Genomic DNA, 72,089 nt, shown 5'->3' with positions numbered 1-72,089 from the left:
TTACTTTTTATTATTTTTTTTTTTAAGAAAACAAACTATAATATAATTGAGAGGCTGGGAACGGAAGCTAGAACGGATGTGTGGAATGTGGGTATGACAACTCAGTGTGTGAGAGCGCTACCGTTGAGCTACCGTTGTTTTAAGTTCCTTGAACGATCCAAGCATTCCGTTACTGATGATATGGGTTAAGATTCCATTACCGTTCATTCTGATCGAGAGGGGAACGGCTAACATTTTGAACATGCAGCCCAAACTCAACCGTCCCCACCGACCCTACTGTTCAAAGCAGTTCCGTTAACGATCATTTACGTTCCATTGCGGTTCCCTCCCGATCCCTCCCGTGCCCGCACCGTTCCTTGGTCGGTACAGGAACGGGACCTACAACGGTTGTTTGGAATGGGGGTATTAACTAGAGTGTTGTAAAACCTTTGTCGACAGACCTCAGCGTTAGCAATTTCTCCAAAGATGCCCCCCAGTTCGTTGCCAGCAGCCTGCCGTTTTTGTCTGTCGTCTGCCACTTTCGTGAGTGCCTCTGCCCATGTATCAATGCGCACGCGCAGAGCCTCGCGTTTTGATTGGTCGTCAGCTTGTAGAGTGACGTCAATGAGCTGCTTCAACACTTCCGCCACTTCCTGTCGACACGCACGCTTGGCTGCTGTTGCCTGACAGAAAAGTAATTGTATTTAACAGATTTATTGAAACAAGTAAAGTTCGCATCGATGTTTTAATTTATCATCGACTTTTGACCGACTTCTGAACGATGTTTGTCTGCATTCACATAATTTATGTAACTCCTATATACACTTGTTTTATTACACCATTGGGCGTTTACGTTTGTGGTCGTTTTCTTCTCCCACTTTAATATTGTTCAACTCTATCTCGTGTTCGGAGGGATGTGAGTCGTTATACTAATCGCTGAAAGGTCGCCATCAATTGAATAAATACAATGATATGTCATTGGCTTTTTTTGCGTCGGGGAAAGGACTGAGGTGTAGCGGAAAGGAGCCAAAAGGAAGAACGCGCACGCACTTAGTCTACAGCCGCTTCTCTCGGTCTGTCTGTCTGTCTGTCTGTCTGTCTGTCTGTCTGTCCGTCGGTCTGTCTGTCTGTGTGTCTGTCTCTCTGTCTGTCTGTCTTTCAGTCTGTTTTTCTCTCTGTCGTCTTTTTCTCTGTCTCTCCCTTTCTCAGTCTTACAGTGTTCCTGTTTGCCTGTCTGTCTGTCTGTCTGTCTGTCTGTCTCTCTTTATGTCTTAGTTTAGCAGGGACAGATTGTAAGACTGGGCGTCAGCCTAAAATCTCCATCCTTGAGTAATAAAGTTCGTTCGTTCGTTCGTTCTCTCTCTCTTTCTCTCTCTCTCGAAATGTCTTGTTCGATTTTTATTTTGTTGAACATTGTGTACTAGTGTTAACGGATGTGTAGCTGATCTTAGCAACTTATTTCTCAAAATGAAAGGTTGAACTAATTCAATGTAATTTTGTAATTTTTGAGTTCTGCTTATATAATTCCTAAATTGCACATTGTGTTGCAATCCATACCATGTAGTTCTGTATCTTGTATGATTGAATTTTTATGTTTTATGTCCGTCTGTCTTTATGTGTTGTATAAAGGACAGGTTGGAGGAATAGGCTTTGCCTAAAACCTTTATCCTTTTGTAATCAAGTTCTGAGTCTGAGTCTGAGTCTCCCTCTCTCTTTCACTCTCTCTCTCTCTCTCTCTCTCTCTCTCTCTCTCTCTCTCTCTCTCTCTCTCTCTCTCTCTCTCTCTCTCTCTCTCTCTTTCTTCCTCTCTCTCTCTGTTTCTCTTCCTCTCTCTCTCTCTCTTCCTCTCTCTCTGTCTCTGTCTCTCTCTCTCTAGCTCTCTCTCTCTCTCTCTCTATCTATCTCTCTTGTTCCCCCTCTATCTCACACACAGACACACAGACACACACACAGAGACACACACACACACACACACACACGCACACACACACACACACAAACACACATAAACACACACACACACACACACACACACACACACACACACACACACACCCATACACACTCACTCTCTCTGTCTCTGTCTCTGTGTCTCTTTTGTCTCTCTCTCTCTCTCTCTCTCTCTCTCTCTCTCTCTCTCTCTCTCTCTCTCTCTCTCCCTATCTCTCTTCCATCCCCCCCCCCCCCCCCCGCCTTGTCTCCGCCCTACACACCTTGACATCTGCATGACCACGTGAACACATACCTGCAACACACCAAACAACACACCATACAACACACCATACAACATAACACACAACATACCTGCAACGTTGTCAAGGACTCTACCGGACCAGCCGCATCCCTCTTTGATGCATGGGGGTAAAAACGGTGGCCACCGTCCGGCCCCCTCTCTCCCCCTCTCTCCCTCCCCCCGCTGTCCAAATCCTCCGTCAGCTGGTACAGTGTGTGCACAAGACGACGCGTCTCCTCACCATCCTGGGCAGACAAACACTCTTGGAAAATGACTGACTATTAGGGTTTAACGTCCTCTTAGACCAACTGGTCTATATTGGGACAGGTATTGGTAATACGCTGAAGATATGGTGTGATACTTTGATTCGAACAAGCCCGCTGTGGCTATCTTCTTCGACACACCAGCATTGGGTTTGTCTCGTCAAAGAAGCGAAATACGATCATGATAATCAGAGACGAGAGATGATGCATGCGTGACGGTGTCTTCGTGTTTTCCAAGCCCTGAGACTTTCGCTGTGAACGTGGGATCTTTTTCGTGCGCATGTGTGCACACGGGGGTGTTCGAACTCCGAAGAGAGTCTGCACAAAGTTGACTCCGAGAAATAAATCTCTCGCCGAACGTGGGGATCAAACCCACGCTGATTGCGACCAACTGGCTACAAAGCCAGCGCGCTACCGACTGAGCTACATCCCCGCCCCAATTGGAAAATATGTTGGTTTAAAGAACCATACGGCCTAAGAAAGAACTCGCTTGAAGCGATATGAATTAATGCAATATTCCATGTTTCGCGCTTTGTTGCTGATGTTGTTGTTGTAGTACTAGTTTTGTTTTCGTTATTCTTATTATTGTTACTTTGATTGGTTTGAATTATGAATCTACAATATAGTCCGCCAATTTATTATTTTGTCCCTAAGAGCAAATTCATAAGTTTTTCTTGTTGTGCTCTTTTATTAAACAAAAATACATTCCATGGCTTTGTAATCTTGTATCGAAATAAAATACCATTTAAACCATGCGAGATTAATTAACACATTTAGTCAATCTGTCGGCCTGAAACTAAAACATCAACACTGAAAACCTGTCATCCCTAAGACTACACATAGTAAGGCTTGACTAGCCAATACTCGAACACCGAGACGGATTGCGCTCGTCTCGGCGAAGCGCGCAAACGTAGTACCCTATTTGCATTCACTGATTTTCTTTAATTCTGGGCACATGTTCTAAATTAACATGGTATCTATATACTTTAGGGTTCAGAAGAAAATGAAACATCCATTGAACTCACTTTAATCTGTTATTGAAAATTCAATTTGACAAATTTAACGCGAAAACCTATACATCATCTTTCAGACATCCTAGCTGAAATGCAGTCCCATCGTCAGTGCTGATTCAAAGATTGCATCGCCAAAATGTCAATTACTTTGGTTGCAAAAAAGAGGTCGTGACAGTGTCGCCTCAACGTTCACTTAAAGCCGGATATGACGTCATCAAAAAACATTCGTTGAATAATCGAAAACTACTAATATCACTTCAGATATGTTTTAATGAATCGCTCTACATATACACACAGACACAGACACAGACAAATTTAGACACACTGTGACACGCACACACACACACACACACACACTCACACACTCGTGCTCTCAGTCTCTCTCTCTCTCTCTCTCTCTCTCTCTCTCTCTCTCTCTCTCTCTCTCTCTCTCTCAATCTCACACTCTCTCTCCCCCACCCCTCTCTCTCTCTCAGTCTCTCAGTCTATCTCTCTCTCTCACACTCTCTCTCTCTATCTCTCTCACTATGACTCTCTCTCTCTCTCTCTCTCTCTCTCTCTCTCTCTCAATCTCACACTCTCTCTCCCCCACCCCTCTCTCTCTCTCTCAGTCTCTCAGTCAGTCTCTCTCTATCTCACACTCTCTCTCTCTATCTCTCTCACTATGACTCTCTCTCTCTCTCTCTCTCTCTCTCTCTATATATATATATATATATATGTGTGTGTGTGTGTGTGTGTGTGTGTGTGTGTGTGTGTGTGCATGTGTGTGTGCATGTGTGTGTGCATGTGTGTGTGTGTGCATGTGTGTGTGTGTGTGTGTGTGTGTGTGTGTGTGAGTTTATGTGTGCATGTGTGTGTGTATGTGTGGGTGTGGATGTGTGTGTGTGTGTATGTGCGCAGTCTTTGCTTTCGTTTACAATTATTCTCTGTATATGTTCCAAGGACAGGTTGGAAGATTAGGCTAAGCCTAAAACCTTTATCCTTATGTAATAAAGTTCTGAGTTCTGAGTTCTGAGTTCTCTCTCTCTCTCTCTCTCTCTCTCTCTCTCTCTCTCTCTCTCTCTCTCTCTCTCTCTCTCTCTCTCTCTACTAAAACCAACCTGCTGTGTAAGGGACAGTTTGATGTCCACGTCATCCATACGTCGCTGTGTGTACACCGACATGACGACGAACGCACCCACGTGGGCACACACCAGACCCAGAAGCACACGGGAGATAACCGCTGAGCTGTCGCGACCCCTCTCCTTTCTGCTGCCATTGCTTGTCTCCCTTCCTCGATCTCGCGGTGTGGTGCTCTCCGTCTCGGTCGGAATAGATTTTGCGTTGGTGGTTGGTTGCATCTGTGATTAAAAACGAAAAACGATTTTTTTTTCTTTTTGAGCGCTGAATTGTTTGGGTCAAAAGTGGTTCGTATGGGTATTTTTCAGGCAAAAAATGTGTGTGTGAGTGTGTGTGTTTTTGTTTCTTTTTTTAAACTTCTTAATAATTATGTGACAGAAAAACTTCAGCGCTTACATTTCATGTGGGTAGCGCAACTCTTGTGGCTGCAAGATTTTGCACCAAGAGAAAGCGACCCTATTTCCCAGCAATGGGATAATAAAACATAGGACCAAAAGGGAACACATCCTGCTTAGGATGTTATATCCTTCCTCTTACACACATACCAACATGCATCAGTCTGACAATAATCTGTGAAGAATAGTCATTAGTTTTGTTGCTGATTTATTTCATCCCCCCCAACAATAGGAATCAGCCCGGCTGCTTGCAAACAACAGGATATCCGTAGTGCGTGTACAATTCTCTGCATATCTGAGGATCTCATGGGTTCAGGAGACGAGAAATAATAACAACAAACAAACGAACAATCGTCCTGTTCAGCGGAAACTCTAACTAAGTCGACGTTATTTATCTTATGCATTCATTACTTTCTTTCTGGGTTTATTTTAATGCGCGCAAGTACCCCCCCCCCCCCCACACACACACACACCATACACATCATGCACGCACTGACGCCAGCACGCACGCACGCACACACACACACACACACACACACACACACACCAAAGCATGTGTTTAACAGTACCCAGTATCAATAATTTGTTTTTTATCAATAATTTGTGGACCTCCTAGTATTCAAAGGAAGTTTGGTCTGACAGTGATAAGGAATAGAGGCGTCTTTACAACAACCAAGAAACTAAGTCCATCTCACGATGAACACGAGCCGAAATCATATGCACTCGACTTATGAAATAGAAAGAAATCAAATACGACGAAGAGAAGAAAAAGTTTGAAAGTACCATTGAACTTCCATGTCGGCGTGTGGCTGAGCTTAAAATAGGAATGTTGTTGCAATCTGTTAGGCACTTTCCCCTTTTGACAGGTAGTTTTTGCATGTACAGCAAAACACGGCCTTTTTTACAAATCCTACAGACTGTCGGAAACTTCGCATGCTCTCTTGTAAACGCCATGTCAGTGAAACATTGATTCTGAAACAAAAATCTATGGCATGAATGACAATGGAAAGACGGTCTCTCTCTGATTCCAAGTTCATAATGACAATTATGAAGTGCTGAATTTAGAAAATCTGTAGATGAAGTAAAATCATTTGAATGTTGGGTTGTTGAAACTTCATAACAAACAGCCACCTCGTCTATATCATTATCTGAAAGAATGCAAACTTCCTTTGAAACACCAACATTTGTATGGAAAACTTCTGTTTCTGTCATCTTTGATTTCATTTGACAACTTGGACTGATGGCATCTTCCAGAGATATATCCATTACTTTCAACTTGCGCCTCTTTGTATTCCTGTAAGCCTGCCACTTATTTGTGAAAAGAAACGTTTGATACTTTTACCAAACAGTTAGTATAATGCACGATTTACCTGTATTCGTCTTTAAATTCTGCAAGACTGAACACTGGGCGAAAAGTGGCGTTTTGTATCTTACAAAACTACTCAAAATCCCAACAAAACTTCAAGTTTCAATGGGTTTATCACATTTTGGTGTTCACGACAACGCCAGATTTTGATTGGATTTTGTTGAAGTTATCGCTGCGAAATTGCCTGGAATTTCAGCGCGTTTTGCGACGGTCAAAACATCATGTTAAACCATGTTACAGCATGTCTGTAACATGCAAAAATGTCAAGTTTTGATGGCATTAAAGCTTTGGTTTAACGCCAAGTAACATCATGTTATCGTAGACTTAACTTGCAAAACTGCTTGTTTTGGTGGTGTTACAGCTTGCTTGTAATGTGATTAACATCATGTTATTGCTGGTTTAACATGCAAAACCCCATGTTATGTTGGTGTTAAAGATTGCTCAAATGCCTATTAACTCCATGTTATGTTGGTGTTAAAGCTTGCTCAAATGCCTATTAACACCATGTTAGTTGGTGTTAGGCTTGATTATTAATGTAAAAAAACACCATGTTATGACGTTCACATAATTGTTTTCACCTGGATGGAATTTTGTGGAAAAGAAAGCATGTTGTTTGGGAATTGTGTGCGGGTTTCATGCTTGGATATTGCACTTTGCTGACTTGTCACAGGTCAATTGACATTTAACAATATTAGTTTTCAAATGCATCATCCTTCACACATTATGTAAACATCTTTAACATTAACACTTTGGTTGTAAAATTATTGCACTTTATTCAAACAGGACAAAAACAAAAATGCTGATTCACAATGTACAATAGCAAAGGACTATTTTGAGTGGAGACAGTGTTCATCCACACTATAATTGGATAAGCTAAAATAAATTATTCAAATCGGTGAAGGCCACATGAAATGAAAACACACCATCAGTAAATTACTTCCCTTGTGATTAAGAGCGTCATGCCCATAAAAGCCATATAAGTTTTAGCCCATGTGAGTGTGTGTTGGGAGGGGGGGGGGGGGGGCAGATGCCCTGTGAAAACATTGGCCATAGATATATATGTGAATTACTTCCCTTGGGTATGAACATTTATGAATGATTAAATGGGTGAAAGAAGGCCATACAAAATAACAAGAAGAGCAAACGCTCGATCGAGTCACTTTCGCAGTTCTGAATATTATATGAGGCATCAGATGGACAGGAAGAAATTGCTATTCACAACACAATGAGTCACGTTCACATAAAATTTGAGCCCGGTCACTTTTATAGTTTCCGAGAAAAGCCCAACGTTAAGTTGTGTGTTGCCGAACAGAAAAGGCTAGTTATCTCCCTTGTTTTTCTGATAACGTTCGTAAAAGGCTACAGATGTAAATACTTTGATGTAAAGAATAATCCTACAAAGTTTCAATCACATCCGATGAACTTTGTCAAAGATATAAAATGTCTAATTTTTCCTTTGACGCTGACCTGTGACCTTGAAAAAGGTCAAAGGTCAACGAAACCATCGTTAAAGTGTAGAGGTCATTGGAGGTCACGACTAAACAAAATATGAGCCCGATCGCTTTGATAGTTTCCGAGAAAAGTCCAACGTTAAGGTGGTGTCTACGGACGGCCGGCCGGCCGGCCGGACAGACTAACACTGACCGATTACATAGAGTCACTTTTTCTCAAGTGACTCAAAAATCAGTAAATAACTAAATCACTTCCCTTGTGAGTAAGAACAGTCACACCAATGTTCCAACTTTTTGCTAAAAATTCGCCCACAATGTGACCTTCAAAGTTGAAAAGGGGTAACTGAACTTCATGTTTGGATGTCATGGAGTCCAACATGTCAGTAAATTTTGAAAGCCCTAGATTCATAAACATCTGAAAACTGCTCAACGTCTTTGCATCACGGCACATTAATAAAAGTAAGAGTTAGTAAGACTGGCCTAACTGCTATGGTGAGGCAGTAATCACTCGTTGATGAATTCTTTTCTTTCTTTATTTGTTGTTTAACGTCGTTTTCAACCATTCAAGGTTATATCGCGACGGGAAAAGGGGGAGATGGGATAGGGGAAAGGGGGAAGATGGGATAGTGCCACTTGTCAATTGTTTCTTGTTCACAAAAGCACTAATCAAAAAACTGCTCCAGGGGCATGCAACGTAGTACAATATATGACCTTACTGGGAGAATGCAAGTTTCCAGTACAAAGGACTTAACATTTCTTACATACTGCTTGACTAAAATCTTTACAAACATTGACTATATTCTATACAAGAAACACTGCTTAATATGTAGGTAAATGCACAACAGGTTGTGAACAGAAAATCCAAAAACGTAAGGTCTTAAAAGCGGGGAAGTTTGAAAAGGGGGGGAGGGGGGGGACCTAAAATGTGGCGATCATAACAACCGGCATGGGTGGCCGAGTGGTAACGCACTTGCGCTCGGAATCGAGAGGTTGCGTGTTCGACCCTGGGTCAGGCCGCTATTTTCTCCCCCCTTTCCTAACCTAGGTGGTGGGTTCAAGTGCTAGTCTTTCGGATGAGACGAAAAACTGAGGTCCCTTCGTGTACACTACATTGGGGGTGCACGTTAAAGATCCCACGATTGACAAAACGGTCTTTCCTGGCAAAATTGTAATCTTTCTTTATTTGGTGTTTAACGTCGTTTTCAACCACGAAGGTTATATCGCGACGGGCAAAATTGTATAGGCATAGCTAAAAATGTCCACCAAATACCCGTGTGACTTGGAATAATAGGCCGTGAAAAGTAGGATATGCGCCGAAATAGCTGCGATCTGCTGGCCGATGTGAATGCGTGATGTATTGTGTAAAAAAATTCCATCTCACACGACATAAATAAATCCCTGCGCCTTGAATATGTGCGCGATATAAATTGCATTAAAAAAAATCAAAACAAAATCCCTGCGCTTAGAACTGTACCCACGGAATACGCGTGATATAACTATAAGCCTCATATTGATTGATTGATTGATAATTTATCTAACAAAGTTCATTCTGAAATCTTCTTCAGCGTTTGATTATGGAGAGACTAAATCCTCAGTTCAGATGTGGTCTTAACTCCTTGTCTCCCAGGTACGGATATATCCGTACCCACTCATATGGCTCTATCTGACCAGGTATGGATATATATCCGTACACACAGTCACTATGTACATTGCATCTGTTCTCATTCGGCACATATCCGCATCCTGCTTAGACGGTTAGCTTCAGTCGCTTCCTGTAACGTTGATCTAACGCCAGCATTCTAGCCTGTTGATACACAGTTTCTACAATTCAGAGTGACCTGCTGCAGCACAGCTGGTCTCGGCTTAAAAAATCTTGGTCAACATAGATGGGGTACAAAGTGTTATAAAATAAAGCGTCCTTCCAAAGTCGATGACAGGTCCCCAGAGTATTCACAAAATTATATGGTACTGGAAGCCTTGCATGGCGACGAAAAAGATGTCCACGCCTACATGAAGAAGTATCCTTCACGGCTTCAGCGGAAACAGTCGGCTGGGGATGAGGACTAATGGTGAACCTATGTAAAAAATATAGACAAGAACAAAAATATGTCAATGGGAAAACAAAGAAAGAAGTAGAGAAGGACCTCCCCACCTTAACACAGTGAAAATGAAAAACACATGTGAATGTACTTATGTTTTAAACCCCCCCCCCCTCCAATTAAGACCAATTATCCAAGATATTTTTCAGTCCTCAAAGGAGAATTTCACTGTTCTCACGGAACCCTCAAGAAAACTGAGCTGTGCTAATATATTATATAACTGCAAACATCCCTCAAATTCAATATTGCAAGCCACTATACATTCCTCATATTAAAGGCACATTCCTTCATGCTCACGTGTGAAAACTAACATAAGTTCGTGTATCTATTTATAATAATAATAATAATAATAATAATAACGGGCATTTATAAAGCGCCTTATCAGAAGTTCAAAGCGCGTGACAACAATACATGTATAAAAAAATTCATACAATCACTGTCAGATTCAAACAACACATCATGCACATCTCACATCCCCAGACTCTATGCTAAGGCCAACAAAACAAAATAGTCTGTTTACGGTATCCCAACCGACCCCACCTGTATCTGTTCCTTGCTGTTCTCCAAGAGACACCATGGTGCAGCAAGCTGAAGGGTGTCCTGTCGTATTTCCTCGGAAGTTGTAGTAGGCAACCAGGTTAGGAGCAGGAGGTGGGGGACGACTGACCTGCAGCAGAATTCAAATCAATTAGTCAAGTCACTATGACATATCTTTATTGTTATCGCCACACCAACCCTAATTTTTTCCTTCCATACTGTACAGGGTCCCCACTGGTTTTTAGAAACAAAATTCCATGACTTTTCCATGACTTTCCATGAGCCTCAATAACATTTTCCATGACTAGATCCACAGGTCGCCATTTCCGAACACGCAAACTTTTTACGTCTTGTCACTGCCAGTTTTGACACTGGCTTGCTTTGCACTGAATTTGAGTCAGTTTCTACGCAGTGTCTCTTCGACAAGCAAGTCAAGCATTTGCTACGCAGTCAGATTATCGGTAATGTTTGCTGGTCCTGTCATTTCACTAAACTGGACCAGCCACTGTTTGTATCCATCTGCACTTTCGTAAATTCCGTTTCGTAACCGTCACTGTGACTTGACGAACTGTCATTTTTTTCACCGCGATACACAGTTCATTGCGAAGATCTTCCTCGGTAATCCGTTCCAATTCTGCATACTTTTTGTTGTCAAGAAACAACTCGAAAGAAAGTTTCAAACTCATCATCCTCCATCTTGCTTGTCGAAGCGCTAAAGTACTTTATCGATGCAAAAACAAAAAACTTTGACGAAACCGACTCAAATGCAGCGCAGACGACACGACGAGATAACGGAAGGAAGTGAGCCTCGCTTTGGCTCAAGTGCCGTTAAAAATACCGTTATTCTCGTATGCAAATACGAACGAGAAGTTGGTCATACGAACAAGCCTTGTGCTGGAGACGCAAATCGCAGGGGGGGGGGGGGGGGGGGGGGGGGTGGAATGGCTGGGCAACGAAAATCGCCGCTGGCGTGCTAAAGGTTAATTTTTCTTTCTTTCTTATTTTTTTTAAATTCCATGACTTTCCATGACTTGAATTGAAATTCCATGACTTTCCAGGCCTGGAAAATTAAAAATCAAATTCCATGACTTTCCAGGTTTTCCATGACCTGTACGAACCCTGCTGTATTTGTTATCCTGAGAGAGAAAAATCCATGTTGCAGACTCAACTGGAAAAATTCCCTTCTCCATCATCTAGTGGACAGAGCTCACATGATTTCAAACAAATCTTTTTTTAAAGTCACATACTTTGTGCGACAGTGTTAGTTTACTGCAACTGTAATTTATAAATAGCAAATTAATAAATATCACTTATCACTATCAGATAATCAGCTAAATGCCTGGCAGATGACCCTCATTCAAAGTGAGTCGTGGCTAAACCATGAAACTAGAAAAACAGGTTATACAGTGGAACACCCCTTTTAAGACCTCCAATAATCTGAGAAAATTCAGTCTTAAAAAGGAGGGAGTCTTAAAAGGGGGGTAATTTTACAGAGGTTATGAACAGAAAGTCTGAGAAAACAAGGTCTTTAAAAGGAGGGAGTCTTAAATTGGGGGGTCTTAACAGGGGGGTTCCACTGTACCACAATATAAATCTCACACTGACAGCGGACAAAAACTGAGAAAACACCCAGTATACATCGGTACTCACAAAAGAGTTACAAGTAGCATCTCCAGGAGCCGAAATCCCAAGCCCTTGATATCTGCACTTTTAGCATCTTGTACCTGGAATAGTATGAAGATAACATGTCATTGTCACTGTCAGTAAATCACTATATCAAAATTATCAATATCATATGATTACTTACTAAAATAACTTTATGAAGTGATCTAGCACTGTCAATGGCAATAGTATCATGACAGTTTGACAGTGAGATTACGATTAATCATCCTCATTTACAAATAACATAGATCAGTTCTAATGTAGTACCTGTTTGTAGTGAACTCACCAGCAGGAGTATTGAATGTATTAATTGCGCATTACTGAATCCATGCACCCACATGATACATGTAGTCTCTTACTAATTTGCAAAACCATAATGACTTCAAACCTCTGATGAATTACATAACTCATTTATGAAGAGTAGTTAATACTAATAGTTGTAGTACAAACCCAAGTTTGTGTGCGTGTTTGTATGTGTGGGTGGGGGTGTCGAGGGGGGTGGGTGGGACGGTTACCGACGGTTCACCCACAAAAATGTACACTTACTAAGTAACACTTAAAGTAACTATTTTCAAAGCTTCTTGCTTACCTTGGAATAGTGTCAAGCAGCTTATGTTGTGTCTAGATCAGCCATCAGATCTTCACACTCAGCGGGGTCAGCCTGCACATGCTGCAAACTGGACATGCCTGCAATTCTTGAGTAACCAATCTGTTGTTGCGGAGACAACGGAACCATGCTCAAGTCAGGTCCAACTGAAATAAAAGCATATTGTTAGCTGATAAATGATTTGGTCAAGCAAAACCATGCGGTATTTTTTTAATAAAATATTTAAATTTAGGCAAGCGATTCACAGAGCGCAGCGCGGCAATTCACAGAGCGCGGCACGTTGTGCAGCGCAGCGATTCCCAGAGCGCGGCTATTGCTCTCACCAGCGCAGATTGTTGATGCGCTTTATTTTTGTACATGTATGCATGATTATCAGCAACATTTTACACTCTTTCTTTGGACATGCAAAAGCAACTTCAGGGCTGCAAGACTACAAAATTGCACTTTATGCAGACTGAATATATATATACGCGTTCAAATCAACTGGAAAAAAAACCCACGCTGAAAAAATGATCTGCGCATGCGCGAATTCCAAAATGGCTGCTGAAGTGTTAACTGGTGTGACACCGATTAACAGTTCCGCGGCACTGTACTCGGATAATTGTTTAAAAACGTCATCCCAGTTTAAAAACTCAGCTCCTTTCCATATATAGTAGAAGCCATTGCAATGACATGTAGTGATATGAGTATTAGTATGACTGCCAAGTATTCAAGGCCGGTGTCACAAACTGAAAACTCTGCCTGAACAATCCTTCTCATTGCGGTCAATGCGCATGCGCTAACATGGGGAGATTAATCAGGTCGTGAACAACCTAACCCTTAGCCTTACCCTAACCCATGGTTCGATCGGTCAAAGGGTCGCATTTTTGTAAGTCCAAGATTGGCGCATGCGCATTGACCGCAATGAGAAGGATTGTTCAGCAGAGGTAGGCACGTTTTTACATCGACGCGGCGATATACTGGTGAATTCAGTTGAAAGAGTGAGAGAGAGAGAATGGCTCAGCTCTGTTTTTCGTTTTATTGACAGTTTTATTTCTCAAATAGATCAGATAGATGTAGCTGTTGTAAACTTTGCGATTGTGAAGGAAATGTATCGGCAGAATACATCGCGCGTCGTGAATCGCAGCGTTCCTCGTAGCGCAGCGCGTTGTAAATCGCAACGCTGCACAAAGCGACGCGCGCTGTGAATCCACTTCGTTAAATTTATGTATACCTCGCTGATGCAAAAATAATGTACTTATTAACTATTAGCATTTAGCTGGTCATTCAAACCATAGCTTGTTTAAAGCTAGTAGTAGCAGTAGTATTTAGTACTAGTAGTAATGATTTAGTAAAATACTACTATAGTAGAACTCGAACTCCTATTTTGCTAGTAAATTACTAATTAGTGCACACAAGAACAACCATGGCAGTTGGCAATGGCACTGGCAGAATACGATCAAATATCATTATTAGTCTCACCATGGGTTGACGTCCCATCAAAATGAATCACTGAATGAATTAGGGACTGAATCAAACTTCAGAGACATCATTACAATTTTTCACAAAGACTGATTTTCAGCAAACAGCCATGTTTACCTGTACAAATGTATAGTGCTATCACTATGACTATGAGTATGACAGTGTGGTAACTGGTAAGCTTAGTATTTGGTTCGAGCACAGGCGAAAGGTATCGTCCACTGGACCACCAGACTACTTTCATACTCATAGAAAGTTGTGGTCCAGTGAAGGATACCTTCCGCCTGTGGTTCGAGACAGAGACAAAGTTGAAACTTAATTCGAGAAGCCAAACGGCTGACGAATACTTACGTATTTTGAGCAAAACCCACACACGTCGACCACAAGTTGATGTCTGCTGGAGTACGTAGTCATAAAAACGTCCATAAAGCTTGGTTTTGAAACGTTTCTTAGCACGAGTTAGATTTATCCGCCATGTTTGATAACATTTTACTGCACATGGCGCATGCGCGGTCTGCGCGACTTTACCAAACTATCGCCGGCACAGGCCACTGGCACTGATCTAAAAAGAGAGACTGACAAGTACAGGCACCTTATGGTGACTGATAACCCGACAGGCACAACCATGCTGTCGTTGTACGTTGTTGTGTTTTGTAGTTGTTATATTTAGTCAAGTTTTGACTAAATATTTTAACATCGAGGGGGAATCGAAACGAGGGTCGTGGTGTATGTGCGTGTGTGCGTGTGTGTGTCTCTGTGTGTGTGTAGAGCGATTCAGACTAAACTACTGGACCGATCTTTATGAAATTTGACATGAGAGTTCCTGGGTATGAAATCCCCGAACGTTTTTTTCATTTTTTTGATAAATGTCTTTGATGACGTCATATCCGGCTTTTCGTGAAAGTTGAGGCGGCACTGTCACGCCCTCATTTTTCAACCAAATTGGTTCAAATTTTGGTCAAGTAATCTTCGACGAAGCCCGGACTTCGGTAATGCATTTCAGCTTGGTGGCTTAAAAATTAATTAATGACTTTGGTCATTAAAAATCTGAAAATTGTAAAAAAAAAATAAAAATTTATAAAACGATCCAAATTTACGTTTATCTTATTCTCCATCATTTGCTGATTCCAAAAACATATAAATATGTTATATTCGGATTAAAAACAAGCTCTGAAAATTAAATATATAAAAATTATTATCAAAATTAAATTGTCCAAATCAATTTAAAAACACTTTCATCTTATTCCTTGTCGGTTCCTGATTCCAAAAACATATAGATATGATATGTTTGGATTAAAAACACGCTCAGAAAGTTAAAACAAAGAGAGGTACAGAAAATTAAGCGTGCTATCCTTCTTAGCGCAACGAATACCCCGCTCTTCTTGTCAATTTCACTGCCTTTGCCATGAGCGGTGGACTGACGATGCTACGAGTATACGGTCTTGCTGAAAAATGGCATTGCGTTCAGTTTCATTCTGTGAGTTCGACAGCTACTTGACTAAATATTGTATTTTCGCCTTACGCGACTTGTTTCAAGTTCAGATGATGAGGCCGTGTGCCAAAAGCAACTAATTAAAAGTGTGTGTGTGTGTGTGTAAAGCCGAGCGGTGGTAGCTTCACGTAGCTCCTAATATGGACCGGCTCCTAATATGGACCACCTCCTGTACCCTGAAAAACTAACGGCGCTTGAGCGCTCAAAAAAGTTTTGTTCGCTGTATTGCAGAAACACAAATCTCAAAACCGTTAGGCTTTTTCTCTTTTTTTCACTCAGTTTGGCAGCGTTCACTCTAAACGGCTTTGCCGCCGAAAACGGACTCGTTTCTGTCCACAGCCAAAGCTTTTGTCACACAAAAATTGCTATATATGACAGCTAAGACCGCATTTGTTACATTTTAGCAGGGTTGACCCCGAGTTTTTACCGTGCAAACAAAAAATATTAGCAAGATCTCAAAGTATGTGCGAGTCCCCTAATATGGACCACCTTCAACAAATCGAGAAAAAAAAGCTAAAAGCTATTTTCAATAATTCATTAAGAAGCTTGCTGGAAATAACCTATAACTAGTCCTCGAGATTTAAAAAAAAAAAAGTCTTCTTTTCGTGGAAGTTGATAATTTCACTTATTTTCACTCTGTTTTTGATAAGCTTCTTTAGTTTCCTGGTGTGCTTCAAATAATGCTCTCATCAACCCGAAACAGATCAATCTAAAGCATATTTGAATTAGACTGACTTGTACACTAAGTTGTATCATGTTATTTTGAAGTATAGGGGGCTTTTTACAGTGATTTGTGAAGGCCGCTTCACTGATCCATATTAGGCGCCCAGGCTCCTATTATGGACCATTTGTGATTTTGTCTGTATTTAATTTTTGTGGAATGTTTATCAAAGCTATTTCACTCTAATTAGGCCTAACGGTTAACCTAAGAGAAAAGGACTACCAAACACAAAATAAAACTTCTTCGCAAGAAAACAAGCAAGTTATCAGCATGAAACAACAAGTCGCGTAAGGCGAAAATACAATATTTAGTCAAGTAGCTGTCGAACTCACAGAATGAAACTGAACGCAACGCAACGCAGCAAGCCCGAAAACTCGTAGCATCGTCACTCCACTGCCCGTGGCAAAGGCAGTGCACGTGGAATTGACAAGAAGAGCGGGGTATTCGTTGCGCTAAGAAGGATAGCACGCTTTTCTGTACCTCTCTTTGTTTTAACTTTCTGAGCGTGTTTTTAATCCAAACATATCATATCTATATGTTTTTTGAATCAGGAACCGACAAGGAATAAGATGAAAGTGTTTTTAAATTGATTTGGACAATTTAATTTTGAAAATAATTTTTATATATTTAATTTTCAGAGCTTGTTTTTAATCCGAATATAACATATTTATATGTTTTTGGAATCAGAAAATGATGGAGAATAAGATAAACGTAAATTTGGATCGTTTTATAAATTTTTATTTTTTTTTACAATTTTCCGATTTTTAATGACCAAAGTCATTAATTAATTTTTAAGCCACCAAGCTGAAATGCAATACCGAACCCCGGGCTTTGTCGAAGATTACTTGACCAAAATTTCAACCAATTTGGTTGAAAAATGAGGGCGTGACAGTGCCGCCTCAACTTTCACGAAAAGCCGGATATGACGTCATCAAAGACATTTATCAAAAAAAGGAAAAAAACGTTCGGGGATTTCATACCCAGGAACTCTCATGTCAAATTTCATAAAGATCGGTCCAGTAGTTTAGTCTGAATCGCTCTACACACACACACACACACACACACGCACGCACACACACACGCACGCGCGCACGCACATACACCACGACCCTCGTTTCGATTCCCCCTCGATGTTAAAATATTTAGTCAAAACTTGACTAAATATAAAAAGTGGTCCATATTAGGAGCCCTTCCTAACTGTCTGTGTCTGCGTCGAAGATGTTACCGTGAATGTGTTTTTAAAAGACATTTGACAGGACGGCATTCAAACCACACGCACCAGACACGAACCGACGAACAAAATACTTCTGACAACAAAATGTAAAATCAATTAACAAGAGTGTAGTAAGATTCCAAATTGTATTCAGACCAAAACAACAATCATAAAAATATACATGGGTTCTTTCATATGTGTGTGTGTGTGTGTGTGTTGATGATGATAACTAGTTTTAACGTCCTCTTAGAACTGCAACTTGCTTTAGGACAGGTAGAGTTAATATGCTTTATGTGGGGACAAGACACTGAACAAACATGCAACCAGAGAACACATATATGATCGTGTTATAATTATATCTGGAAGTCTGTTGCGATATTTCAAAATGGGGATGGAAGTGAAGATTGTGTACGCGGAATATGGTTGGACTGGAGCGGTTTTGTTGGCTTATTTTTTTTTTAATTTTTGTTATGTGGGATATTGTTATATTTTTGGCGGAATAGGTAAGTAAATAGATAACTGGAAAAATAATACAATGAAGAAGAAAAAGCTCGGTGTGAGGAACGGAGATCAGGGTTTTTTAAAACAGATATCCTATTTCAGCCTTCTACTATTGAGAGACACAGGGTGTATGCCAGCTTCCATTGAAGCGTGCAATGTTTATCTAAAAAAAAACTCATGGGGTTTCAGGTTATGTTCGTTGACAAGGGTGTGTAGGTTGCAGAAATCTTGCTGGAGTGATTGGCAGCGGTCAAAGAGGTGTAACAAAGATATAAACTGTCCACATTCACAGAGACGGGGAAAGCACTTGTGAGCGCATCCATGGCCATCCGTGCGAATTCTGAGAAGTATTTTAAGGAGGGAGGTGGGGAGTGTAGGCCTGTTTTGTTTTGTTTGTCGGGGCAGAATAAGCCAACCATGGGCATTGCCTTCTATTTTCAATTCTGTTTCCCAGTCCCAGTGACGCCAGGCAACTTTGGCCATTTTGTGTTTTGCTCCCGTCTTTGTTAATTTTATGTCATGAAATGCTGCTTGATCTGTAACAGCCTCTTTTGCTTCTCTGTCAGCCATATCCTTGCCTCTGATCCATGTGTGTCAGGGGAAGTACGTAGCCTAAGGGTCAGTTCTGTTCAAGAGGCAATGATCTGGTGACAGAGGAACAATATTTCCTCTGAAGCTCTTCCCGGTTTCTGGAACCATTTTGAAGAGCAGTTATGCTGGTTTTGAGTCGGAGAGAATCACGACTCTTGTTGGAGGTCGAGGGGGGTCATTGATATAGTGGCATGCTCTTAAGATAACGTAGCCAGCATTTCTGCAGTGAAAATGGACACATCCTTGTTGAGTTTAATTTTTTAAACTTATTTTGAGGTCAGGAATGACAAAAGCACAGTCAGCTTGGTCAACTTTTTTTTTTGAGCCGTCAGTAAATATTTTTAGGTGATCTTTGTTATTGTTTGAGATTATTTCTTTTACTATTGATGAGACAAGTACATGGTTATCTTTTTTTTGTTACACCCAGATCATGATCAGGGATGATAATGGGGGATTCCATGAACCAAAATGGGAAGGGGTGAATGGGAATGTGGGCCATCCTACCTGGGTTTACCCCCACTTTCTTGAAATATCGGTTGAACATATAGTCTGCTAGTGGGATCGTTGCTTCGTGTATTTTGGGTGTTTTTCTTTTTAGGTTTTGGTAAGAGGCCGAGGTTATTGTGTCGAACTCAGCAGTGACCTCTTCGTTCACAGCATTGTCAAAAGTACTTGCTCTTGATACGTACTGGGCCGACTTTAGTCTTCTTTCTTCATCGAGGGGCAGCCAGCCAGCCTCTTGATACACTAGTTTGTTTATGGAGTCTTTTGGGAGATCAAAGATGAGTTAGAGTGCAGCCATTTCGGCTCTTAGGCACAATAATAGCAAACTAAAGAAGGGGAAGGGAAACGAAAGGGAGGGTAAAAACCACGCACTTCTTTACTCAAACTTCATAAAACCGACTGTAAAACTAACACCGGCTATTCTCCTTTCTCAATCATTATCAAAATCGATCCTAAAACAAAAGAAGTCGCGTAAGGCGAAAATACAACATTTAGTCAAGCTGTCGAACTCACAGAATGAAACTGAACGCAATGCAATTTTTCATCAGTCCACCGCTCGTGGCAAAGGCAGTGGAATTGACAAGAAGAGCGGGGTAGTAGTTGCGCTGAGAAGGATGGCACGCTTTTCTGTACCTCTCTTCGTTTTAACTTTCTGAGCGTGTTTTTAATCCAAACATATCATATCTATATTTTTTTGGAATCAGGAACCGACAAGGAATAAGATGAAAGTGTTTTTAAATTGATTTCGAAAATTTAATTTTGATAAAAAAAATTATATTTTTATTTATATGTTTTTGGAATCAGAAAATGATGTCAGATGAAGAATAAGATGAACGTACATTTGGATCGTTTTATACATTTTTTTTTCTACAATTTTTAGATTTTTAATGACCAAAGTCATTAATTAATTTTTAAGCCACCAAGCTGAAATGCAATATCGAGGTCCGGCCTTTGTCGAAGATTGCTTGACTAAAATTTCAATTAATTTGATTGAAAAATGAGGGTGTGACAGTGCCGCCTCAACTTTTACAAAAAGCCGGATATGACGTCATCAAAGGTATTTATCGAAAAAAATAAAAAAAATGTCCGGGGATATCATACCCAGGAACTCTCATGTAAAATTTCATAAAGATCGGTTCAGTAGTTTGGTCTGAATCGCTCTACACACACACACATGCACACGCACACACACACACACACACACACACACACACACACACACACACACACACCACGACACTCGTCTCGATTCCCCCTCTATGTTAAAACATTTAGTCAAAATTTGACTAAATGTAAAGAGACAGTATGTATTGCATCTAAACACGAGCTAAGTAAAACATTATCAGAAAAGGTAGAGCAAGAAAAATCCCAAAACTCAAATTCGAGTCACTGCAGTTCGTACTGTGTACAAGTTGAGAAAGTTGCAAGTCCAGTCAGAAGCCACCATCTCGGACGGATGTTTCGGGGAGGGGGGGGGGGGGGGGGAAGTAGAACAAATGCCTATCTGTGGTCCTTCGCCGCTTCGAATTCCTTACAGGTCCCACACACATGGGAAAACGATTAACTCGGCGCGGCCAGTACCCCAGCAAAAGTGCAAAGGAATATAGAAGAAAACTAAAATCTGACCGCGCTAAATAGTCAGGTTAGAATGACCTACTTTCTCTGCTCAACGCACGGGCAATGCAGTCTCTCGTGTACACTGTACTGTGACAAGGCTCATAATTATAGAGAAAATAAGAGATACCCCCAAAAATGTTTGTGCACTGCACTTTTTTTCACATTTATAAACTGATGATCAGTGTGTGTATGTGTGTGTTCAGTTGTGTGTGCGTGTGTGTGTGTCAGTTCAAGGGGTGTGTGTGTGTGTCACTGTGTGCCCGTGTGTGTGTGTGTGACGGTCAGTCAGTGTGTGCCCGTGTGTGTGTGTGTGTGTGACGGTCAGTCAGTGTCAGTCACAGTGTGTGTGTGTGTGTGTGTGTGTGTGTGTGCATGTGTGTGCATGTGTGTGTGCCGTGTGCAGTGACAGTGTGAATGTGTGTGACGGTGTGTGTGTGTGTGTATGATGTATGTGCAGTGTGTGTATGTGTGTGTGTGTGTGTGTGTGTGTGTGTGTGTGTGTGTGTGTGTGTGTGTGTGTGACCGTGCTGAGAGAGAAACTAGAGAGAGAGAGAGGGAGCCGATAATCGTCTGATTCTGCAGGTTCGGCACCAGGCTGATGAAAACGCAGAATAATCCATCAAAACAACACTCTAACATCAAGTTTTAGAAACCAGAAAAACTTATCGAAACTCCATAGGTTTCGTGGTGTTTTGCGCACTGCTGAAACGCGTTTAACACGACGTGAATCGCCGTGCGTTAATGTAGCGAAAACGTCCAAAACGCAGACACCCAAACTCGATGTTTTACTGTGTTTTGCAACCCGCTAAAATCTCAGGGATTTTATTGCGTTACGGCAGTTTTTCTAACTTGATGTGAATCGCACAGGTATAATGCCACAAAATTCAGTTGATTAACTTCATGTTTCATGTTATATGCCACGTTATAGTGCCAAAACGTGACTTTTCGCCCAGTGGAAGCGAAAGAGGTCTGTCTCAGTTTTGTCGTCAGTTTGTTGTGTACATTTACACACGCACAACGAACAACACATGCACAGGCCCGAGGGAAGCTCTCCTTTCTTATGTCCGACCATAGACGTATACATGTAGTTTACATGTTTATTAGTCATCTATTTGATTGAATACGTGTATGATATGACGGAGAGTCGCATCGGTTTGATGCCGTGAACCCAACCGTGGCTGTGGCTGTCGTTTGAAGTAGCCTACTTCTTTATAAAGATTCATTTACATTCTACAAGGCATGTTTGGTACCTACTGAATCCTTGTTGCGTGTAGTTTTACGTGGCACGTTGCCCAAAGTTGTATTCTTGAGGAGCATAAAATAAAACGTGTTACAAAGTTATCTCAAAACTCTGCAGTGACTGCTCGCGCAGCAGGTCAGCTAATTATAGCACGCAGCCTCCACAGACAGCTTTCGAGCCGAGACCATATGACTCGCCGCTCCTGCGGCTCGTCAATAAAGATACACATATGCAAGAGTGCAATTGTTGTCATACGACAGTGGGAGATATGACTGATTGTGTAGGCGTGCGGAGGGGGATAATTTATCTGTGTGTGTGTGTGTGTGTGTGTGTGTGTGTGTGTGTGTGTGTGTGTGTGTGTGTGAGTGTGTGTGTGTGTGTGTGTGTGAGTGTGTGTGTGTGTGAGTGTGTGTGTGTGTGTGTGTGAGTGTGTGTGTGTGTGTGTGTGTGTGTGTGAGTGTGTGTGTATGTGTGCGTGCGTGTGTGTGTGTGTGTATGCATCATCATCACATCCACCACCAACCCCTACCACCCCACCTCATCACCCAATTAACCAATTATTGAAACGTGTACACACAGACAGCCCATGCAATGTAAAGTACGTTCGCCCTCGACAGGTCTGGGTGGATAAGCATTTGTTTTCTGGTCAGAAGAGAACAGACGTAACACATTACCTTGGTTGTGGATTTGTCCTTGACAGGAAGTGACCGCACCAGCCACAGTATCAACCCCAGCAGCACCTGGCACACCACAAACACAACTATCGGTCCAATTTTACAACAATACCAATGATTTACGCCTCAGCGGCCATACTGCTCAGTCAAAGGCAGAATTAAGTAGCGGTGACGTAAAGAGTAGTCCAAACTTTCAAATCTTCACTAGCTGTTTAATCTCGTCTGAAGTAAAGCCTGTCGGGTCACGGTTTTTTTTGTAGTTGAAAGAGAACTGCGCATTTGACATGATTTTGTTGATTTGTTCCAAATATGTGTATGTTTTGTGTGCTTGATTAGAATGGGTGTCTTTTTGTAAACGCACTATCAGGGCGAATTCCAAACTTTGCGCAATACGAAATGCTTTGTTCTGTATTCTGACTGTCCTGGCCCCCCCAAAAATGTCAAAGATCTAAAAGAAACGGACAAACAAAATAGCAAACATGCACATAAATAAAGATTGCGATTTGTGTATCGATTTATATATCAAATGCTCATTTAATTTGTGTTTATTCTTTTAATTGTTTTTTTCACAGAGAAAGACAGACCGACAGACAGACGGACAGACGGACAGACATACAGACAGACAGACAGACAGACAGACAGACATACATACATACATACATACAGACAGACAGACAGACAGACAGACAGACAGACAGACAGACAGACAGACAGACAGACAGACAGACAGACGGACAGACAGACAGACAGACAGACGGACAGACAGACAAGATGTAATGTACCAGAAACAATCCAAAGTAACTCTTGCAATAAGTATGTAAATGGATTCAATTTACATATGAAATTTGTCTTGCAAAAATCAACATTTGTATGTGTTCGCTGATAATCGTTGACCGATACATACAAAACATACACATCACAGAGTACATTGCATGCACTTATCGAGGTAAATGTTAGGAACAGTCTCCAAGATTGAACTGAGGAAGGTGTTGTAAGGCACCAAACTTTTCAGACATAGAGAACTATGAGAGTAGTTTATTGTAACTGAGGCGAAATCGTGGTAAAATGCGATAACTTTGACTGTGAAATTGATTTATCCCTGAGCAATTTTCAGCATGTTCAAGGGACATAATAAAATGTCAGACTGTTGACATACATAGTGAATTCGGGCACTGTTCTTGAATTCGACCCTGGTAACCTTTTCTTATCCAGTCCAAGTCCCGATTTAGGGCACACAGAGGGAGATATATCTCGCAGCAGACAAGACAGATGTGTGGCCGGTTTCGGCACTGATAAAACCTCTAGACCTCTGTCCTGGATCACATCATTCCAGTCCCATTCATATCTTAGAGGAGAGGTCGATCGTGACCTCGTGTAGATTATATACGTCAAGGCTGAGACTGTGAACTTGCTAGATTCCCAATCTGGCTGGATATATTCACAATTCTGAACTCAAATGGCTGACATTTGTTCATAAAAATGCGATCTCAATATCACATAAATGGAATGTTGGTGTTCGATACTGATTTTTATTGGTTTTCCGGTTCAGATCAGAATTCCAGTTATATCTTACCATGTACTAGGCAGAAGAAGATTTCCGATTGTATCCAGCCAAATATAAATTAAGTAGATGTGTACTGCCGGGCAGTACATACCCCAAGCGAAGTCGTCCATCTGTGTGTACATGATTCTCTCTCTCTCTCTCTCTCTCTCTCTCTCTCTCTCTCTCTCTCTGTCTTAAAATGTGTCATCGATGACGTGTTTTCATACTTGCTAATGCGGCAGGCTAATCATGACGTCAAATTGAAACTTCTTGAAGTCTCTCAGAAAGGGACATGAAAACCATGTGGGGGTTACTGGTTTGGGCTGAAAAAAAACCCAACTCCACCTAAAATTCAAGCGCCTATGGGGCTGAATTATGCAGCATAAATTGTGAAACATCAGGATATCTCACACTTTCAATTCTGCCATCATGTCAAATCTGACAACAAACCTACCCACAAAATGTCATTTAATATCGGTGTAGAATTGAGACTTAACGGTTTTTAACTGCCAAAAATAAGTTTTTTTGACTGGAATAGTTTGTCTTGAAATTCAGTTTGGGACAACGGACCCACCCACTAAATTTCATAAAGATAGGTGAAAATTTAAATGTAACGGTTTTTAACTGCCAAAATTATGTCTTTCTTCTGGAAAAGTATAGAGTGAAAATCAGTTGGGGACAACGAACCTACCCACAAAATTTCATAAATATCGGTGAAGAATTGAAATTTAACGGTTTTTAACTGCCAAAATTATGTTTTTCTTCTGGAAAAGTATGGAGTGAAAATAAGTTGGGGACAACAAACCTACCTTTAAAATTTCATAAGAATCAGTGAAGAAATAGGATTTAACGATTTTTTAACGGCCTTTAAATCATTGGTGATGTCATCATAACCCAGTCGTTGTAGTTGTCGTCGTAGTTGTTGGTGTTGTTGTTGTCATGTTCGTTGTCGTGATTGTTGTTGTTCTCGTGTTGTTGTTTTTGTTGTTGTTTTTGTTGTTGTTGTTGTTGTTGTTGTTGTTGTTGTCGTCGTCGTCGTCGATGTCATTTGTTGTTGTTGTTGTTATCGTCGTCGTCGTCGTCATCGTCGTCGTTGTCAGAGGTTATTTCTAAAGATTTCATTGATAGTCTTTGTTCTCGTCACCAAGACTTGCTAAGAACAAGCTTGGAACAGCAAGAGTTCCAAGAACAAGATTAGAACAACTCATTACATCATTACCAGTACGTCATTTGTATTTAGAACACACTTTAGAAAAAAACTCTTCAGCTACAAACCAGTCACCCTCACATGTCCGAGGTGTTTGTCTAAACCACTTACTGAAATGTTTTGAGGTTTAATGACCATACACATGTTGAACCGGTGAGTGTCTTCCGCTGCTTAATTCGCAAATAACTATTTTATTAAAGTCCGCTTGAAACGCTCAAAGATGAAATTCCATGTTAAAAAGTGACAAAAGTTTCACATTTTCCCGTTGTAACAGCTTCCGATGATATTATATGAAAATTCTGATCCTCTGAGAGGATTCCCCGAAACAAAATCAGTTTGTACGCCTAATTTTAATAGAATTGTCCAAACAGTGTCGCTAATATTGTGCTAAAAGATGAATTCTAGAACAATGTCCAGACAGACACCACTTGGCAAAAAAATTTTCAGTGCTGGGAGATGAAAAAAAAAACTACCTCGCTACGCGCGGGCTCCGCCCGCGCTCCGCTTGGATAAATCTCAACAGAACAAAAATGGACTTGTTGGTGTTAGATACTGGTTTGTACTTTATCTGGTTCAGATGAGAATTCCAGTTTAATCTGAACGTGTACTGGGCAGAAGTAGATTTCTGATTTTATCCAGCCGAACATAGATAAATCAGCTGGGTGAGCGCAGGTGGAATTGTACTTAGGCCAAAAAAAAAAATAGGTCTGTTTACGGTAACCCGACCGACCCTAGTTTTTTTCGCGCGACCCTAGACTTTTTTTTGGCATTTGGGGAAAAAAAAAAAAAATCTTGTTTTTTTGGCAAAATAACGTAAAAATATGGTTTTTTGGGGAAAAAAAAAACAAAAACAAAAAAAAACATCCCGACCTACCGACCCTATTTTTTTGGCCTATGTTACCGTAAACAGACCTATTTTTTTTTTTGGCCTTATCAGTATCGGCTTTCAGCCTTCTATGTAAATTGCCATATGCGCTTTATTTACAAAATCTTCAGTTTCAATCCAGACAGAGCTGGTCCGACAACGTTAAAGAATGAACGATGATTAGCTTCTCCTCCTGTCGGCGGCCCCAAATAGAGCACACACCCACACACACAACACAAACACACATGCAGGCACACATACGCACGCACACACATACACACATGTATCCCTATACGTATACCCACACCTACCCTCCCCCCATACACACACATACACAAACTCACACACACACACACACACACACACACACACACACACACACACACACACACACATACACGGACACCCCCCGACCCATAATCTTTTTTTTAAACCACCGAAAAGAAAAACCAATAAAAGGATAAACCCTTTCACTCTGCCTCGTCTCCCCCCCCCCCCCCCCCCTGACCCCGTTCTCTCTCTTCCTCCTTATCTCTTCCTTTCTCTCCTTCTTTCCCCTTCCCGTCCCCCCTCCCTCTCCCTACCTCCCTCTCACTTCCTGTTTTGTCCCTTGCTCGCACTGCCGGTTGGCCTGTTATGCGCTATCAAGCCACAGCGACGATGCCCATTGATACCAGTATTGATAGCTTTTCAAAGCGCACCATTCAATAACGCCCAATCGAACCCACACACCGAACTTCACACACTCAAGCTGTGTAAATGAAACTCCGACCACTCGGTATATTGTTAGCCTGCGCTTTTGTAAATCCCCGCCAAGCAGTGTTTCCACCTACCGTTTCTTGACAGGCAGAACAGCGCGGTAGTTGAGCTTGGTCCTCACTTGTAAGACAGATCGTTGACTCGTACTGTGTTGGAATCGTGCATATTCTAAGCCGTTACAGAGCACGTTTCCGCTTAAAAAAAGAGGAGTATTGTTATTTTTACGGCACGTTTCAAAAACCAAACACAGAACGTATACACACTCACTTGATTTCAGAAGAGACAAGCTGACAGTATAAGAGAGCGTCTGCGAGGAATAAACAGTGATAGAGATTATATCTGTGAGCAGTTTTCTCATAGACACGTTTCTGGGGATATGTCCTGGAAAGTGTGACAAATGTAGTACTTCTTTTTGAAGGTAATGACTGTGGTGACAGCCTTCCCACCACAAGACAGATTCCATGGGATATGTTCTAACAAGTGCGACAAGTGTTGTCCATCTTTTTCAAGAAGTGTGGTGATAGACTTTCAGAAAGCATTCGACTTAAAACGAAGATTCACTCTTCGAGGAATGAAAACTTAGCAGAGGGCAATTTGTGTTCCTGAAGTTATTAACAAAAAAGGTATGTTATAAGAATGTTTAATTGTGACAACAAGTTTTTTTCCTGACGTTTGCAGTTGTTTTTTGTTGGATTTGTCTTCCGGAAGTGTTTTAGCAATTCCAAAAGACGAGTTTTAAATACTACGGGACAGAAGGTATGACGAACGTTATCTTCTGGAGGGAATATATCCAAAAACAAAGAGACTGCCAACGTTCCAAAATTCAGAATCAAAAAACAAGAAAGGTAGGTTGTTGGAACGTTTGTTATTGACAAAACAATACATTCACAGATATTTCGACCCAACGGTCTTTTAAGTGAACAGACAAACAAATATTCACACAAAACTTATCTTGATAGTTCTATCAGTTTACGTTCACTCGTCAGAAAGCCGAGCGAATGAAAATGGGCCTGGGGTGTGTCCGTCCGTCCATCAGAAGTCTGGTGAAGGCGACGATGAGGATGAGGATGAGGCCGCTGAGGGTCAGGATGATGGTGAGGATAATAAATATAAATATTATATATGTGACCCTCCACCACGGAATGAGTCGCATGTCACCTTTGCAAGATTTTCATATTTTTACATTTTCCTAAAGAGTTTTTTATGCTCTATCCAGTGGTGAAAACCGTTTTAGAAAAGAGCAAAAACTGTTTGAGTTATAAGCGTGTAACTAAGGTGACCCTCACACTGTTACCAGACACTCCCCGGACTTATATTAAGCCTAGCGCAGAACCGTGCGAGGTGACATGCGACTCATTTCGTGGTGGAGGGTCACATATTATCTTAACTATCAAGATAAGTTTTGTGTGAATATTTGTTTGTCTGTTCACTTGAAAGACCGTTGGGTCGAAATATCTGTGACCGTATTGTTTTGTCAATAACAAACGTTCCAACAACCTACCTTTCTTGTTGTTTTGATTCTGTAGGGAATGTTGTCAAAGACATTCAGAATCATCATTTTATTCAACAAAAAAGAACAGTACAACACGTATGTGTGTATATAACCACATACTTTATGTAGTGCGATGATATTTGTGTAAAGAAGAGGTAACATCCTTTTTTATGGATAAGAGAAACGACCAGGATGAGTCTTTTACAGCCCTAAAAGTCCAAACAATGGTGCAACATATACTGGCCAGAGAGCACATTTGTGACCCTCCACCACGAAATGAGTCGCATGTCACCTCGCGCGGTTCTGCGCTAGGCTTGATATAAGTCCGGAGAGTGTATGGTAACAGCGTGAAGGTCACCTTAGTCACAGGCTTATAACTCAAACAGTTTTCGCTCTTTTCTAAAACGGGTTTCACCACTGGATAGAGCATAAAAAACTCTTTAGTAAAATGTAAAAATATGAAAATCATGCAAAGGTGACATGCGACTCATTCCGTGGTTGAGGGTCACATTTTACTCGCCAAACCAACCATTTGTTTCAGCGTGTGTACTCGCATTTGGCGAGTAGATGAACATTTCTACTCGCCAGTTACATTTGTCCACTCGCCATGGTGAATAATATACTCGCCACTTTCAGGGCTGTTTTAGAGATTTTAGAGCCACCAAGCGGGAGTGGTGTTTGTGAATATGAAGGTGTTTTCAGTGTGTAAAAACTACTCTAGCAAAGACTAACATTATAAATTAACTACGTTCAGAACTCTTTTAAAGAGTACACAGGCACCTGGAGGGCGTGGTGTATGGGATTATAAAGAGGTGTTGTCAGTATGTACAACGTACTGTTACCACGTGGCAACATATCAACTGTTTATCAATGTGAAGTAAATGCGTTCAGAATTCATTTTCAGATAATTCAGGCCACCAAGAGAGCGTAGTGTTTGTGACTTTAACGGTGTTATCAGTGTCTAAAACCCAATCCACCATCGACTACTACGTGAGGAAATAGAAACGATTGATCAATGTGAAGAAAGTACGTTTAGAACTTTTTTTTACAAACGCTGAGTTGGTGTTTGTGAAGTAAAGGTATTATCAGTGTCAACAATACCTGCTATTCACACTTTGCCACTACTAAAGCAAACGTGTGCAAGATTGTATGTTACACGCTTTGGGAGCATGGCAAGAACAGATTCAAACTCAAAATCGTCCCTCCAAAAGCCAAAAAATGCACACACGACTTTTATTTCTCCTGCTGTTATCGTTTCTTCTCTTTACAAATTCTCCAACGCTCAAAATACTGAAAACAGCATTCCAGACGACAGTACTGTTTCCATATGCGAATTTAGCTTCCCTTGGAAAGTGGCTCGCTCAAGGGGCCTGTTAGTCTGACACTATAAGGACAGAGTTCTGAACATAGACGACAAAGATTCCGGAATGAACAAACATTTCGCGGATGCAGACACAGAAAGACGTCATAAAGATTGCATGCTTCAAAAGATACAGACTGTGACGATGACTGTGACGTCATTCACATATACCGAGACGTCATTCACAGTTGTTCGGTCACCTCCGTCAAATAGTAGATCTCTCCACAATGGCTGCTCCTGTGTTTATGTTTGTCAAGCTTGAGTACACAACACGTGTTTGTTCTCTCCTCTGTTGAAGCTGTAAGACATAAATGCTATTCCGACTTGGTCGTGTGACAGAGTTTTCTTCCACACTCGATTAGCTGATGTCTAACTCAGCCTGACGGCTTCGTTAGACAATCAACGTAATCTCGTGTGGAATAAAACGTCTGTCACACGACCAAGTCGGAATAGCAGGTATTCCCCCCTCTGCTTCTTTACCTCTGTTAACTTGTAGAGCTAGTTATTTTTCGATAAACACCCAGCGACCAAACAAATAACAAGCCAGCAACCGCGTGAATCCTCGATAGTGCAATGGGTTGAGAAGTTGTTCTGTGTCGGTACTACTTTTGCGACTGAAAAGTTCCGAACGTTCTAATGTACGAAGTATACATCTCTGGAGCAAACAATACAAACATACCGCATTTAAATTAACAACTACAGGCTTGAACACATGAATCTCCATATACAATCCATGAGTTTGGTTGTTTTCTGAATCTAGATCTGCCGTGCACAAACGTTCATCACAAGCAAATTCCCAAGGCAAGTAACTCTCATACTTTGTCTAGCGACAAGAGTAGTTCCCCCTTCAAATTTCTTTTCGCTCAGTTTCTTCGACAACACACTGCAATCCGACGGTCAGTTTTCAAAAATATTTCATTTTATAAACAGATCACACGCAACCAAATGCACACCTCTCAACAATTTAAGCAACATAAAGCGGTTTCATACATTATTTTCCCAGAAAACTGAACTTCATACAGTTTTTAACGTTGGAACACGGGTGCAAAAATTCGTCTAGTCCCATTTGACGAAAGAACATTATCCTAAGCGATACCAAAACATAAACAGAACACACAATATCTGCCTTTACCGCCACAGCAGAATAACAGCATATCTGTGTACTTGATTTTAGTCCAAAATAGGGAAACTGACAAGAAGAATGGAATGATTTGCACGGAACTATACAACCGCGCATTAATCGATCGCCTGCGCAGGTTGACTGGTTGAGTGAATAGGATTCGATCAAACTTTCGCAAAAACACTCCTCTTGTTTTTGAATAACTGAAGAAAGGAGGAATAAAGAGGTTACACACCTCGTCTCAGTGATTATAAAAAAATAATGGTCTCAGTTCGCGGTCATGAAAAAGCTCGCCGAAGCTAGCATTTTTTAGGATCCGCAAAACTTCGACCATTATTTTTAATAATCACTGAGACTCGGCATGTAACCTCTACATCTTGCACACGTTTGCTTTATTAGTGGCAAAGAAGAAAAGCCAAAGAAGGAAAGCGTGTGACATTACTGTATTGAAGGCTACGACTGGTGAAATAGAAACGCTTTCTCAAATGTCGCGTACATTCCTTGATAACTCTTTTACATGCTACGGACGTGGTACAAAAAACAACCGCTATATCCATGTGAAGTAAATATGTGTCCACATCTTTTACCCACTACACAGGCCACGAGAGAGCGTAGTGTTTGTGACAATACCATTGGCGTCTGTGTTTAAAACCGAAGGCTTTGTTTGTTTGTTTGCTTAACGCCCAGCCGACCACGAGGGCGGTGCTGCTTTGACATATAACGTGCGCCACACACAAGACATAAGTCGCAGCACAGGCTTCATGTCTCACCCAGTCACATTATTCTGACACCAGACCAACCAGTCATAGCACTAACCCCATAATGCCAGACGCCAGGCGGAGCAGCCACTTTTAAAGATCACGGGGCGGACGCCTTACCACTAGGCCAACCGTGCCGGTTACCAAAGGCTACTTACGTGGCAAATTAAATGTATGGGGGCACACTTTGACAGACCATAGAGGCGTTGAGAGATCCTGGTGTTTGTGAAATAAAGTGTTGTCACTGTGTAAGGCAAAATACAAATATATGTTGGTTTAGGGTAACCCGACCGACACTATTTTTTCCCCACACACACACACACAGACTTTTTTTCATTTCTAAAATAAACAACTGACAACTTGTGGCACATTTTGCGAACAATACTGAGAATAAGGAAAGTAACCTCCTTTAAAATCGACTAAATTTAAGGGGAAAAAAATCATAAAAAAACGACCGACGTTATAGCCTAAACCAACATACATGTTTATTTGGCCAAAATCTCACCCCACCAAAGGTTTATGAAATAAAGGCGCTGCTAGTGTGTACATCTTATTTGCCAAAAGAGAACACATGGGCAAATACAAGCTTTTTGCAGTTTGGAGCTTGAACTGTACAATCAATATGTTACAATTGTGGTTATCTGTCTCTCCCACACGCTAGAATATGGCAATTCAAATTTGTCAACGTGGTGGTGTTTGTAAAAAAAAAAGAGGTACTGCAGTTGTCTAAATATTTCTCGACCGAAGTCGAGCGCGTGGAATAATTGGATTTGTTCAATATTCATAAATCCATCAAAAAAAGAGAGCATACATGTCAACTCCTCAAGCCACAATCTAATACAATGGGAGATAATATAAGATGTTTGGTGGCTTGTTGACAGACCAGCTTTTTTGTTGGTCCAAGGGGACCATATCGTCTTTTGTTTCATCTTTATCGACCAAGGCCGAAGGCCGCGGTTGATAAATATGAGACAAAAGGCGATATGCTCCCCGAGGACCAACAACAAAGGGCTGGTCTGACAACAAGCTACCAAACATCGTTTTTGTCATCATTTTGGTTGTGCAACAAAATGCACAATAACCCACAGGGAGACGAATTTTCAGAATCCAACTCCGGGCCACAAAGCATCGTCACAGTAGCACGAGATAACACGTCAAACTTGTATGTGACGTCAAACGTAGCTTGTTGACGCTTTTCTTCCAGTCTGAAAATGTACAGAGCTGCGATCATACCTGTGAATTCAGTAAGTGTTGAGCATATTTCTTTTCTTTTAAATGTTTATGACTTTTCGTTGTGGATTTTGCGATTACAGAGATAAGTTGCAAATTGACCATGAGTCGCCGCGGTAATTATCAACATTGATTGGGTCTTTGAGAGTGAATGCTTACAATCGTTGTCCTCGGAAACACAAATCCAAAGCCACGATGGTTCCACACATCAAACAATCAGCCTGATTGGCTTTTATTTTGACAATCCACGTTTCACATAAAAGCTCAAACCCATTCACCACCTCGAGTTATTGCATGGGGAACATGATATTTATTTACCAGGTGTTTGTGAATGACAACTCGTGAAAATGATGACAATCACATTTGTTGCACGTTGAATTCTACTTTTTACATTTGTTGTCTCCCTTGTTCCTATGTTTGCCATTGCCGTTACCTTTGCTTCATAAGTTGAGCAGGCACACACGTACCTAAAGTGTGGATGGTTACCTAAGAGGCGGCACTGGGTGTAGTGCCTTTCTAGTGCACTTGCACTACAACAGCACTGGGTGCAGTACTCGCTCCGGCATCGAAGAATTTTGCACTAAAAAATGCACAAAATTTGACCTATTTCGTCGCCTATAGAGGACGGAAAGAATGTCATTTTGAACATTGTTATGACATTCTTTCCGTCAAAAAAGTCAATTTAACGGTGTTAAATGAAGCGACCATCCACACAATTAGGTTGCCATCCAGAGTTTAGGTTGCCATCCACGTGTGGATGGTTGCCTTATGGTGATTTAGGCAACCAAACCTGTGGAAACGGGGGTACACACACACACACACACACATTCACACACACACACACACACACACACACACACGCACACAAACACACACACACACACACACACACACACACACACACATACACAAAGAAGAACTAGAAAGACAGACAGACAGACAAGACGCACGCATACACACAACATTGATGAATGGCTCTCTGGCTGGCTGGCTGGCTGTATGGATAAATATTCAGATGAATAGATGGATGGGTGGATGGATGGAAAGGCCGGATGAATGGCTTGCTCGCTGGCTGGCTTGCTTGCTGGCCGGCTGGATTGATTGATGGATTTGTACAGATTATTTATTCGATTCCATGTTTGTGTTATCACCACACAATATCCTCTCATCGTTCTCCGCAGATGAGGAAAGAAATCCTCACCATCATCCTGACCCTCAGCGGCCTGACCCTCATCCTCATCGTCGCCTTCTCCAGACTTCTGATGGAAGGACGGACACACGCCCCAGGCCCATCTCACTTCATCCTTCCAGGTTTAACTGGCCGCGACGCCACAAAAACTATGACCGGCGGTGAGAGTCACACTTCATCCATACTCTGAGGCTTTTATTCAGGAATGTTCTCCAGGACACGACTTTTACCTTTTTTAAACAAATCAAGATGTTTAACTTTTTAAAAGAGATCGACATTTGTAACCTTATCAAGATCAAGATGTTTAACTTTTTTTAAAAGAGATTGAGAGGTTTAATTTTTGTGAACAGCTCAGATCATGGGTCACTGAAGTGTTGCACAGACGGTCAAAAATAAAGTGCAAGAGAATGCACTCTAAGTGATATAGTACTGTTGCTTAGAGTCTGTAGGATGCAAAACGGCGAAAAACGCAAAAAGAAACAAGCGTTCCAGACTTTGACAGTCTTTCTGTGTTGGTTACCGCAAATTCTTCTGCTCATACAGGTATAACAAACAAGTTAAGGATATGTCTTCAGTGCTATTGATCAGATGTTTAACAGCCGTGTTTGGGTCACAGACTTATGTGTATTCAAAGATATGCATTTCTTCTTCTCAAAACCGCTGTTCCTGGATTTGAGCAATATTGTACTATGACGTCACAGGTCCTTGACCACGCCTACCCTCAAAATAGCGTTTTTGATGGTAAGACTCACTTTCAACCGTGGAAACGGTGACTTAAACTGAACAATATTTCATATTTTTTACCCCAGAGAGTTTGTTTGGTATCTGAACTTACAGGGCATACCCATTCCGTGTAAATCCACCGGGCAGTCAGGCTGATTTAGCGTGTAAAAGAGAGTGACCGCCATATTGGATCGTGGTTCTGGATGATGTTTTTGCCGGGTAGCTGCAGTTGATGTGCAATAAATGTAACACCTTAGGTAGCAGGCTCCCCACATTTTACAGAACAATGACAGAAACCCTCATCTGTATTCGTTTCAGTACTAAGAGCAAAACGAAACAGAAACTGTAACGGTTTTCCGTTAATATTTTGTTATATCAAATCTTATCTTATGTACGCGCATAACGTAGACACCAAGACATTCCAATGCATCCACACACATTGAGGCAACACTGTTTCAACATATTTTATGATAATGCATTCAAGTTGGCCGCATATTTTATTGGAATGAACTGACTAGCAGGGGGGAAATTCGGCCTGAATACGGCTGGAAACACAGAATCAGTCTATGTTTCTCGCAATACCTTTACACTCAGTTGACAAAAAAGGAACATAACTAATTCTAACAACCAATACAGCTACGACATTTAACTTTCCAGCAAAATAAGTAACATTACGTAAAAATCGATATTTATTTAATAGGATAGAAAAATAACGGTTCTAGCGAAGGCACTGAAACTTCTTCGGTGCAGAAAATAACAAAACTCTCCAAACTGAGATAATCGGCAAACGTATTTATCATACACATAAAAAGTAGAACTCGAGACAAACATTCTGATATGCATTACATGGGGAAACATTATACAGTGACTTAGCATGAAACGAAAAACTCTACCAACTGAGCTACCGGGCCCCCATCTGGGAATAGCGCGCGTCCTTTTAAACAATTAACCAATCAGGGTCCAGCATCTAAGACACACTTCCAAGTTTACAATAAACACAGCGATCCTGAAGGCAGAAACAATGGGTCAGGGGGAGATAATTAGATTAGGACTGAAAGAGAAAAACAATTAAATGACCGGACATAACATAACTCTATGAGTGTTGGCAGTTCACCCTGTCACAGTTAGAAAGTATGGGTCGTACAAGACCCACATCTTCTGGACTTTGTAGGGCAAAGCGTGATTCGGTGCAGGTCAATCAAAACAAGAAGGGCAAAGCCCATACGACTCACATGCTTGACCTTGACCTTTACATGACCTTGACCTTCAGGGTCAAGGTCAAATAACTAAACCTAGCAATGACATCATACACTAAGAACTGCTTTACACATTTTTCCTACCAAAATACATGTGACCCAAGGTCAAGGTCATCCAAGGTCATGCAACACAAAGCTGTTAATTCAAGACATAGGAAGTACAATGGTGCTTATTGGCTCTTTCTACCATGCGATATGGTCACTTTTAGTGGTTCACTACCTTATTTTGGTCACATTTCATAAGGGTCAAAGTGACCTTGACCTTGATCATATGTGACCAAATGTGTCTCATGATGAAAGCATAACATGTGCCCCACATAATTTTTAAGTTTGAAACAGTTATCTTCCATAGTTCAGGGTCAAGGTCACTTCAAAATATGTATACAATCCAACTTTGAAGAGCTCCTGTGACCTTGACCTTGAAGCAAGGTAAACCAAACTGGTATCAAAAGATGGGGCTTACTTTGCCCTATATATCATATATAGGTGAGGTATTCAATCTCAAAAACTTCAGAGAAAATGGGAAAAATGTGAAAAATAGCTGTTTTTTAGACAACATTTATGGCCCCTGCAACCTTCACCTTGAAGCAAGGTCAAGATGCTATGTATGTTTTTTGGGGCCTTGTCATCATACACCATCTTGCCAAATTTGGTACTGATAGACTGAATAGTGTCCAAGAAATATCCAACGTTAAAGTTTTCCGGACGGACGGACGGACGGACGGACGGACGGACGGACGACTCGGGTGAGTACATAGACTCACTTTTGCTTCGCATGTGAGTCAAAAATGTTTGCCCTTTGAATCTATTCTGCTAATACTGTAGACATTTTCTTGACAATTTCCTCATGGAACACGAAGGTTTTGCCATCCAATCCCAAGAAAACGTAGCGGCTCCTCACACGCTTCATCAACCGGACCTGAACACCTTCCTCTTCCAGCTTGTCGATCTGGAACAAATACAATAAGTACCGACTCATACCTAAATCCGTTGCAGAGTATTATATTTATTTACTACCATGGAAGTTGATGTTAACCTGTGATTTGTAAAACTGTAAAAACATTTTACAAATTACGTCGAACCTAAAACCACAAAGTAATACATACCTTTTCATTTTATTAGTATTAATATTTGCTGTCCAGATCCCAGTCAACCAGGCCAAAAATCCACATGAAAATGGAAGTGTTTGAGTAAATCTGCACATGTTATTATTTTCTATAATTCGATTTCGAAGCGTGATAAGCGCAGATTTGTTTGTCTGTCGGTGTGTCCGTCACAAACATGTGCACGGGAGTTCTCAAAAACATTCTCAACATCGTAATTACCGCCCTGGACTTTCGAGATGACAAGAAAATATCGGGCGCATTTACGTCATTTGTAAAAAAAAAATGTTTTACATATCTCGAGGTGTGCCACGTGATTTGTAAAACAGTGGTTACAAATCACGCGGCGCGCCCCGCGATTTCATCATTTGTAAAATGTTTTACATTTCTACAAATCACGGGTCAACAGTTGAGATCAAATACATGACGTAAAAAGCTCTGTCAACGCACAAGTATGATTTGACAAAAATGTCATCTTTGTGTACACACGGTTTAACAACATTATAAGATGTTGGCGTGTGAAAGCAACTTTCTGTGTTTTGAGTTCATAAAATGTTGGGATAAGTATGCCAGGTTGCACAGTTCTGTAGGTTCCTCTCAGTATTCCACCCCCTTGGTTTTCAGTTGTAAATATCTAAGCTTAGTGATTGAATGTGGAAGCTACGTTTGGTCAAAGCTCACATAAGATTTACATCGTGCAAGCAAGGTACGTTGGGTCAAAGGTCACAGAAGATGTGCGTCGTGCAGCGAAGGAAAGAATCGCGATCTTGTTTCCGACTCAGTGCCTCTTTGTTTTTCATTAGACCTGTCATTCTGCTTGCTCGGCTTTGTTAGATGTTTGCATATCTCGTTGCTCTGTTCTTTGCTTTTATTATTATTTCTTATTTGCGCTTCGTTTAGTGATACAGCGTCTTGTGCACGGGTCAAAATGTGTGTGTCAGGGATCAATTGGTTTGACTTGAACTTGACGTTCCTGTTTCTCTGAACGTCTGTGTATCGAAACACGGATACACGCACTCCATGACCTTGTACGAAGACAAAGCGTATCACTAGGTTTCATTTGTTTGTGATGAATTTATGACCTTTCATGAAGTAGTTTTGTTTTTTGTTTACTTGTGCCAGTTTGCCAGTTCGTTTTTTTTTAACTTTGCTAAGTAGTGTCGTCTGTCTAGGTCTGGTGAAACGCCAATGAAAAGAGCCGAAGAATCCCCGAGCGTTTCTATTGGGTTTGCTTTTGATCATCCATGTATAGCCCGCTTCCTGCAACTATGGTAACCAGGGATTTATTGCATCGGGAACATGAGATTTATTTCCCAGGTGTTTGTGAATGAAAACTCGTGAAAATGATGACAGTATCAGTTATTGCGTGCTACACTAAGTAATATGCTATTACAGTACTAGCTATCAATAAATTGAAAAAAGTGATTGTGAAATTATCACACCGTGTAGTGTTGTGCTATGCATTAATGCGCTCAATCAAAACTTAATACTGCAACACAATGCTTTCCCTTGGCTGCAATCCCATTGACAGTCAACAGGTAGGCTCACACGTAGTCCCCAATCTTGAGTTCCCTGTTAAAAAGAAAATCTGTGTCAGAGTGTGTGAACTGGCTTTAGTATTTTATTCAAATTTTGAATTCCTCATTCTTTTGTTGAAAAAAGTATTCTTGGTGCATGTGAATGAGAGTGATCAATATAGATTCTGTACATACGATTTTAAAATAATTATAGTGAAACCAGTGTGTGCAATTGCAACCAGTTTTAGTCTTATGAAATATTTACATTATTACAATTCATGTTAAAGTCTTTAGGTCTACCTCTATGCTGGATGGTCTGGCAGCTGTTGAGGCGTCGATGGCTGATCTGGCAGGTGAACGCGCGTAGATGGCTTATCTGGCAGGTGTGCGGGCGTAGCTGGCTGATGTGGCAGGTGTACGGGCGTAGCTGGCTGATCTGGCTGGTGTCTGGGCGTTGTTGGCTGATCTGGCAGGTGTACGGGCGTCGCTGGTTGATCTGGCAGGTGTCCGGGCGTAGCTGGCTGATGTGGCAGGTGTCCGGGCTGATGTGGCAGGTGTACGGGCGTCGCTGGTTGATCTGGCAGGTGTCCGGGCGTAGCTGGCTGATTTGGCAGGTGTCCGGGCGTAGCTGGCTGATCTGGCAGGTGTACGGGCGCAGCTGGCTGCTGTGGTAGCTGCACAGGCGAAGCGTGTCCGGGGGCCGTTGGCTGGTCTGCCCGTGCTTGTCTCCGTCTTGGAGGTGCAAGTCGCGACACGTTCCAGTCTCCAGCAATTTCAGCATTTTCACAGTCAGCATCTTCTTGGCAGCCCTGACAAAAACAAGAGCGCTCTCGTGTTGCAACCACGAAAGGTTGGATTCTCTTCACGCAGTGAAGTCTCTGGGTGTTCTTCAGTGGCTTTGTCCCTGTCCGCTCTGGCCTGTGCCTGTTCACATCTTCTGCAGGCACATACACAAACCGACGTTTGATGTGGCTGTGCTCATCCGTTCCTGCACGCGGAAGACAATTCATGTGTTGACATCATGACAAATAAACGCAACAGCTTTTAAGCTTAAGAAAAACACCAAAAAGTTAACTATCAGACCCCATTACTTTGACGGCCACGAATTCGGGAATCACAGAACATTACAAATCACGTATTTCCAAGTGAAACGTATTTAATAGAATTCAGTTCCAACCAATGACTTTGGATACAATAGAAGAAACATTTCTTACCTTTGGATTTGTTCCAGCTTCATTAGGACAGCGAAAAAGTCCAAAACAAGAACATCACTGACGAAATCTCACGCCCATAACAGGTTTGATAAGTTTGACGGAACGAACTATGAGGTCACGCTCTCAATTACGTCATATTTTCACACAATATTTGGTGCATCAAAAGTCTATGGGCGCTAATTATGATACAGACAGCAATTTTTCAATACAATTTTCGTCTACTACAGCGTTTGAACACAATCTTCCGCCCATAACGATGTGACACGAAACTCATTTGACTTAACGAGAGTCGTGTTCTGCCGACACTATAATGTTTTTCTTTTTCAAAACACATTATTATGGTAAAGCTTTTCTATTTCTATGCTAAAAATGACTTTTCTTTGTTGTTAATGATATTTTGCAAGAATGCGACCTGCCTCAAGTTTGCCCATAACGTGTGACACCAAAGTTATTAGCGGAAGACAAATCTTCCGAGTGCAATGACATCTTAAAAGTCAGTTTACTGCAGCATTTTATCCCTCAGGCACATAAAAGAACAATAAGACTGTAGTATGCAGGCCTCCATTGCTTTCTTCTGTCATTGATGAAAGTACTGGCCTGGGTTTAAAAAGTGTACTGTCGCTGTGCAACAAATCAGTCGCCATTTTCTGCCGTGTTTTGTGAATAAAATGTGTTTAAAATCCACACACACAAAACAATGTTGTTGGTTCCTTTCATTTCGTTTTTGTTCATTTCAAACTAAGCAGTGTGGTAGGATTTGTTTCCTTTTAATTCAAACGGATGGCTTTAAAATGAGCATTTTAATCTGGTGGTGTCAATTTCACCCATGATCTGAGCCGTTCACTTTTACAAGAAATCAAGGATTTTAATTTGTGAACAGATTTTTAAAATTATTGACGAAATTTGAAGTACAAAATGTGAAATTGCGGACGTTTTAGAACCTTCGTTTTACAGTGATAGACCTGGTTGTAAATAGAGTAAATATGCATGGAGTTTACCACGAGAACTGAAACAGTAAACAAACTTGCATCCTTCTCGAATAGCGTTACCAACAAACCTTCCTTCCTTCCAGGTATTATCAGCCGCGACGTCGCAAAACCCATGGCGGGCGGCGAGAGCCACACTCCATCCATTCTGCAGAAAACGCTGAAGCTGGTGAAGTATGAATGGAAGGTTGTGGACGACGAGGACGGGGAGCAAAGCGGTTTCTCGGGAGGACAAGGGAGGAAGGAAATGAAGCAGAAATACCTGATCTACCTGTGCGACAAGGTGACTGCGTGCGGGGGGTGGGGGGACAGGCAGAGAGGCTTCGTCAACGCCTACCTCATCGCTTACCTCACAGGTACGTCCGCGCGCGCGAACGCATATATGTATACACACGCACGCACGCACTCACGCATGCATGCATGCATGCACACACGCACGCTCGCATGCGTGTGTGAGTGTGTGCATGCGAGCGTGCGTGCGTGCGTGCACGCACAAACACACATACACACGTTCACATACATACATACACACGCGCACACACACACACACACACTCACACACACACACCCACACACTCACACCCACACACTCAGTCACACACACACTCACACACACACACACACACACACACACACACACACACACACACACACACACACACACACACCTACACCCACACACATAGATAGTGTGGGGGGGACCCCAATATGGACCACTTGTTATGTTTTATGCTCGTAACAAGCTTGATTTCTTCCAACCAAGTTTCGTGTTGTGCTATTGCGGTTGTGTGCTTGACGTCTTATCAAACTGTGTCACTTGATGAATAATAGATGTCACTTTGGAATACAGTGTCAAGAAGGGAAGTCTTTGTTTGTTCGGTGTCGTTTGTCATTAAAGAGATACGATATGGATTTCAGAAAACCTAGATTTCTATGTTGGACACTCTTTTTCGAGGTGACATCTCTGACGTCAAAAGCCAACCAAAGTTGGCAAAGACGTCATAACGCGAATGAGGACGTCACTAAAACATTATATCACTTCTTTGGCATGTCTCATGACGAAGCGTCAAAGAAGTTCGAAAAAACTCTCCGATGGGCTTCTCATTGACACAAAACAACAACACGGCCATTGATGTGTTCAGAACACTTCTGGGGATTTAGTGGTATCAGGACAGAGTGGTGTTCGTGAACATAAAGGTGTTTTCAATGTGTTCGAGAAAAACACCAACCGGTGACTTCACCACATCAGTAGTACAAAACTAATTTGTGTGAGGTCACCGCCAGGCTGTGCATGAATCGTTATCGTGTATCATTAACGCGACTTGGTTGTGTCCGACACGGCGTCGCTTCGGAATCAACATGACGGTGCCTTGTGACATCAGGAAAACTAATCGTGAGGTCACCGCCAGGTTGTGTGCATGAATCGTTATCGTGTATCATTAACGTGACTTGGTTGCATCTGACAGGGCGTCGTTTCGGAATCAACATGACGGTGCCTTGTGACATCAGGAAAACTAATCGTGAGGTCACCGCCAGGTTGTGTGCATGAATCGTTATCGTGTATCATTAACGTGACTTGTTTGCATCTGACAGGGCGTCGTTTCGGAATCAACATGACGGTGCCCTGTGACATCAGGCGATTCTATGTGCCCAACCTGGTCAACTGGGAGGTCAGCGAGGAGGAGGTGAGGGGAAGGTCCACGCGCTACATCCACGCCGTGGGCAAAGAGAACCAGTACAGTTTCCATGACAACCTCACCAGGTGCGTGTATTGGTTGTCCCGTTATTTACAATACCGTCCCTATGGATCAGGATACGAATGCGATTTTTTTTTATTTTTATTTATTTTTTTTTGGACCTCAGTTGCATGCAGGCTGCTTCAACCCTTCCTTGTTTTCATCTCTCTTTTTTCTTTCCTTTTTTTTCTGTCTTTTTTTCTTGTAAACATCAAGTTACAAGTAATAGAATGCGATTTTATATAGTCCTGTGAGGTTGTCCTCCACGCCGTGTGCAATGAGAACAAGTACAGTTTCCATGACAACCTCACCAGGTGCGTGTAATGGTTAGCCATTTATTCACAATCAAATAACCAAAGGGAAGTAAGCGCTCTCAATGCACACGACATGTGTAATGGAGTAAGCGAGAGTTATACGGAACCTTTCTCCCGGCACCTGAGAGAATAACACGCATTGAAATGAACAAGCGACTTTTATCCAGGCTTTGTAAACTCCAAAAACAAAGGTAAGTTGTTGGAGCGTTTATTATTAACCAAACCATTCCGGTACAGTCACACATATTTCAACCCAGCAGTCTTTTAAGTGCACAGACAAACAAATATTACTTAAACAAAAAAGACTTAGGCTCGCAAAAGGTGCAGCCGCTTGGGGAGAAGACACACGCGAGACAATCTTATTCTGAATTTTGGAACGTTGGCAGTCTCTTTGTTTTTGGATTCCCTGTATTCACAAGGGGGATGTGGATAAGGATAAGCATACGATGTTATGTAGTCCTCTCAGACTATTCGTAATTAGCTAGCACGGCTGTTCGCAGGGCTTCATTTCTGCTACTTTAGCTGCAGGCTATTTTTGGCACCCATCCTTTCCCTGCTGCAGAGGTAACACAGCAGCTAGCAGCTCTCTCAGTGCAAGGCCAATCTCCCAGTATAGCGCGCAAGCAGTTGTGTTTAACTGGCAAGCGAGCTTAACAGTGTGCTGGTTGCAGCTGTTGGTAGCCAAACTATTCTCTCTGCTGGTTACATTTAGTCAAGTTTTGACTAAATGTTTTAACATAGAGGGGGAATCGAGACGAGGGTCGTGGTGTATGCGTGTGTGTGTGTGTGTGTGTGTGTGTGTGTGTGTGTGTGTGTGTGTGTGTGTCTGTGTCTGTGTGTGTGTGTCTGTGTGTGTGTGTCTGTGTGTGTGCGTAGAGCAATTCAGAGTAACTACTGGACCGATCTTTATGAAATTTTACTTGAGAGTTCCTGGGTATAATATCCCCAGACGTTTGTTTTATTTTTTCGATAAATATCTTTGATGACGTCATATCCGGCTTTTTGTAAAAGTTGAGGCGGCACTGTCACACCCTCATTTTTCAATCAAATTGATTTAAATTTTTGTAAAGCAATCTTCGACGAAGGCCGGACTTCGGTATTGCATTTCAGTTTGGTGGCTTAAAAATTAATTAATCACTGAAAATTGTAATAATTATTTTAATATAAAACGATCCAAGTTTACGTCCATCTTATTCTACATCATTTCCTGATTCCAAAAATATATAAATATGTTATATTTGGATTAAAAACAAGCTCTGAACATTAAAAATATAAAAATTATGATCAAAATTAAATTTCCGAAATCGATTTAAAAACAATTTCATCTTATTCCTTGTCGGTTCCTGATTCCAAAAACACATAGATATGATATGTTTGGATTAAAAACACGCTCAGAAAGTTAAAACGAAGAGAGGTACAGAAAAGCGTGCTATGCAGCACAGCGAAACCACTACCGCGCTAAACAGGCTCGTCAGTTTCACTCCGTTTTGCACAAGCGGCGGACTACGGTCATTGTGAAAAAATGCAGTGCGTTCAGTTTCATTCTGTGAGTTCCACAGCTTGACAAAATGTAATTTCGCCTTACGCGACTTGCTTTTTCTGCATGCGTGTACTGTTTTCAAGGCGTGAAACTTTGGCTGTGAATTTGTGTTCTGTGTCGTGCGCATGCGTGCAAACAGGGATGTTTAGACGTCGAGGAGAGTCAAAACCAATAAACACCACTAAAAACAAACACAAAAAGAAAACCAAACAAAGTAACACACACTAAAAGTCTGTGTACATCTTAACAGGATCGACTTCAACGAGGTTTACTCTCTTCCGACACAACAACACGGGGCAGTATGGGTCTCTCCGCTCCAACAACACTAAACACCACACACACACACACACACACACACACACACACACACACACACACACACACACATACACACACACACACATACACACACACACACACACACACACACGCACGCACGCACACACACACACACACACACACGCACGCACGCACGCACGCACACACACACACACACACACACCACAACACGCACACACACAAACACAACACACACACACACACCACAACACGCACACACACAAACACACACACACACACACAAACACACACACACACAAACACACACACACGATATAAAATCAAACTTTGTTTAAATCTTTACCCCGATGACGTCATCTTCCTTCGAACCAACTTGGTGCACTCCTAGTCACTGCACCTCAAAACCAGTAAACACTATAAAATAATACTTTAAAAAACACACACAAAACACAAAAGATACACAAAGAATACACACACTAATTGTGACCCTCCACCACGAAATGAGTCGCATGTCACCTCGCGCGGGTCGCCTTGTGGTGAGATATGTGCGCGTTATAAATTCTCGTATTATTACACCTCCGGTATAGGGGTGTGTATAGGTTTCACTGGATGTGTTTGTTTGTTTGTTACACCCCCGGTATAGGGGTGTGTATAGGTTTCACTGGATGTGTTTGTTTGTTTGTTTGTGTGTTTGTGTGTTTGTGTTCGCATATAGATCTCAAGAATGAACGGACCGATCGTCACCAAACTTGGTGAACAGGTTCTATACATTCCTGAGACGGTCCTTACAAAAAATTGGGACCAGTCAAACACACGGTTAGGGAGTTATTGGTGGATTAAGATTAAGAGTGACATATTAATGCTCAAAGGGAAATAACCTTCTCAGTTGGTGGCAGTGAGAATGGTTATTTCCCTTTGACCAACGGGGGTGTTTTTCCTACCTCGACGTACCCTTTCGCAATGGACCCTGTGTTTACATTCTGACTTCTGACTTCTGACTTCTGACTTCTGACTTTTGACTTCTGACTTCTGACTTCTGACTTCTGACTTCTGACTTTTGACTTTTGACTTCTGACTTTTGACTTTTGACTTCTGACCTCTGACCTTTGACTTCTGACTTCTGACTTTTGACTTTTGACTTCTGACTTCTGACTTCTGACTTTTGACTTTTGACTTTTGACTTCTGACTTCTGACTTTTGACTTTTGACTTCTGACTTTTGACTTTTGACTTTTGACTTTTGACTTCTGACTTTTGACTTCTGACTTCTGACTTTTGACTTCTGACTTTTGACTTCTGACTTCTGACTTCTGACTTTTGACTTCTGACTTCTGACTTCTGACTTTTGACTTCTGACTTCTGACTTCTGACTTTTGACTTTTGACTTCTGACTTCTGACTTCTGACTTTTGACTTTTGACTTCTGACTTCTGACTTCTGACTTTCTCTCTTCTGACTTCTGACTTCTGACTTCTGGTAAGGACGGGGGTGTTTTTCCTACCTCGGAGGAATTTCTTGTTTATTATTATTATTATTATAAGTCCGGGGAGTGTCTGGTAACTGTGTGAGGGTCACCTTAGTCACAGACTTATAACTCAAACAGTGTTCGATCTTTTCTAAAAACGGTTTTCACCACTGGATAGAGCATACAAAACTCTTTAGGAAAATGTACAAATATGAAAATCATGCAAAGGTGACATGCGACTCATTCCGTGGTGGAGGGTCACAATTGTAAAACTCTGTTTGCATCTTAACAGGATTGACTTCAACGAGGTTTACCCCGAGGACGTGATCTACCTACGCACCAACGTGGAACACTACTGGGCACTACGCCAAAACCCGCACTACAAGAAAACGTTCCCACCCTGGCTGATTCACGGCAGACCCAGGTCAGCTTCCTCACTTGTTTTCACTTGTTGTCTCCACGATGTTTAGCTAGTTTTGCCACCTCAAAGCGATGAGAGGCACTAAAATCACCAAAATTAAACTTGGAGAATACATGGAATAACTTAGTTTTCTGGGTAGTTATTGAAGTGACTCATGAAAATAAATGAAAAATATGTTAATACTACAGGACATAGACTGCCGTTGCTATGGAAACTGGCTTAAACAGCGCCATATTGGATTTCTGGGAAATGCTAAAATGTTGGCACAAAAATACACATGACTTTTATCTACAATAACAAAGAACGATTTTTTTTAGAAAAGACTACAGTTGAATTTATATTACATGTATTTTTTTAAATAGGGATTATTGAATATGCGGTTAGAAATTCATTAATCCTTATTACAAAAATTAATATAAATTCAACTGTAGAATTTAGTAAAAAATATCATTCTATATGATTGTAGATAAACTATTGCATGGGGAACATGAAATTTATTTCCCAGGTGTTTGTGAATGAAAACTCGTGAAAATGATGACAATAAAGTGTTGTTATTGGTAGTGTAATTTCCTATTTTTCAAGGTTTTTCAACGATACTTGGCAATGGATTTTTTTTTCCAAAATTTTAATCAATCAATAAACACGTGATAACAAACATGGTAACTGTGTGTTTTCTGTTTGTACACATAATTTCTCATTTACATGCTTTACCTTAAATCAGAGACAATAAACAATTTGTTTCTAATTAATAAAACGTCAGACTAACGAAATCTCAAAACAACATGATTTCCAAAAATAATTTCCAGTGTTAATCGTGAATCGGTTTTTTTAAAAATGCTTACGCACATCTTTGCGATTAAAATAATATGATTAATCTTCTTCATATTTTTGCTGTTACTTTTAATACCAAAAAGCACATCTGTAACATTCAACCTAATTCTTTCGCCAATTGTTTACTAAAATGTACATTTCAATATAATTCCAAAACCTGAGCACGGTTGGGTATTCAAAGAAAAAATGTTCCAATACATCAAGTTCATCCTCACAATATGTACAGTTTTTATCAGCCTTCACTTTCATCTTACACAATAAGATATTAGTTGGATAAATGTTTTGCAATATTTTCCAATGCAGGCAATGGCTGATGAAACTGACCCCGCTTGTTGAAGACATGGCGGTGAGTCAGCTGAGGGACTGGGATAATATATATATACAATAACGTGTTGCTATTGTAATTTCTTATCTTTCCAGGTTTTTCGACGATGCTTGGCAATGGCTGATGAAGCCCACCCCGCTACTCCAGGACATGGCGGTGAGTCTGTTGATGGACTGGGGCTGGTTCAACCGCTCCAAGCCCCTCGCCTGCGCTCACATCCGTATCGGGGTCAGCAAGTACAACCCCGAAGACTCCCGCAAGATCAACGACATCAAGAAGCTGGGAGCGCTCTGGGAGTTCCTCCAGCCTTACGCCAAGAACGGGAGTGTTATTTTCATGGCGTCCGATAATCTCGTCGTTCGCGAGACTTCGCGAGAAAAGTTCGGATCGGCGCATCGGGACACTGGTGGAATTGTTGTGCATGTGGATAAACAGGTGAGATTGTGTGTGTGTGTGTGTGTGTGTGTGTGTGTGTGTGTGTGTGTGTGTGTGTGTGTGTGTGTGTGTGTGTGTGTGTATGCTTGTTTGTTTGTTTGTTTGTTTATTTTTGTTTGTTTGTGTGCTAGTTTGGTCGTATTTGTGTTTTTGTATCATCGCATCGGTGCACCACAACAATGGCAGGAATTGTTGTGCATGTGCATAAACAGGTGAATGTTGTTTTTATATTGTTTGTTTGTTTGTTTGTTTGTTTTGTTTGTTTGAGTGTGTGTGTGTGTGTGTGTGTGTGTGTGTGTGTGTGTGTGTGTGTGTGTGTGTGTATGTGTATGTGTGTGTGTGTGACATGGAGACTACCGTCGCCCTTCACAGCAGGCTCTGCAGAGTTGTTGGCCTTTGAAAGTGCTCGCCGGTTAGACACCTGTGGATTGAAGAGTTCTGTTTGTGATGGGGTCTGGCGGCTTCTGTCTCTCTGTATGTTCTTGTTTTCCTTTGCGTAACCAAAACAGTGTTTATAGGGCTAAGAAATTAGCTCTAAAACTCTCAATCGTGTTTGATTGGACTTCGCCTCCAAAGATGGTTGTTGTGATTCGGCACTCGGTTACATTTGTATTATGGATTTGATTGCCGGGTGGATCTATGTCTTTGTCTACGTACTAATGCCCGGTAGCTCAGTTGGTAGAGCACTGGACTTGTGATCGAAAGGTCCCAGGTTCGAATTCGGGCCGGGACGGACACGGGTCAACTTTATGTGCAGACCCAGAGACGGAAGCCATGTCCCACCCCCGTGTCATCACAATGGCACGTAAAAGACCTTGGTCATTCTGCCATAAGTGCAGGTGGCTGAATACACCTAAACACGCAGACACCTGGGTAGCGCGACTCCGTTGCTGCTAGCTTTCCACTGGGAGGAAGCGACCCGAATTTCCCAGCGATGGGACAATAAAGTAATGAAAATTAAAAAAAAATTTAAAAATTCTTGTTAGTTTGTATTGATTAGTTCATTCGTTGATTGCGTGGTTGATTTCCTTGTTATCCTTCTTTGTCTCATTCTGTTTTGTTACATTGTCAATACTTGACCGAATGAGTTAACGAGGGTAGAGGGTGAGGTTTGTCTCTCTCTCTATATGTGTGTCTGTGAGTGTCTGTTGTAACAACAATGGTGTTTCCCCAACAGAGGGACGAGGATAACGCGTGCGAGGGATTCCAGTTCGCCTTGCTCGACCAGTTCATCCTCACTCTCTGCGACATCCTCATCACCACCAACAGCAACTTCAGCTTCCGCGCTGTGCTCATCCGCGCTAACGTCAAGGGACTATATTTCTTCGGCAATGGCAAGATTAAAAGAGTCTACGCCATATGATGCAGTGATCGTTTAGCAAGAAAAACCTTTTTTGGAGCCACAAACTGTACAGTCTCTGGGAATGAAGGGAGTATATTCCATTGATAATGGCAAGAATGGAAGTGTGTACGTCTCATGATGTAACAGCAAGGGCCTATATTGTTTCAGCAATGGCAAGATTAGAAGAGTCTACCTTATATAAGTTATATGTTGCAACAACAAATAACTATATTTCTTCGGCAATGGCAAGATTAAAAGAGTCTACGTCATATGATGCAGTGATCGTATAGCAAGGGACACTGTTTTCGGAGCAAGAAACTTTACGGCCTCTTGAAATTGAGGAACCGTATTTATTCGGCAATGACGAGATTACAAGGGTCTACCTTTTTGATGCAACAGCTAGGGACTGTTATTCTTCGGCAATGACACGATTACAAGGGTCTTCGTGATATGCTGCAACAGCAAGGGACTATTATTGAAGGCTTTAAGGCACCGTCATATATAAGATTATTGAAGGCTTTAATGCACCGTCATATATAAGATTATTGAAGGATTTAAGGCACCGCCATATATAAGATTATTGAAGGCTTTAATGCACCGTCATATATAAGATTATTGAAGGCTTTAAGGCACCGTCATATATAATATTATTGAAGGCTTTAAGGCACCGTCATATATAGGATTATTGAAGGATTTAAGGCACCGTCATATATAAGATTATTGAAGGCTTTAAGGCACCGTCATATATAAGATTAGTGAAGGATTTAAGGCACTGTCATATATAAGATTATTGAAGGCTTTAAGGCACCGTCATATATAAGATTAGTGAAGGATTTAAGGCACTGTCATATATAAGATTATTGAAGGCTTTAAAGCACCGTCATATATAAGATTATTGAAGGCTTTAAGGCACCGCATATAAATAAGATTATTGAAGGCTTTAGGGCACTGTCATATATAAGATTATTGAAGGCTTTAATGCACCCTCATATATAAGATTATTGAAGGCTTTAATGCACCGTCATATATAAGATTATTGAAGGCTTTAAGGCACCGTCATATTACCCAATATTGACGGACTGTGTGACAGTGATATCAAAATCGAGACCGGAGGTCGAGATTTTGATATCACTGTCGAAACAGACCAATAGCAGAAGATATCATCACACAGTCAGTCAATGTTAGATACATTGCTAATTCTCTGGACATTTTGTATTTACGGTCTCGATTTTGATATCACTGTCGAAACAGACCAATAGCAGAAGATATCATCACACAGTCAGTCAATGTTAGATATATTGCTAATTCTCTGGACATTTTACTGTAAAGAAATTACAAAAGTATTTGTCTCAGTTTTGGCTGTTCCATATCCCTCCCTCTGATTATTATTTCTTTTTGTTCACGCTTTTCTTGTACTTTTCAGTATTTCAAAATGTCTTTTCTTTCAAAAAGTCTTTAGTCACTTGCTCAACTAAATTCTGGGATAATTACATTTTCATATATTTTTTGTTTGTTTTTAAATTTAGGTGTTTTTGTTTTTGAAGTGGGGTAGCAATAAAGGAAATGTCGTCGATATCCCTTTGGCATTGAGCTCAATTTTGCCCAATTAACCAATGGAAATCCACGTAACATATGAAATAGCAATATATAAGATTATTGAAAGCTTTAAGGCACCGTCATATATAGAATTATTGAAGGAATTAAGGCACCGTCATATATAGAATTATTGAAGGGATTAAGGCACCGTCATATATAGAAGTATTGAAGGGATTAAGGCACCGTCATATATACGTTTATTGAAGGGATTAACGCTCTCTCATTGCAATGTGTATGCCCTCCACCACCTGATGTCGGTTTAGCATTGAAATCAGTAATTGCACGACATAGATTAATTCGTGCTTTCTTTAATTCTTTTGACATGATGATGAACCTTTTTGGATCAGACACGCGCGTGGGTGTAAACATGATACTATTCACACAACATAGGGTGGCATGTTGTACAAGGAAAACCTTGGGACCACACAGCATGCTATGCATATTTTAAGTGCATGATATCATGTATGTTCATCTACAAATAATGCTAATTACCCCCCCAACAAAAGTCAGATAGAAATGAAGAATATATAATCTAAAGCAAAGATAAGAAGAAAGGGAAGATTATTGGACTTGAGACTACTAAACAATAGCAGCGGAAAGAAAATACTAAAGTGGGGTAGGGGGGTGGGAGGGGGATGGACAGAGCACAAACTTATTTCCTCATTTGATTCGACTGCGGCAGCAATAGTTTGAAAAAATATCTTATCATATTTAACTTAATTATCTAAACAAACACAAACATCTTTGAATAAGACAGTCATTATTTGCAACGTGTTGTTCGATATTAAAAACAAACACACTAAATTCTTATAACTCAATATTCCGCACCCAAACACATGCGTTTACATTTAAGCGGGAAAATAGTTTGTCGTTCATATTTTGCGAGCGTTTATATCAGGTAGATTTTTTGGGTTTTTTTTGGTTTTTTTGGGGGGGGAGGGTATTAAATAAATCTTTGATCCTAACGGTGTGCCAGAAAGTGAAATGAAAATTTAACTTCAAGTGATCCTGGAGTTCAATGTTGTTGATTGAGAAACGATGTTGTTGCTGTTGTTGTTTGTTGTTGTTGCTGTTGTTGTTGTTGTTGTTGTTGTTGTTGTTGTTATTTGTAAGTCAGTTAATGCATGTATCATGGACTTTTTTTTAAACACACACACACACAAGCAAAATCTCTGGTTGTCAGTCTGCATGTCTGTCTGTGTACGTCTGAATGTTTGTCTGTGTGTGTGGGCTTCTGTCCATCACAAGTTCTGATTATGTGTTAAAAGATTGTTTTTATAGTTGTTGTTGGGGTTTGTGATGGTGTTGTTATGTTTATGTCCTTCGATATTTGTATGATCGATTGTTGTAAAACACCCACCCACACACACACACACACACACACACACACACACGAACACACACACACACACACACACGAACGCACACACACACACACACACATACCCACCCACACACACACATACACACACACACATACCCACACACACGCACACACACACATACAATGACACACACACGCACACACACACACACGCGCGTGCGCGCACACACACACATACCCCCCCCCCACACACACACAAGCTTGGGCGGGGATATAGCTCAGTTGGTAGCGCGCTGGATTTGTATTCAGTTGGCCGCTGTCAGCGTGAGTTCGATCCCAGGTTCGGCGGAAATTTATTTCACAGAGTCAACTTTGTGTGCAGACTCTCTTCGGTGTCCGAACCTCCCCCCGTGTACACTACATTGGGTGTGCACGTTAAAGATCCCACGATTGACAAAAGGGTCTTTCCTGGCAAAATTGCTTAGGCACAGTTAATAATTGTCTACCTATACCCGTGTGACTTGGAACAATAGGCCGTGAAAGGTAAATATGCGCCGAAATGGCTGCAATCTACTGGCCGTATAAAATTTCATCTCACACGGCATCACTGCAGAGCGCCTAGAACTGTACCCACGGAATATGCGCGATATAAGACTCATTGATTGATTGATTGATTGATACACACACACACATACACACACAGACACACACAGACACACACGCACACGCACACACACACACACATACACACACACACACAAGACACATGGTGCACACGGTTTTCGTTGGCTTTAATCGGCTTCCGTTTAAGATGTGCTTTAAGTGCTCATTCAATATCACATACACACCGGTTCCTGGACTCGTTTCTGCCGTCTGCAGTTACCAGGAAGGCGTGTCCCTGAAGTAATAGCAGTCTATGTCACACGGATTCCTTCTTTGACACTACTAAAGCAAACGTGTACAAGATTGTATGTTACACGCTTTGATGCCGAAATCAAATATTTTGATCATGCATGTATTTCTGAAAATGTTTACCTTCACATACATTCAGTCACTACCTTTAACACTTATGTTTATAATATTCATTTCAAGTGATCACGAACGTAGACAAATGGGTATCAAAGTGTTGTTACATTTTGTTGTGCATTCTGAATACTGTGCCAACAGACCTTGGTCAGTCAACCACGTTTTATCAGTGTGCTTCGTGTTTGACGGAAAACGGATAACAACAACCCCGTTCTCCTGTATATAACTGAAAGCCACATCTTCTTCATCTTGAACACAAGGCCAGTACTGTAACTGACCTTGATACGGATCGATCCAAGGGGGGCAATCTCAGTCATCTCAAAGAGGGAAATCCAAACGCAATCCGCTTTGTTCGATTTTATGGGCTTGGACGATAGAGAAAAATAAGAATAGCAAAAGCTGGAGTAAACCTGGACGAAATTGCTATCAAGAACGCAGAATTGATTTTTTCTGATTTTTTTTTTGCCGTAAGCGCCATGTTTATCGCGTCTCGCACATCTGATGTTGACATGCATCAACAAAGGGGCCTCACTCTGGAAGAGTTTCCTGCTCCGATAAACATGGCGCTTACGGCAACAAAAAAAACTCAGAAAAAATCAATTCTGCGTTCTTGATAGCAATTTCGTCCAGGTTTACTCCAGCTTTTGCTTTTCTTCTTTTTCTCTATCGTCCAAGCCCATAAAATCGAACAAAGCGGATTGCGTTTGGATTTCCCTCTTTGAGATGACTGAGATTGCCCCCCTTGGATCGATCCGTATCAAGGTCAGTTACAGTACTGGCCTTGTGTTCAAGATGCATCTTCTTCTTAATTCAATTTATGTTTTCAAAAGCTTCGTCAACTTTCCACTTACACGACACGCTCCCTTTACCATGCTTTAATTCAGAACCCTGAATAATAATAATAATAATAATAATAATAATAATAATAATAATAATAATAATAATAATAATAATAATTATAATAGTCAGTAAGTACTGGTGTCACATGACTGATGTGAACCAGTTGATTGGCTAATGGCGATGCGCTAAAACTGTTAGCGCACTCTTGGAGTGCGCTAACTTTTCCACAGAGCGTATTCTTGCGCCCTTTGCCTAAGCAAGACTGTGCTCTCATCCTCAGAATTAATTAATGACATGTAGCTTATATTCTCCACAATACCAAATGACCATAAATTCCCTGCTTCTCAATTAAAGCAGAAGTGGGTTTTTTTCTGACAGATTGCATGTGCCTGTGCCAGTGCCAGTGATCTAAAAAAATAGAAGCCGCTGTGTTTCATCTAATTTTCGCCGACTTGCATAGATTCTTCTCATATGCCGTGTTAGTGGCATGTAGCTTATCATCCACATTACCAAATGATGAGTTAGTATACAATTCCCAGCGGCTAACAGAAAACACAAGTGTTATTCCGATAACGTACCAGCAAGACCAGTTTGGAAGACTGACTCGATCGACTCTGTAGCAGACAACACAGAAATACGACTACATCAGTTCAGTAAATGAATGGTTTCAGAATTATTATTTCAAAGCAAGAACAATCGTAATCGAAAACGTGTAAGGTTCAGAACGTTCTTACCATATATAAGATTTATTAGCAGCCTGCCTTATGCGTACAGACTCAGTGCAGACTGCAGTCGTTCCATTGCCCAGGTTGGCAGGTAGCCTAGCAGACGACATTAACCCCGCTCAGCAAATTAACATGTTGGGCAAATGTGAACGAAAAAACGATGGGGATATAATACGTGTAGGGTTCAGAGCATTCTTACCGTTCATATTTAGTATCAGACTCCCCGATGAGCGAAGATAGAACACGAGAAATATGCCACATTTGTTTTGAAAATGTGCGAACCGTCGAGTCCCGCTTTGAGTCAATTCAAGGGGAGTCACTCCGCATAGTCAATCCGTCGAAGCTCGACTGGAGGTTTCGAATCGCAAATAATGAAGAGCCTTTCTCCGAGTTCAAATGAGGTCTCTCTGAAAGATCATCACTGTTCAGATTAACGCTACACTGGAATTTACCAACAGAAATTAAAATGCGTGTGACGAAAGCACGACACACTTGAGACACCCCACACAAAAGTAGATCTTTACTGTGCACGACCTGACCACACAGTTATGCCTATTCAAATGCGCATTGCAAAATGTGCGTTAGGAATCTTCTTTATTCTATGGCGGTACTGACAATATCGTTATTGAAACAATCCCAGTGCACTAAGGGATTTATAGAGCAAATCTCGAAAATAATTATTGAACTCAGCGCTATGCGCTTCGTTCAATAATGAATTTTCTCGATTTGCTCTATAAATCCCTTAGTGCACTGGGATGTCTCAATAACTTAAATAATAATAATTGTCAGTAAGTACTGGTGTCACATGACTGATGTGAACCAGTTGATTGGCTAATGGCGATGCGCTAAAACTGTTAGCGCACTCTTGGAGTGCGCTAACTTTTCCACAGAGCGTATTCTTCCGCCCTTTGCCTAAGCGAGACTGTGCTCTCATCCTCAGAATTAATTAATGACATGTAGCTTATATTCTCCACAATACCAAATGACCATAAATTCCCTGCTTCTCAATTAAAGCAGAAGTGTTTTGTTTTTTCCTGACAGATTGCATGTGCCTGTGCCACAGTGCTACTGATCTAAAATAGAAGCCGCTGTGTTTCATCTAATTTTCGCCGACTTGCATAGATTCTTCTCATATGCCGTGTTAGTGGCATGTAGCTTATCATCCACATTACCAAATGATGAGTTAGTATACAATTCCCAGCGGCTAACAGAAAACACAAGTGTTATTCCGATAACGTACCAGCCAGACCAGTTTGGAAGACTGACTCGATCGACTCTGTCATACGTAGCAGACTATGTACACTGAAATACGACTGCATCAGTTCAGTAAATGAATGGTTTCCGAATTATTATTTCAAGGCAAGAACAATCGTAATCGAAAACGTGTAGGGTTCAGAACGTTCTTACCATATATATAAGACTTATTACCTCATGCGTGCAGACTGCAGTGGTTCGATTGCTCTTGCCTAGCACAGTAGCAGACGACATAAACCCCGCTCAGCAAATTAACATGTTGGGCAAATGTGAACTAAAAAACGATGGGGATATAAAACATGTAGGGTTCAGAGCATTCTTACCGTTCATATTTAGTATCAGACTCCCCGATGAGTGAAGATACAACACGAGAAATATGCCACATTTATTTTGAAAATGTGCAACCGTCGAGTCCTTCGACTTCGAGTCAATTCAAGGGGAGTCACTCCGCACAGTCAATCCGTCGAACCTCGACTGGAGGTTTCGAATCGCAAATAACGAAGAGTACAGTCCTTTCTCCGAGTTCAAATGAGGTCTCTCTGAAAGATCATCACTGTTCAGCTTAACGCTACACTGGAATTTACCAACAGAAATTAAAATGCGTGTGACGAAAGCACGACACACTTGAGACACCCCACACAAAAGTAGATCTTACTGTACACTGACGACCTAACCACACAGTTATGCCTATTCAAATGCGCGTAGCAAAATGTGCGTTTGGAATCTTCTTTTTTCTATGGCGGTACTGACAATATTGTTATTGAAACAATCCCAGTGCACTAAGGGATTTATAGAGCAAATCTCGAAAATAATTATTGAACTCAGCGCTATGCGCTTCGTTCAATAATGAATTTTCTCGATTTGCTCTATAAATCCCTTAGTGCACTGGGATGTCTCAATAACTTAAATAATAATAATAATAATAATAATAATAATAATAAATAACTTTTCTATAGCGCGAGTCCCATCAATTGGCTCCAGGCGCTTTACAAATTCATTATAGAATAAACTAGCACAAATCAACAAGCATACAAAGCATACATTTAACTGAGATATAACACCAAGATCCCAAGCACTAAGCAAAACTTAGCGTACAATATTAAAAGTAAACACACACACACACACACACACACACACACACACACACACACACACACACACACGCACGCACGCGCACACACAAAGATACCATTGACAAATAGACCATAAAGCACATACAGGGTAGAGAGTTCCAAAACAGAATAGAGTTGTGGAGAGTCTACTCAGGCTAAGCAAAGGCTTTACGAAACAGGTATGTTTTGAGTTGTGTTTTGAAGGAGGAATACGAAAGGTCAAAAGAAAATCATAGGTACTACTTTCACTATCGTCGTCTGCAACGAAAACCGAAAATGGCGAAACGCTTTGCTACGTACACAGAGGACGAAATTTCAAAGAAAAGATCGAACCTTACACCTGTGACTAGGAACAGATGCATAGTTCCGTGCGGATCTCACCACGTATCAACGTACATCCGACGCTCAGGACCTACAAATAGGTGACGCTTTGGCGATTGAAACTTCGTCTTCAGCTCTAACACGCACGCAGACAGTCAGGCAGGTCTGATCTGCACCAGCGGTGTTGGAAGGTTTTGATTTAGAAACACTCGAATGTTACTTCGACGAGATAAACGAACCAAAAGTCAAAAGTGTGCCCCGAATTCGGAAAATATTCTTTCAAAACGGCACTGTAAATAGCATCAACATCACTGTGAAAAAATAAACAATACAAACACAACCAGTTCCCATGTGGAACATTTCGGGTGGACTTTCCCACGACCTGAGCTACAAAAATCCTTCGTGTTCGTTCGCGCTTTGCATTCAATCTGTGTTAGTGCGCATGTGTGTTTGTGTGTTTAGCTTTCGTTGGTATGTGCTGTTTGGTTCAAACTAAGTTTATCTTTTTTCATTGAATGTTGAATGCATTCAACCAGAAAAGACACAACACGCATTGAATCTATTTTCTGCGCGCATGCGTGTGTAGGGTATGTGTAAAAGGGCAATTGTGTTTTTCAGTCTTGTTTTTATGCCTGTTATTTCGTCCCCCAAAAACTCATTTCTGTCTTTCTATGCCTATGCTGTGAGACATAATCGCTATTACGAGTTAGTCGTGTGACAGAGAGTTTTCTTGCACACTCGACTGCTGCTGTCTCACTTCGGCTACGCCGTCGTAAGACATCTACAGTCTCGTGTGCAAGAAAACTATCTGTCACACGACCAACTCGTAATAGCGGGTAGTGTTACGTGCCGCCTACCTCCCCTATGTGGCACACATCCGTGCAGGTGTGCGTGCATGCATGTCGGCGTATGTGTGTGTATGTGTGTGTGTGTGTGTGTGTGTGTGTGTGTGTGTGTCTGTGTGTGTGTGTGTGTGTGTGTGTGTGTGTGTGTGTTTCCCTTTAGTGGCTGCTGGGGAATTGTGGATGCTTTTTGTCCTGATTTCTTAGTAAACGTATTATCAACTTCGCCAAAACGTTATTTCAACAAATGTCGCACCCAAGTAAAAGCATTGTTTCCTCTGTCTTTTTTATTACATTTAGTCAAGTTTTGACTAAATGTTGTAACGAATGTGTGTGTGTGTGTGAGTGTGTGTGTGTGTGTGTGTGTGTGTGTGTGTGTATGTGTGTGTGTGTGTGTGTGTGTGTGTGTGTGTGTGTGTGTGTGTGTGTGTGTGTGTGTGTGTGTGTGTGTGTGTGTGTAGAGCGATTTAGAGAAAACTACTGGACCGATCTTCATGAAATTTTATATGGGAGTTCCTGGGTATGATATCCCCAGACGTTTTTTTTCCCCATTTTTTTTATAAATGTCTTTGATGACGTCATATCCGGCTTTTCGTGAAAGTTAAGGCGGCACTGTCACGCTCTCAATTTTAAACCAAATTGGTTGACATTTTGGTCAAGTAATCTTCGACAACGCCCGGACTTTGGTGTTGCATTGCAGTTTGGAGGCTTACAAATTAATTAATGAGTTTGCTCATTAAAGTTGTCATTAAAATCGATTTTTCGCAAACAGATTTAAAATTGATTGCATCGTATTCTTTATCACATTCTGAATCTAAATATATATACATATGTCATGTTTGATCACAATTACCGAAATTAGATTAATTAGTCTTTCGATTAAAATTGGAGAAATCGATCCAAAAATGATTTCATCTTATTCTTTATTGTTTCCTGATTCAAAAAAACATATGAATATGATAGGTTGTATTCAAAACAAGCTCAGAAAGTCAACACGAATACAGAAAAGCGCGCTTTCCTGCTTAGCACAACACGCTACCACGCTATTCTGGCGTGTGCATAATTATCACTGCGTTTTGCACGTGGGGGGTGAGCGATTTCCTTCTCGCGTGGATTGACGAAGCTGTTCTGTCTTGGTGAACAAAATACAATGCGTTCATTTTCATTCCGTGAGTTCGACAGCTTGACTAAATGTAGAAATTTCGCCTTACGCGACTTGTTCATACTTTACATGCCAGTTTTGGCGGTTCTCTTCACTATCTAAATAACCTTTCGGATTGCAGATTTCCTTTGCAGGGATCACGTGACCGGCGCTCAAATATAAGGGTACCCTCAAATTTGACTGGACAAACGAAGAAGGGCCTAATTACAAATCGACACAAAATCACAATAATCGAGACTACAAAACTGACACTCGAAAAGAAAGCCAAACCGATCATCTTCCCCGAACAGGTTGCTTTGTGTAGCTAGCTTGCCTATTCCCTGCGCTATGCATCTTAGACCACTCTTTGTACTTTTTCTTTTAATAGATGATTGTCATTTGTTTTACCTCATGTCTGCCCTGCGTGTGATGGTGTGATCGTGACTGCTGTAGTGTGGGCGTGTGTGTGTTGGTGTGTATGTCAGTGAATGTGTGGGCGTGTGTGTGTGTCAGTGTGTCAGTGTGTGTGTGGGTGTGTGTGTGTGTGCGTGATTTTACCAACACTACGCTAAATTCCTTGTGCTTTAAATGTTTTTTTTAATGTCGCAGCGAATGAGTGACCAGGCCGTTATCTCCTCAGCTTACTTGATTACTGTTAAGGGCGGGTTGCTAGGCTGGTAGGGTGCTAACTGTTCTTGAAGGAGTTCTTTTCCTTTGGTTTAAAGCAGCGAAGCGACAATGACGGGTGTCCAATCATACCTAAGTGTAAACACATGTTTTTGGATTGGCATTGTTATCCATTTCTAAAATAAAACAGCAACAACTGCAACGACACCTGCTTGGTAAGTATTTGGATTCTTACTTCGAATTGTTAGCTGTTTTGGGGTCAAATTTTACTGTGAACTTATGTGTAAAAGATATCAATGACAATCTTATTTATTTTGTCGGAAATAATATGTCACGGACACCTATGGGACAACAAAACTCACGACCATTCACGCTTTCCATATCTCTTCTGCGGCGTGTTGTTTGGCCGAAGGTCTGCAGACAAACGATAAGTCACATTGCAACATTGATGACGTCACATTGCATCATTAGATACGTCACATTGCATCATTGAATTCGTCACATTGCACCATTGAATATGTCAGTGTACGATTGAATACGACATAATTATGGTACCATCGAATACGTCACATTTTACCATTGAGTATGTCACATTGCATCATTGAATACGTCACATCGCATCATTGAATACGTCACATTGCACCATACAATACATCACAATGCATCATTAAATGCCTCACATTGCACCATTTATAAGTTATATTGCACAATAACATACGTCACACTGCATCAGTGAATACATCACGATGCATCATTGAATACGCCATATTATTACATCATTGAATGCGTCACATTTCAGCATTGACTACGCGATACGTCACATTGCACCATTGAATGCCGCACATTGCACCATTGAATACGTCACATTTCACTATTGAATAAGTCATATTGCACCAACAAATACGTCAAATTGCCCCATTGACTTCGCCACATTTTATTATCACATTGCACCATTGAGTACGTCACATTGTTGTATAATTAAAACAACGGAATCATGAGTTAACCTCAGTAATGAACAAGTAAAGACTCTTTAAGAAACACAATCTATGATTAGAACGCTAAATCAATTATGTTTGCAGAATAGGTTGTTTTGTTTCGCTATTTTGCGTATTTCGTGTACTATGCTATTCTCATCGACGGAGGTGTCAATTGTTAGGGGTATCATGACAAAAAGCGTTGTATATCTGTATTGACTTGATGGATTGCTTTGAAACTTAACGAATATTTCGTTAATATAACGGAAAAATACAATTTTGATTTGTTCCATGTATTTGTTAAGATGGTATGCAATGAAATACGCAAGCTATTCAAACCAAAACTACATGTTCTCGGTAGATTATTAATGTGACTTTTTTTTACGTATGTAAAAGTTGCACAGTTGTGCATATTGTGATTTGTCGTCGATTTTTCATTGGCCATTCCGTTTTTGTCCGGTCGATTTTGAGGGTACCCTTATTTGAGCGGCGGTCACGTGAACCATTGAAAAGAAATCTTTAATCCGAAAGCTGATCCAGAATATCAAGTGAACGGCCTTTACTGTGAATAAAAGACATGGAAATTAACGCTTTAACCTGTGTGCAAAATGTGTAGCAGTCATGTATTTGTTTAGTGTAGCAGAGGTAGGCTGTGAACTTCAAGTGTATCAAAGTGCCGGTCGATCAAAGTTTCCTGCTATCTACACTAACAAAAACAAAATAACTGTATACTCGGGGCGGGGGGGTGGGGGGGATTTACTCTGTTACTTGTGTTGGCATGTTTGTCAGCTTGTTTGTATGCGCGTACACTCACGTGTATCTCTGGTGCGTCGTTTCAGCGTTTCAAATGTGTTGAGTCGCCTGGAAGTAAGGTACACACGGTCGTCGGACAAAATCAGATTCCTCCCTGGAACCAGAGAGAAGACAAAACCTTTCAGCTGTTTTGAAGACGTTTTCCCCCAACTATGGGTTAAATAGCCGGGCAGGACAGGCTCGTCAACCCTGGAAGGCAGCTGTCCTAGGAGAAGATCACTCCAAAATTAAAACGAGGGCAGAGGAGGCTCACTATCCCTGCAAGGAAACTCCTCTAGGAGAAGGACCACTCCAAATCTAAACCCACGTAGTCCCCCGAAGACGGAAGACATCGGCCATTAGGCGGGGAGCAGACCGGATGTCTACGCTTACTACGACAAATGATTGTGTCTAGGTCGAATGTTCGTGATGGTGTCGCCTCTATGGAACCCAGCCAGGTAGAGGCGGTGCCGGGCTCCATGCCTCAAAGGAGCCCACCCCCAGCGACTGGCAGCTCCCACCCTTCTGAGATCGCCAGGGAAGGACGGAGTAATGCGACTGGCAACTTCACCCTTATGCATTGGAACGCAGAGAAGACGTTTTCAATTGAGGTTTTGGCACCATATTGTATTAGTCATGACAACAATGAAAAGCATAATCGTACAATCACAAGTTTCCCTGTTGCTATGGACATGGAGAGACAGAAAGACGGAGCCAAGGAAGTGCAGCTAATGTTTCTTACCTGCGATCGAAATCAGGAGAAGAAAGAGGAAGAGACAGCGTGCAGACATCCTCCCACTTCAACTTTTTGTCTCGGGATAAAAGCTGGACAACAATAGAATAAGGAATTAACTCACGTAAATCTATGTCAAAACATTTAATTCATGTGACAGTAAATATATCGACATTGTATGCTGTTTGAATGCATACATCGTCCTACTTTAACAACAGAAAAATGAGCTCACGTAAATCTATGGTTAATGTGACAGTAAATATATTGACAGTGTATGCTGTTTGAATGCATATGTTCTGCGCGAACTTAGAATCCGGTTTCATTCTAGAATGGACCGGGTCCAGGTTGGAATTCTAACCCTGCGCAAGTACAGGGGTGCCATTCTAGAATGAAACCCTTGAATAAAGGGGGCCGTAATGTTTGTAGGTAAGACAGAGTTGTCTTCCCTTGAATTATCTCCACCTGCACCTTCCCTTTGATAAAATGGGGCTGATTTGTCTACCCCTGAAAAAATCCTTTGGCGATCTTGCGATGTCATGTCATGTCAAGAAAGTTGACACTCCTGAGTAGCCTACGCAATAAACAAAGGCAGACCATAGCAAGGGGAACTACCAGGGCGGTATTGTTTGCAGGGCAGTTGTTTTTGTGATGAGAGCCGGTTGCGGCCGCTTGCAATGTCAGCGCTGTCTCCCTCTCGGAAATGTCCGGTTTTTTGACAATTTTTTTGACAGACAGACAGACAGACGGTCAGACCGACTAACCGACAGACAGACCAACAGAAGGACAGAGTGAGTTATAGAGCTGTTGTCACAGGTTTAAAAAAAAAGTTGACATTATATCTTCACAATTCAGAAGACCAACTTCATGTATATGAATAAGATTAAAAGTTACAATCGAGATCGGCAAAACACTGTCAGTCCGGAAATTTCCGTTCGTAGCGATCAGTGCTGAGTGTCTCTCAAAATCGTAATCACTTTCAGAACATCACAATCCCAATTCACGATGTCTTTGAGTAAAGTGTAAAAAACCCGAAAAAAACCCCAACCAAACACACAAAAAACAAAAACAAACAGAAAATCCACATTTGTGGCTTTGGCTGTGTGATAGTCTAACTGAAATGACTATTCCAACTTGGACCCAAATTCCAACCTTGCGCACGGCCGATTCTAGAATGGACCAGCAACAAGGGTTTCATTCTAGAATGGCACCCATGTACTTGCGCAGGGTTAGAATTCCAACCTGGACCCGGTCCATTCTAGAATGAAACCGGATTCTAAGTTCGCGCAGAACACATACATCATTCCACTTCAACTTAAAAGCTGTAAAACAATAAGGCCCGGCAAGGCAATATTTACTTCAAATAACCCCTAGGGTAACATGAAATTAAAAAAAAACATTTGAAAAAAAGTACAATAAAAACAAGAAAATAGAAATGTAATAATGGGACACAACATTTCGTAAATAATAACCAGAAATATGTCAAACTGGAATAATAGTTAATTAATCATAATCAAACATGTTTTACCATGACGTGTTTTCTGTGCTTTGTGTGTGTGTGTGTGTGTGTGTCCTAAACAAAAAATAATATGTCTTTCATATTATAACTAGAGTCGAACCTGCCCATGAGACCACCTGCCTGTAAAGACCCCCTGCCACATGAGACCACCCCAAAGGATCCCCAACAGTTTTTACTTCATGAATCACCTGTTGTTTAAAGTATAATTCGTTTTTGTGTGAGTAGTTCTTCTTTTGATATTTACTAAGAAAACGGAGTTTTCGACTGGAGTCGGGGGGTTGTCACGAATTTATAATTCTATACAACTGCAATGTTACAGACCTATAGTAACAGCCCTGCCGAAACAGCATGACGGCCATATGTAGCATAGTTAGCTTCACGTGAAACTTGGGTTTCATGTGCGTGTGTGTGAGCTATTTTTACATTTAGTCAAGTTTTGACTAAATGTTTTAACATAGAGGGGGAATCGAGACGAGGGTCGTGGTGTATGTATGTGTGTGTGTGTGTGTGTGTGTCTGTCTGTCTCTCTGTGCGTGTGTGTGTGTAGAGCGATTCAGACCAAACTACTGAACCGATCTTTATGAAATTTGACATGAGAGTTCTTGGCTATGATATCCCCAGACGTTCTTTTCATTTTTTTGATAAATGTCTTTGATGACGTCATATCCGGCTTTTCGTGAAAGTTGAGGCGGCACTGTCACGCTCTCATTTTTCAACCAAATGGGTTGAAATTTTGGTCAAGTAATCTTCGACGAAGCCCGGACTTCGGTATTGCATTTCAGCTTGGTGGCTTAAAAAGAAATTATTGACTTTGGTCATTAAACATCTGAAAATTGTAAAAAAAATATTGTTTTTATAAAACGATCTAAATTTACGTTTATCTTATTCTCCATTATTTTCTTATTCCAAAAACATATAAATATGTTATATTTGGATTAAGAACAAGCTCTGAAAATTAAAAATATAAAAATTATTATCAAAATTAAATTGTCGTAATCAATTTAGAAACACTTTCATCTTAATCCTTGTCGGTTCCTGATTCCAAAACATATAGATATGATATGTTTGGATTAAAAACACGCTCAGAAAGTTAAAACGAAGAGAGGTACAGAAAAGCGTGCTATCCTTCTCAGCGCAACTACTAAGCCGCTTTTCTTGTCAATTTCACTGCCTTTGCCATGAGCTTGAGCGGTGGACTTGACGATGCTACGAGTATACGGTCTTGCTGAAAAATTGCATTGCGTTCAGTTTCATTCGGTGAGTTCGACAGCTACTTGACTAAATGTAGTATTTTCGCCTTACGCGACTTGTTTTACCTGCGCTATGTCCAGGGTCTAACTAGTCAGTCTGCTAGTTATACCTGTTGGGGTTACATCGTTGGATGAATTTTGCAGAGACTCGATTAGAATGGACCCTTGGACCGAGGACCTTGGTTAGCGAACTTGGTGTTTATTATTGTCCGGTCACTTAGAAGATGTTCTAGGTTTTGTTGCTTTTATACGTGTGTCACCGGCAGTATATTTACGTATAAGACTGAACATAGATTATCGATTGAGTTATTCATATTGTTTTTTGTGAGGTAATAGTCTTTTTAGTCTACTAGATTTGTTTTAGGGTCTGGAGGAGATGATGCAGGCAGCCGGAGGGCTTTGCCGCCACTACGCGGGAGAACGGTGATAGTCTGTGGACAGACCGCCCGGTGGTGTATACTTGTTCTGTCAAGTCTTTAATCATCCTTCCTCTACATAGTTGTCTTCGGCAGAGTAGCCGTAGGTGTGGTGCCGTGTGAAGCGTACTTGTGACTGGACTTTATATTTGTTGTTATGGTGTAATCGTCATTGACAATTGAAAGACGATTTTGTCAAGTTTCAAGGAAATTCTGGATATCATCTTTGAATTACTGTAGTTAACGTGTGTCATGTGCGTCTTGTTGAGGAATTATTAGTCAATGTAGATTGTGAATACTTGATATGTATATATTGTGGTTGAATGTGTGTGTTCCTGTGATTTTTACTGTGGTTCTTGATTAATATACTTATTGTTATTTTTTTCTGTGTTTGAATTGCGATTTCTGTATGTGACCAAAGACCACTAAAACGGGATTTTTTTGTTGTTGCTTTTTTTGTTGATTCCGATAACCACGACTATATAAACGGAATCTTTTAGGCATTTTAACTTGTTCAATGTAAACCATTTTAGATTAAACTGGTCGTGCCAAAATCAACTAAGACCAAGAGCATTAAGGTTATTCTAACATGTTTTAAATAGGATCCTTTAAATATGTTATTTGCATTAAGGCGATGCAAAGAACGGTACAATACATTTGCAAACTTATATGGACAGCGGTAGCAGTTGACTTATCGTTGGCTGTAGCGGCTGATCGACTTGTCGTTGGCTGTAGTGGTTGACTTCTCGTTGGTTGAAGCGGTTGACTTCTCGTTGGCTGTAGCGGTTGACTTCTGAAGACTTTACTGGGGGAGCACTCTCTTATATATCTGCCACAAAGGCTCATGACTTCTGCCGTCATCCAAGTGGGAGGATTGTATTTTAATCCTGATGACAGGTGCACGTGTGGTTGTTCACATGCTTCCAACAGGGAGGAGATCATATTTAACAACAAATTCAGTGTAGGTATTAACACACCTTCATATATAAGCTTATGAATGTATACACGTACTCTCATTTAAAAGTGTATGCCCTCCACCCCTTGCGGTCGGTTTAGCATTGATATTAAGATTTGCACGAACTAGATTAAATCGTACTTTCTCTTGATTTGACTTGATGTTGAACCGACTTGGATTATACCCACGTGTTGGTTTCAACAACAGATGCGTCATGTTTTACGAATTATTGTTGTGAAAGCCAACTCATCACAGCAAGAAGTCAGGTTGCTGAATTCTGGTATGTGTCCATTTTATTTGAGTTAAATCTACAAACAGTTGCAGCTAGCAGGCTACTTATTTAACTAACGAACTAACTGACTAAAAAGATAAATAATTGGCTAGTTAGCTAACTAAGCAAATAAATAACTAACAATCTAACTAACTAACTATTTGCCTAACTATCTAAACAAAAACAATTCTGAACGAGCCCCATGACAACTAACAAACACATCAGCTTTTCTTCTCTTGAAAAGGGTTAACTTCTGCCGTTACCCAAGTGGGAGGATTTAATGTTAATCTTGATGACGGATGCATGCGTGGTTAATTACATGCTTCCAACAAGGAGGAGATCATATTTAACGACAATTGTATTGCTGGGATTAATGCATTGTCGTTTATAAGCTTATTGAAGGGATTAATGCACCGTCATATATAAGTGTATTGAAGGAATTAACGCACCATCAAATGTTATGTTTATTGAAGGGATTAACGCACTCTCATTTACAAGTGTATGCCCTCCACCACTTGAGACACGCGTGTTGGTTTAAACATGATTCTTTTAAGATTATATATGTTGGCATGTAATACTAAAGAAAACCTTGGGACCTACCACACAACAAGCTATGCTTATATTAAGTACATGGAATTATGTATTTGTATCTACAAATAATGCTTACACCCTAAATTGAATAGTTGTACATTTATGTTAAACCCCAAAGACACGAGGTTCGTGAACTTATACAAGTACAGGTTGTTAAAGCCTAATGTCCTCACAAAGTATAGGCTAACAGGGACCGTCATCGTTGCACATACATTTTAAACCCATGATCAATGATGCAATGTGACATACTCAATGGTGAATTGTGACATATTCAGTGGTACAATGTGACGTATTCGATGGTACCATATGTCGTATTCAATCGTACACTGACGTATTCAATGGTGCAATGTGACGAATTCAATGATGCAATGTGACGTATCTAATGATGCAATGTGACGTCATCAATGTTGCAATATGACGTATCATTTTTCTGCAGACCTTCGGCCAAAAAACACGCCGCAGAAGAGATATGGAAAGCGGTGGTTGTGAGTTTTGTTGTCCCACAGGTGTCCGTGACATCTTATTTCCGACAAAATAAATAAGATTATCATTGATATATTTTACACATAAGTTCACAGTAAAACTTGACCCCAAAACAGCTGAAAATTATAAGTAAGAATCCAAATACTTAACAACCAGGTGTCGTTGCAGTTGTTGCTGTTTTATTTTAGAAATGGATAACAATGCCAAAACAAAAACATGTGTTTACACTTAGGATTGATTGGACACCCGTCATTGTCGCTTAGATGCTTTAAACCAAAGGGAAGGAACTCCTTCAGGTACAGTTAGCACCCTACCAGCCTAGCAACCCGCCCTTAACAGTAAATCAAGTAAGCTGAGGAGATAATGGCCTGGTCACTCATTCCCTGCGAGATTGCCTGCCACTCAAAACTCAATACTCAATACTCTTCTGTCTATATAAAAACAACGAAAATTGCCTCTCAGTGTCAGCCACGTTTGCAGACGTAAAATGCATAACATGTACCATATATCAATTAAAAATCAACAACAAATCACAATAGGCAAAACTTTGCAACACTAACATGCGAGAAGAAAGCCAAATCAATTAGCATCTGAACAAATACGTGTACCGATTCAGCAATAATTGTATTATGTTGGTAATACGATCCACACATCCGTCACGATATAACCTTGAATGGTTGAAAACGACGTTAAACACCAAATAAAGAAAGAAAGAACGATCCACACAGTCATTGCTAATATACCGCATTTTTGTCTACTGTAAATGGTAGTCGTCAGACTTGTACAGCCTTTAACGATGGAAGGATATCACCTTTAAATGGTAGTCGTCAGACTTGTACAGCCTTTAACGATGGAAGGGTATCACCTTTAAATGGTAGTCGTCAGACTTGTACAGCCTTTAACGATGGAAGGATATCACTTTTTAATGGGAGTCGTCAGACTTTTACAGCCTTTAACGATGGAAGGATATCACCTTTAAATGGTAGTCGTCAGACTTGTACAGCCTTTAACGATGGAAGGATATCACCTTTAAATGGTAGTCGTCAGACTTGTACAGCCTTTAACGATGGAAGGATATCACCTTTAAATGGTAGTCGTCAGACTTGTACAGCCTTTAACGATGGAAGGATATCGCTTTTAAATGGTAGTCGTTAGACTGCCACTGTTTTTAACGATGGAAGGATATCACCTTTAAATGGTAGTCGTCAGACTTTAACAGCCTTTAACGATGGAAGGATATCACTTTTTAATGGGAGTCGTCAGACTTTTACAGCCTTTGACGATGGAAAGATATCGCTTTTAAATGGTAGTCGTCAGACTTGTACAGCCTTTAACGATGGAAGGATATCGCTTTTAAATGGTAGTCGTCAGACTTTAACAGCCTTTAACGATGGAAGGATATCACTTTTTAATGGTAGTCGTCAGACTTTTACAGCCTTTGACGATGGAAAGATATCGCTTTTAAATGGTAGTCGTTAGACTGTCACTGTTTTTAACGATGGAAGGATATCACCTTTAAATGGTAGTCGTCAGACTTTAACAGCCTTTAACGATGGAAGGATATCACTTTTTAATGGTAGTCGTCAGACTTTAACAGCCTTTGACGATGGAAGGATATCACTTTTAAAGGGAAGTCGTCAGACTTTAACAGCCTTTAACGATGGAAGGATATCACCTTTAAATGGTAGTCGTCAGACTTTAACAGCCTTTGACGATGGAAGGATATCACTTTTAAAGGGTAGTCGTCAGACTTTAACAGCCTTTAACGATGGAAGGATATCACCTTTTGTTTGTCCCGTTCCTAAAAACAGTAGACCCAAACAGCTCAATGACTATCGTCCAGTTGCCCTCACTTCGGTAGTAATGAAATGTTTTGAACGCATCCTTCTGCCTCGTCTTCTCAACTGCACACAACCTTTCATGGACCCTTTTCAGTTTGCCTACAAGAAAAACAGAGGTACAGATGACGCCACACTCACACTTCTGCAACAAGCATATAGTCACTTAGAAAAACCTGGTTCCTTCGTCCGTATTCTATTTATAGACTTTTCATCTGCTTTCAACACAATACAACCTCACCTGAGTAGTATAATAGCGCACGGACCGGACCTTTTTTTTTGCGCAATGCGCAAGGGTATGGCCCAGCATAAAGTTATAGGTTAAGGTGCCTGTGTTTAAGTAGTGATAAGGAGGGGCTGCGTATAAACGGTTTATTGCGTTTTATATTTTGTCATGTGATTTCATGTGCCTGTACCTGTTGCTCGGTACTAATGACCACTCCAGCTGGGGTAATGACAGGATTACTATCCGCGCTTCGCGGAGCACTCTCTTTTATGACGCTAATAACTATCAGAGGTGTCAGGATAAGGCGATAAAAATGGTACCCCTACTCTTTGCGGAGCCCCCTCGCCGATAAAACCACCAGAGGTGGCCAGCAGTTAGAGAAGTTTAATAGGAGGTGGTTTGCCTACCCCGAGGGTTGATTAGGGTTTAATGCTTAGATTAGTGCTAGACAAATGGTGTGGGGTGGGTGGAGGAGTTAGCTCGACTGGTGAGGCGGGAGAGATGAGAGCTGATTTACAAAAATATAAAAAGCTTTAACAACTAGACTCAGATAGCTACCTGTTGGTTTTATGTAGGTGTTATAAACATCGCAAGTACATTTTACACCGAACACGAGTTGTTCTACAGTCAGTCATACATAATGTTAGGTTAGAGACTGATCACGTCTGAGTATTGGTTGTCCACAGAGACACAAGACCTCACATGCTAGAACATGTTGGTTGGTCACAGGCTTGTGCGGGGAACCATTGGTTATACACTTGGTAAAACTGCTCTCGCAGTTCAGGACGAACCACCTCTTCTAACGTTGAAGCGCTAAGCGCCATGTATAGAGAATCTGTATCCATTTCCAAAAGCTGGTAGTCGGCTCTGGACACAAACTTATCTAGAAAATCAAAATGAAACTCCAACATGCGTAGTTTAGCGTACTGGTAAACAAAGTAACCAATCTGAGAGGGGAGTGACCAGTTGATTTTTTTTAACCATCTCTACTTCAGTGACAGAATCTGTTACTTCTGTTAGTTTTTGAAAACGACCATTGTTGATCAGTTTTGAGGCCTTATCAGACAAAACGTAATGAATATCACGATGGTTGGCCACGTTAGTTAAGGTTTTCCCGTAGACTGAGTTACCGAGCAGTTTGAAAGTTTCAGCTAAGATAGTTTTTGATGAGTCTTGGTCTCCTGCTCGTCTTGCGTTTGAAACGCTGTCACCAAACTGACGGAAACAGGTTTTGGGTTGATACTCTACGATCAGCGTGATGTTTTAACAATCAACCCGTGTTGCACGTACCAAAACAAGAGGGGTGTAGCTAGCAGAATTTGTTCACCGTGGTAACTCCCTACAAGTGTACGGCGTGGTTGGGATAAAAGCTTGTGTTTTTTCAGCGTAGTCTTTCATAAAATCCCCGATCTGTTCTCAGCTGACAGACTCATTTTTGAAAATAGGCTGCATTTCACTGAAATGTTCTTTTA

General features: G+C 41.0%; 2 protein-coding genes and 2 long non-coding RNA genes across 4 annotated transcripts in view; 1 reads left to right on the top strand and 3 right to left on the bottom strand.

Moving 5' to 3' along the window:
* The window catches only part of LOC138950367 (uncharacterized), a 54,746-nt gene extending 31,856 nt beyond the window's left edge, over positions 1-22,890 (bottom strand). Inside the window, exons 1-4 of the mRNA XM_070322106.1 lie at positions 22,736-22,890; positions 4,589-4,828; positions 2,284-2,457; positions 441-662 (exon numbers count right to left, since the gene is read on the bottom strand). Of these exons, the coding sequence (XP_070178207.1) occupies positions 441-662; positions 2,284-2,457; positions 4,589-4,828 (636 nt within the window). The 5' untranslated portion in view covers positions 22,736-22,890. The remainder of the gene's footprint in view (positions 1-440; positions 663-2,283; positions 2,458-4,588; positions 4,829-22,735) is intronic.
* Positions 7,117-12,951, bottom strand: LOC138950365 (uncharacterized). Its single transcript, XR_011450627.1, has 4 exons — positions 12,707-12,951; positions 12,106-12,179; positions 10,459-10,585; positions 7,117-9,894 (listed from the first exon to the last, which is right to left on the bottom strand). It is a non-coding gene; the product is annotated as an uncharacterized lncRNA (long non-coding RNA).
* A 4,389-nt stretch (positions 22,891-27,279) lies between the features above and the next one.
* Positions 27,280-52,753, top strand: LOC138950362 (uncharacterized). The gene is made up of 7 exons (XM_070322105.1): positions 27,280-27,732; positions 34,251-34,419; positions 41,144-41,413; positions 42,651-42,819; positions 46,703-46,834; positions 48,083-48,422; positions 49,600-52,753. The coding sequence occupies exons 2-7, from the start codon at positions 34,251-34,253 to the stop codon at positions 49,783-49,785; spliced, it is 1,266 nt and encodes a 421-aa protein (XP_070178206.1). The 5' UTR covers positions 27,280-27,732; the 3' UTR covers positions 49,786-52,753.
* A 705-nt stretch (positions 52,754-53,458) lies between these two features.
* On the bottom strand, positions 53,459-63,196 carry LOC138950379 (uncharacterized). Its single transcript, XR_011450635.1, has 4 exons — positions 63,081-63,196; positions 62,361-62,453; positions 60,935-60,986; positions 53,459-53,582 (listed from the first exon to the last, which is right to left on the bottom strand). It is a non-coding gene; the product is annotated as an uncharacterized lncRNA (long non-coding RNA).
* Between the last annotated feature and the right edge of the window lie 8,893 nt (positions 63,197-72,089).

This window comes from Littorina saxatilis, linkage group LG16 (assembly GCF_037325665.1).
Source record: "Littorina saxatilis isolate snail1 linkage group LG16, US_GU_Lsax_2.0, whole genome shotgun sequence".
NCBI lineage: Eukaryota > Metazoa > Mollusca > Gastropoda > Littorinimorpha > Littorinidae > Littorina > Littorina saxatilis.
This window is presented reverse-complemented; position numbering and strand designations above follow the sequence as displayed.

Bases quoted from the DNA above. Each gene is read 5' to 3' on its own strand.
- LOC138950362 (XM_070322105.1), top strand. From the start codon at position 34,251: ATGAGGAAAGAAATCCTCACCATCATCCTGACCCTCAGCGGCCTGACC. The intron at 34,420-41,143 runs GTGAGAGTCACA...CCTTCCTTCCAG, and splicing joins CACAAAAACTATGACCGGCG to GTATTATCAGCCGCGACGTC. The intron at 46,835-48,082 runs GTCAGCTTCCTC...TTATCTTTCCAG, and splicing joins CTGATTCACGGCAGACCCAG to GTTTTTCGACGATGCTTGGC.